The following is a 72,089-nucleotide window of genomic DNA, read 5'->3' as shown; positions in this document are numbered from 1 at the left end:
CTGTGCTGAAGCAGGGCATTCTGGCAGGCAAGTGGCTTGACCTTTATTAGTGAGCCTGGTTACCCCCTCTCGGAACCACAGACTTAGAAATCGCCAGCTCATATACAGTGCATAAAATATATTTATATATAAACCCTTATACACCATTTTAATAAAAAATATCACAAAATTCTTCTAAGTCCCTCGGGAAGAGTGAAAGACGAGCACGTTCATTTTCAGAGCTCTTAGACCTTCCTATAAGAAGTTAGCCAAAAAGTAGCTTCGAAAAACGCGTAGGTTAAGTTTCAGAGTTGCTTCTAATGTACCAAAGCTGGACTTAGACATAATTTCACTCTCACAACATTATGGCTGGTTGGAGACAGTCCGAACCACAAGTACCGGGTCCATGGTTCTGGCCGTATACTGGGGGGACGGGGACGACTCCCATTAACCCCTGACTATACCGGGGATACGCTTATTACAATGCATTTCTGGTTTGTGCTGAAGCAGGGCATTCTGGCAGGCAAGTGGCTTGACCTTTATTAGTGAGCCTGGTTACCCCCTCTCGGAACCACAGACTTAGAAATCGCCAGCTCATATACAGTGCATAAAATATATTTATATATAAACCCTTATACACCATTTTAATAAAAAATATCACAAAATTCTTCTAAGTCCCTCGGGGAGAGTGAAAGACGCGCACGTTCATTTTCAGAGCTCCTAGACCTTCCTATAAGAAGTTAGCCAAAAAGTAGCTTCGAAAAACGCTTAGGTTAAGTTTCAGAGTTGCTTCTAATGTACCAAAGCTGGACTTTGACATAATTTCACTCTCACAACATTATGGCTGGTTGGAGACAGTCCGAACCACAAGTACCGGGTCCATGGTTCTGGCCGTATACTGGGGGGACGGGGACGACTCCCATTAACCCCTGACTATACCGGGGATACGCTTATCACAATGCCTTTCTGGTCTGTGCTGAAGCAGGGCATTCTGGCAGGCAAGTGGCTTGACCTTTATTAGTGAGCCTGGTTACCCCCTCTCGGAACCACAGACTTAGAAATCGCCAGCTCATATACAGTGCATAAAATATATTTATATATAAACCCTTATACACCATTTTAATAAAAAATATCACAAAATTCTTCTAAGTCCCTCGGGAAGAGTGAAAGACGCGCACGTTCATTTTCAGAGCTCCTAGACCATACTATAAGAAGTTAGCCAAAAAGTAACTTCGAAAAACGCTTAGGTTAAGTTTCAGAGTTGCTTCTAATGTACCAAAGCTGGACTTAGACATAATTTCACTCTCACAACATTATGGCTGGTTGGAGACAGTCCGAACCACAAGTACCGGGTCCATGGTTCTGGCCGTATACTGGGGGGACGGGGACGACTCTCATTAACCCCTGACTATACCGGGGATACGCTTATCACAATGCCTTTCTGGTCTGTGCTGAAGCAGGGCATTCTGGCAGGCAAGTGGCTTGACCTTTATTAGTGAGCCTGGTTACCCCCTCTCGGAACCACAGACTTAGAAATCGCCAGCTCATATACAGTGCATAAAATATATTTATATATAAACCCTTATACACCATTTTAATAAAAAATATCACAAAATTCTTCTAAGTCCCTCGGGAAGAGTGAAAGACGCGCACGTTCATTTTCAGAGCTCCTAGACCATACTATAAGAAGTTAGCCAAAAAGTAACTTCGAAAAACGCTTAGGTTAAGTTTCAGAGTTGCTTCTAATGTACCAAAGCTGGACTTAGACATAATTTCACTCTCACAACATTATGGCTGGTTGGAGACAGTCCGAACCACAAGTACCGGGTCCATGGTTCTGGCCGTATACTGGGGGGACGGGGACGACTCTCATTAACCCCTGACTATACCGGGGATACGCTTATCACAATGCCTTTCTGGTCTGTGCTGAAGCAGGGCATTCTGGCAGGCAAGTGGCTTGACCTTTATTAGTGAGCCTGGTTACCCCCTCTCGGAACCACAGACTTAGAAATCGCCAGCTCATATACAGTGCATAAAATATATTTATATATAAACCCTTATACACCATTTTAATAAAAAATATCACAAAATTCTTCTAAGTCCCTCGGGAAGAGTGAAAGACGAGCACGTTCATTTTCAGAGCTCTTAGACCTTCCTATAAGAAGTTAGCCAAAAAGTAGCTTCGAAAAACGCTTAGGTTAAGTTTCAGAGTTGCTTCTAATGTACCAAAGCTGGACTTAGACATAATTTCACTCTCACAACATTATGGCTGGTTGGAGACAGTCCGAACCACAAGTACCGGGTCCATGGTTCTGGCCGTATACTGGGGGGACGGGGACGACTCCCATTAACCCCTGACTATACCGGGGATACGCTTATCACAATGCCTTTCTGGTCTGTGCTGAAGGAGGGAATTCTGGCAGCCAAGTTGCTTGACCTTTATTAGTGAGCCTGGTTACCCCCTCTCGGAACCACAGACTTAGAAATCGCCAGCTCATATACAGTGCATAAAATATATTTATATATATACCCTTATACACCATTTTTATAAAAAATATCACAAAATTCTTCTAAGTCCCTCGGGAAGAGTGAAAGACGCGCACGTTCATTTTCAGAGCTCCTAGACCTTCCTATAAGAAGTTAGCCAAAAAGTAGCTTCGAAAAACGCTTAGGTTAAGTTTCAGAGTTGCTTCTAATGTACCAAAGCTGGACTTAGACATAATTTCACTCTCACAACATTATGGCTGGTTGGAGACAGTCCGAACCACAAGTACCGGGTCCATGGTTCTGGCCGTATACTGGGGGGACGGGGACGACTCCCATTAACCCCTGACTATACCGGGGATACGCTTATCACAATGCCTTTCTGGTCTGTGCTGAAGGAGGGAATTCTGGCAGCCAAGTGGCTTGACCTTTATTAGTGAGCCTGGTTACCCCCTCTCGGAACCACAGACTTAGAAATCGCCAGCTCATATACAGTGCATAAAATATATTTATATATATACCCTTATACACCATTTTTATAAAAAATATCACAAAATTCTTCTAAGTCCCTCGGGAAGAGTGAAAGACGCGCACGTTCATTTTCAGAGCTCCTAGACCTTCCTATAAGAAGTTAGCCAAAAGGTAGCTTCGAAAAACGCTTAGGTTAAGTTTCAGAGTTGCTTCTAATGTACCAAAGCTGGACTTTGACATAATTTCACTCTCACAACATTATGGCTGGTTGGAGACAGTCCGAACCACAAGTACCGGGTCCATGGTTCTGGCCGTATACTGGGGGGACGGGGACGACTCCCATTAACCCCTGACTATACCGGGGATACGCTTATCACAATGCCTTTCTGGTCTGTGCTGAAGGAGGGAATTCTGGCAGCCAAGTTGCTTGACCTTTATTAGTGAGCCTGGTTACCCCCTCTCGGAACCACAGACTTAGAAATCGCCAGCTCATATACAGTGCATAAAATATATTTATATATATACCCTTATACACCATTTTTATAAAAAATATCACAAAATTCTTCTAAGTCCCTCGGGAAGAGTGAAAGACGCGCACGTTCATTTTCAGAGCTCCTAGACCTTCCTATAAAAAGTTAGCCAAAAAGTAGCTTCGAAAAACGCTTAGGTTAAGTTTCAGAGTTGCTTCTAATGTACCAAAGCTGGACTTAGACATAATTTCACTCTCACAACATTATGGCTGGTTGGAGACATTCCGAACCACAAGTACCGGGTCCATGGTTCTAGCCGTATACTGGGGGGACGGGGACGACTCCCATTAACCCCTGACTATACCGGGGATACGCTTATCACAATGCCTTTCTGGTCTGTGCTGAAGCAGGGCATTCTGGCAGGCAAGTGGCTTGATCTTTATTAGTGAGCCTGGTTACCCCCTCTTGGAACCACAGACTTAGAAATCGCCAGCTCATATACAGTGCATAAAATATATTTATATATATACTCTTATACACCATTTTAATAAAAAATATCACAAAATTCTTCTAAGTCCCTCGGGAAGAGTGAAAGACGCGCACATTCATTTTCAGAGCTCCTAGACCTTCCTATAAGAAGTTAGCCAAAAAGTAGCTTCGAAAAACGCTTAGGTTAAGTTTCAGAGTTGCTTCTAATGTACCAAAGCTGGACTTAGACATAATTTCACTCTCACAACATTATGGCTGGTTGGAGACAGTCCGAACCACAAGTACCGGGTCCATGGTTCTGGCCGTATACTGGGGGGACGGGGACGACTCCCATTAACCCCTGACTATACCGGGGATACGCTTATCACAATGCCTTTCTGGTCTGTGCTGAAGGAGGGAATTCTGGCAGCCAAGTGGCTTGACCTTTATTAGTGAGCCTGGTTACCCCCTCTCGGAACCACAGACTTAGAAATCGCCAGCTCATATACAGTGCATAAAATATATTTATATATATACCCTTATACACCATTTTTATAAAAAATATCACAAAATTCTTCTAAGTCCCTCGGGAAGAGTGAAAGACGCGCACGTTCATTTTCAGAGCTCCTAGACCTTCCTATAAGAAGTTAGCCAAAAAGTAGCTTCGAAAAACGCTTAGGTTAAGTTTCAGAGTTGCTTCTAATGTACCAAAGCTGGACTTTGACATAATTTCACTCTCACAACATTATGGCTGGTTGGAGACAGTCCGAACCACAAGTACCAGGTCCATGGTTCTGGCCGTATACTGGGGGAACGGGGACGACTCCCATTAACCCCTGACTATACCGGGGATACGCTTATCACAATGCCTTTCTGGTCTGTGCTGAAGCAGGGCATTCTGGCAGGCAAGTGGCTTGACCTTTATTAGTGAGCCTGGTTACCCCCTCTCGGAACCACAGACTTAGAAATCGCCAGCTCATATACAGTGCATAAAATATATTTATATATAAACCCTTATACACCATTTTAATAAAAAATATCACAAAATTCTTCTAAGTCCCTCGGGAAGAGTGAAAGACGCGCACGTTCATTTTCAGAGCTCCTAGACCTTCCTATAAGAAGTTAGCCAAAAAGTAGCTTCGAAAAACGCTTAGGTTAAGTTTCAGAGTTGCTTCTAATGTACCAAAGCTGGACTTAGACATAATTTCACTCTCACAACATTATGGCTGGTTGGAGACAGTCCGAACCACAAGTACCGGGTCCATGGTTCTGGCCGTATACTGGGGGGACGGGGACGACTCCCATTAACCCCTGACTATACCGGGGATACGCTTATCACAATACCTTTCTGGTCTGTGCTGAAGCAGGGCATTCTGGCAGGCAAGTGGCTTGACCTTTATTAGTGAGCCTGGTTACCCCCTCTCGGAACCACAGACTTAGAAATCGCCAGCTCATATACAGTGCATAAAATATATTTATATATAAACCCTTATACACCATTTTAATAAAAAATATCACAAAATTCTTCTAAGTCCCTCGGGAAGAGTGAAAGACGAGCACGTTCATTTTCAGAGCTCTTGGACCTTCCTATAAGAAGTTAGCCAAAAAGTAGCTTCGAAAAACGCTTAGGTTAAGTTTCAGAGTTGCTTCTAATGTACCAAAGCTGGACTTAGACATAATTTCACTCTCACAACATTATGGCTGGTTGGAGACAGTCCGAACCACAAGTACCGGGTCCATGGTTCTGGCCGTATACTGGGGGGACGGGGACGACTCCCATTAACCCCTGACTATACCGGGGATACGCTTATCACAATGCCTTTCTGGTCTGTGCTGAAGGAGGGAATTCTGGCAGCCAAGTGGCTTGACCTTTATTAGTGAGCCTGGTTACCCCCTCTCGGAACCACAGACTTAGAAATCGCCAGCTCATATACAGTGCATAAAATATATTTATATATATACCCTTATACAACATTTTTATAAAAAATATCACAAAATTCTTCTAAGTCCCTCGGGAAGAGTGAAAGACGCGCACGTTCATTTTCAGAGCTCCTAGACCTTCCTATAAGAAGTTAGCCAAAAAGTAGCTTCGAAAAACGCTTAGGTTAAGTTTCAGAGTTGCTTCTAATGTACCAAAGCTGGACTTTGACATAATTTCACTCTCACAACATTATGGCTGGTTGGAGACAGTCCGAACCACAAGTACCAGGTCCATGGTTCTGGCCGTATACTGGGGGGACGGGGACGACTCCCATTAACCCCTGACTATACCGGGGATACGCTTATCACAATGCCTTTCTGGTCTGTGCTGAAGCAGGGCATTCTGGCAGGCAAGTGGCTTGACCTTTATTAGTGAGCCTGGTTACCCCCTCTCGGAACCACAGACTTAGAAATCGCCAGCTCATATACAGTGCATAAAATATATTTATATATAAACCCTTATACACCATTTTAATAAAAAATATCACAAAATTCTTCTAAGTCCCTCGGGAAGAGTGAAAGACGCGCACGTTCATTTTCAGAGCTCCTAGACCTTCCTATAAGAAGTTAGCCAAAAAGTAGCTTCGAAAAACGCTTAGGTTAAGTTTCAGAGTTGCTTCTAATGTACCAAAGCTGGACTTAGACATAATTTCACTCTCACAACATTATGGCTGGTTGGAGACAGTCCGAACCACAAGTACCGGGTCCATGGTTCTGGCCGTATACTGGGGGGACGGGGACGACTCCCATTAACCCCTGACTATACCGGGGATACGCTTATCACAATGCCTTTCTGGTCTGTGCTGAAGCAGGGCATTCTGGCAGGCAAGTGGCTTGACCTTTATTAGTGAGCCTGGTTACCCCCTCTCGGAACCACAGACTTAGAAATCGCCAGCTCATATACAGTGCATAAAATATATTTATATATAAACCCTTATACACCATTTTAATAAAAAATATCACAAAATTCTTCTAAGTCCCTCGGGAAGAGTGAAAGACGCGCACGTTCATTTTCAGAGCTCCTAGACCATACTATAAGAAGTTAGCCAAAAAGTAACTTCGAAAAACGCTTAGGTTAAGTTTCAGAGTTGCTTCTAATGTACCAAAGCTGGACTTAGACATAATTTCACTCTCACAACATTATGGCTGGTTGGAGACAGTCCGAACCACAAGTACCGGGTCCATGGTTCTGGCCGTATACTGTGGGGACGGGGACGACTCCCATTAACCCCTGACTATACCGGGGATACGCTTATCACAATGCCTTTCTGGTCTGTGCTGAAGCAGGGCATTCTGGCAGGCAAGTGGCTTGACCTTTATTAGTGAGCCTGGTTACCCCCTCTCGGAACCACAGACTTAGAAATCGCCAGCTCATATACAGTGCATAAAATATATTTATATATAAACCCTTATACACCATTTTAATAAAAAATATCACAAAATTCTTCTAAGTCCCTCGGGAAGAGTGAAAGACGAGCACGTTCATTTTCAGACCTCTTAGACCTTCCTATAAGAAGTTAGCCAAAAAGTAGCTTCGAAAAACGCTTAGGTTAAGTTTCAGAGTTGCTTCTAATGTACCAAAGCTGGACTTAGACATAATTTCACTCTCACAACATTATGGCTTGTTGGAGACAGTCCGAACCACAAGTACCGGGTCCATGGTTCTGGCCGTATACTGGGGGGACGGGGACGACTCCCATTAACCCCTGACTATACCGGGGATACGCTTATCACAATGCCTTTCTGGTCTGTGCTGAAGCAGGGCATTCTGGCAGGCAAGTGGCTTGACCTTTATTAGTGAGCCTGGTTACCCCGTCTCGGAACCACAGACTTAGAAATCGCCAGCTCATATACAGTGCATAAAATATATTTATATATAAACCCTTATACACCATTTTAATAAAAAATATCACAAAATTCTTCTAAGTCCCTCGGGAAGAGTGAAAGACGCGCACGTTCATTTTCAGAGCTCCTAGACCTTCCTATAAGAAATTAGCCAAAAAGTAGCTTCGAAAAACGCTTAGGTTAAGTTTCAGAGTTGCTTCTAATGTACCAAAGCTGGACTTAGACATAATTTCACTCTCACAACATTATGGCTGGTTGGAGACAGTCCGAACCACAAGTACCGGGTCCATGGTTCTGGCCGTATACTGGGGGGACGGGGACGACTCCCATTAACCCCTGACTATACCGGGGATACGCTTATCACAATGCCTTTCTGGTCTGTGCTGAAGGAGGGAATTCTGGCAGCCAAGTGGCTTGACCTTTATTAGTGAGCCTGGTTACCCCCTCTCGGAACCACAGACTTAGAAATCGCCAGCTCATATACAGTGCATAAAATATATTTATATATATACCCTTATACACCATTTTTATAAAAAATATCACAAAATTCTTCTAAGTCCCTCGGGAAGAGTGAAAGACGCACACGTTCATTTTCAGAGCTCCTAGACCTTCCTATAAGAAGTTAGCCAAAAAGTAGCTTCGAAAAACGCTTAGGTTAAGTTTCAGAGTTGCTTCTAATGTACCAAAGCTGGACTTTGACATAATTTCACTCTCACAACATTATGGCTGGTTGGAGACAGTCCGAACCACAAGTACCAGGTCCATGGTTCTGGCCGTATACTGGGGGGACGGGGACGACTCCCATTAACCCCTGACTATACCGGGGATACGCTTATCACAATGCCTTTCTGGTCTGTGCTGAAGCAGGGCATTCTGGCAGGCAAGTGGCTTGACCTTTATTAGTGAGCCTGGTTACCCCCTCTCGGAACCACAGACTTAGAAATCGCCAGCTCATATACAGTGCATAAAATATATTTATATATAAACCCTTATACACCATTTTAATAAAAAATATCACAAAATTCTTCTAAGTCCCTCGGGAAGAGTGAAAGACGAGCACGTTCATTTTCAGAGCTCTTGGACCTTCCTATAAGAAGTTAGCCAAAAAGTAGCTTCGAAAAACGCTTAGGTTAAGTTTCAGAGTTGCTTCTAATGTACCAAAGCTGGACTTAGACATAATTTCACTCTCACAACATTATGGCTGGTTGGAGACAGTCCGAACCACAAGTACCGGGTCCATGGTTCTGGCCGTATACTGGGGGGACGGGGACGACTCCCATTAACCCCTGACTATACCGGGGATACGCTTATCACAATGCCTTTCTGGTCTGTGCTGAAGGAGGGAATTCTGGCAGCCAAGTGGCTTGACCTTTATTAGTGAGCCTGGTTACCCCCTCTCGGAACCACAGACTTAGAAATCGCCAGCTCATATACAGTGCATAAAATATATTTATATATATACCCTTATACAACATTTTTATAAAAAATATCACAAAATTCTTCTAAGTCCCTCGGGAAGAGTGAAAGACGCGCACGTTCATTTTCAGAGCTCCTAGACCTTCCTATAAGAAGTTAGCCAAAAAGTAGCTTCGAAAAACGCTTAGGTTAAGTTTCAGAGTTGCTTCTAATGTACCAAAGCTGGACTTTGACATAATTTCACTCTCACAACATTATGGCTGGTTGGAGACAGTCCGAACCACAAGTACCAGGTCCATGGTTCTGGCCGTATACTGGGGGGACGGGGACGACTCCCATTAACCCCTGACTATACCGGGGATACGCTTATCACAATGCCTTTCTGGTCTGTGCTGAAGCAGGGCATTCTGGCAGGCAAGTGGCTTGACCTTTATTAGTGAGCCTGGTTACCCCCTCTCGGAACCACAGACTTAGAAATCGCCAGCTCATATACAGTGCATAAAATATATTTATATATAAACCCTTATACACCATTTTAATAAAAAATATCACAAAATTCTTCTAAGTCCCTCGGGAAGAGTGAAAGACGCGCACGTTCATTTTCAGAGCTCCTAGACCTTCCTATAAGAAGTTAGCCAAAAAGTAGCTTCGAAAAACGCTTAGGTTAAGTTTCAGAGTTGCTTCTAATGTACCAAAGCTGGACTTAGACATAATTTCACTCTCACAACATTATGGCTGGTTGGAGACAGTCCGAACCACAAGTACCGGGTCCATGGTTCTGGCCGTATACTGGGGGGACGGGGACGACTCCCATTAACCCCTGACTATACCGGGGATACGCTTATCACAATGCCTTTCTGGTCTGTGCTGAAGGAGGGAATTCTGGCAGCCAAGTGGCTTGACCTTTATTAGTGAGCCTGGTTACCCCCTCTCGGAACCACAGACTTAGAAATCGCCAGCTCATATACAGTGCATAAAATATATTTATATATATACCCTTATACAACATTTTTATAAAAAATATCACAAAATTCTTCTAAGTCCCTCGGGAAGAGTGAAAGACGCGCACGTTCATTTTCAGAGCTCCTAGACCTTCCTATAAGAAGTTAGCCAAAAAGTAGCTTCGAAAAACGCTTAGGTTAAGTTTCAGAGTTGCTTCTAATGTACCAAAGCTGGACTTTGACATAATTTCACTCTCACAACATTATGGCTGGTTGGAGACAGTCCGAACCACAAGTACCAGGTCCATGGTTCTGGCCGTATACTGGGGGGACGGGGACGACTCCCATTAACCCCTGACTATACCGGGGATACGCTTATCACAATGCCTTTCTGGTCTGTGCTGAAGCAGGGCATTCTGGCAGGCAAGTGGCTTGACCTTTATTAGTGAGCCTGGTTACCCCCTCTCGGAACCACAGACTTAGAAATCGCCAGCTCATATACAGTGCATAAAATATATTTATATATAAACCCTTATACACCATTTTAATAAAAAATATCACAAAATTCTTCTAAGTCCCTCGGGAAGAGTGAAAGACGCGCACGTTCATTTTCAGAGCTCCTAGACCTTCCTATAAGAAGTTAGCCAAAAAGTAGCTTCGAAAAACGCTTAGGTTAAGTTTCAGAGTTTCTTCTAATGTACCAAAGCTGGACTTAGACATAATTTCACTCTCACAACATTATGGCTGGTTGGAGACAGTCCGAACCACAAGTACCGGGTCCATGGTTCTGGCCGTATACTGGGGGGACGGGGACGACTCCCATTAACCCCTGACTATACCGGGGATACGCTTATCACAATGCCTTTCTGGTCTGTGCTGAAGCAGGGCATTCTGGCAGGCAAGTGGCTTGACCTTTATTAGTGAGCCTGGTTACCCCCTCTCGGAACCACAGACTTAGAAATCGCCAGCTCATATACAGTGCATAAAATATATTTATATATAAACCCTTATACACCATTTTAATAAAAAATATCACAAAATTCTTCTAAGTCCCTCGGGAAGAGTGAAAGACGCGCACGTTCATTTTCAGAGCTCCTAGACCTTCCTATAAGAAGTTAGCCAAAAAGTAGCTTCGAAAAACGCTTAGGTTAAGTTTCAGAGTTGCTTCTAATGTACCAAAGCTGGACTTAGACATAATTTCACTCTCACAACATTATGGCTGGTTGGAGACAGTCCGAACCACAAGTACCGGGTCCATGGTTCTGGCCGTATACTGGGGGGACGGGGACGACTCCCATTAACCCCTGACTATACCGGGGATACGCTTATCACAATGCCTTTCTGGTCTGTGCTGAAGGAGGGAATTCTGGCAGCCAAGTGGCTTGACCTTTATTAGTGAGCCTGGTTACCCCCTCTCGGAACCACAGACTTAGAAATCGCCAGCTCATATACAGTGCATAAAATATATTTATATATATACCCTTATACAACATTTTTATAAAAAATATCACAAAATTCTTCTAAGTCCCTCGGGAAGAGTGAAAGACGCGCACGTTCATTTTCAGAGCTCCTAGACCTTCCTATAAGAAGTTAGCCAAAAAGTAGCTTCGAAAAACGCTTAGGTTAAGTTTCAGAGTTGCTTCTAATGTACCAAAGCTGGACTTTGACATAATTTCACTCTCACAACATTATGGCTGGTTGGAGACAGTCCGAACCACAAGTACCAGGTCCATGGTTCTGGCCGTATACTGGGGGGACGGGGACGACTCCCATTAACCCCTGACTATACCGGGGATACGCTTATCACAATGCCTTTCTGGTCTGTGCTGAAGCAGGGCATTCTGGCAGGCAAGTGGCTTGACCTTTATTAGTGAGCCTGGTTACCCCCTCTCGGAACCACAGACTTAGAAATCGCCAGCTCATATACAGTGCATAAAATATATTTATATATAAACCCTTATACACCATTTTAATAAAAAATATCACAAAATTCTTCTAAGTCCCTCGGGAAGAGTGAAAGACGCGCACGTTCATTTTCAGAGCTCCTAGACCTTCCTATAAGAAGTTAGCCAAAAAGTAGCTTCGAAAAACGCTTAGGTTAAGTTTCAGAGTTGCTTCTAATGTACCAAAGCTGGACTTAGACATAATTTCACTCTCACAACATTATGGCTGGTTGGAGACAGTCCGAACCACAAGTACCGGGTCCATGGTTCTGGCCGTATACTGGGGGGACGGGGACGACTCCCATTAACCCCTGACTATACCGGGGATACGCTTATCACAATGCCTTTCTGGTCTGTGCTGAAGCAGGGCATTCTGGCAGGCAAGTGGCTTGACCTTTATTAGTGAGCCTGGTTACCCCCTCTCGGAACCACAGACTTAGAAATCGCCAGCTCATATACAGTGCATAAAATATATTTATATATAAACCCTTATACACCATTTTAATAAAAAATATCACAAAATTCTTCTAAGTCCCTCGGGAAGAGTGAAAGACGCGCACGTTCATTTTCAGAGCTCCTAGACCATACTATAAGAAGTTAGCCAAAAAGTAACTTCGAAAAACGCTTAGGTTAAGTTTCAGAGTTGCTTCTAATGTACCAAAGCTGGACTTAGACATAATTTCACTCTCACAACATTATGGCTGGTTGGAGACAGTCCGAACCACAAGTACCGGGTCCATGGTTCTGGCCGTATACTGGGGGGACGGGGACGACTCCCATTAACCCCTGACTATACCGGGGATACGCTTATCACAATGCCTTTCTGGTCTGTGCTGAAGCAGGGCATTCTGGCAGGCAAGTGGCTTGACCTTTATTAGTGAGCCTGGTTACCCCCTCTCGGAACCACAGACTTAGAAATCGCCAGCTCATATACAGTGCATAAAATATATTTATATATAAACCCTTATACACCATTTTAATAAAAAATATCACAAAATTCTTCTAAGTCCCTCGGGAAGAGTGAAAGACGAGCACGTTCATTTTCAGAGCTCTTAGACCTTCCTATAAGAAGTTAGCCAAAAAGTAGCTTCGAAAAACGCTTAGGTTAAGTTTCAGAGTTGCTTCTAATGTACCAAAGCTGGACTTAGACATAATTTCACTCTCACAACATTATGGCTTGTTGGAGACAGTCCGAACCACAAGTACCGGGTCCATGGTTCTGGCCGTATACTGGGGGGACGGGGACGACTCCCATTAACCCCTGACTATACCGGGGATACGCTTATCACAATGCCTTTCTGGTCTGTGCTGAAGCAGGGCATTCTGGCAGGCAAGTGGCTTGACCTTTATTAGTGAGCCTGGTTACCCCGTCTCGGAACCACAGACTTAGAAATCGCCAGCTCATATACAGTGCATAAAATATATTTATATATAAACCCTTATACACCATTTTAATAAAAAATATCACAAAATTCTTCTAAGTCCCTCGGGAAGAGTGAAAGACGCGCACGTTCATTTTCAGAGCTCCTAGACCTTCCTATAAGAAATTAGCCAAAAAGTAGCTTCGAAAAACGCTTAGGTTAAGTTTCAGAGTTGCTTCTAATGTACCAAAGCTGGACTTAGACATAATTTCACTCTCACAACATTATGGCTGGTTGGAGACAGTCCGAACCACAAGTACCGGGTCCATGGTTCTGGCCGTATACTGGGGGGACGGGGACGACTCCCATTAACCCCTGACTATACCGGGGATACGCTTATCACAATGCCTTTCTGGTCTGTGCTGAAGGAGGGAATTCTGGCAGCCAAGTGGCTTGACCTTTATTAGTGAGCCTGGTTACCCCCTCTCGGAACCACAGACTTAGAAATCGCCAGCTCATATACAGTGCATAAAATATATTTATATATATACCCTTATACACCATTTTTATAAAAAATATCACAAAATTCTTCTAAGTCCCTCGGGAAGAGTGAAAGACGCACACGTTCATTTTCAGAGCTCCTAGACCTTCCTATAAGAAGTTAGCCAAAAAGTAGCTTCGAAAAACGCTTAGGTTAAGTTTCAGAGTTGCTTCTAATGTACCAAAGCTGGACTTTGACATAATTTCACTCTCACAACATTATGGCTGGTTGGAGACAGTCCGAACCACAAGTACCAGGTCCATGGTTCTGGCCGTATACTGGGGGGACGGGGACGACTCCCATTAACCCCTGACTATACCGGGGATACGCTTATCACAATGCCTTTCTGGTCTGTGCTGAAGCAGGGCATTCTGGCAGGCAAGTGGCTTGACCTTTATTAGTGAGCCTGGTTACCCCCTCTCGGAACCACAGACTTAGAAATCGCCAGCTCATATACAGTGCATAAAATATATTTATATATAAACCCTTATACACCATTTTAATAAAAAATATCACAAAATTCTTCTAAGTCCCTCGGGAAGAGTGAAAGACGCGCACGTTCATTTTCAGAGCTCCTAGACCTTCCTATAAGAAGTTAGCCAAAAAGTAGCTTCGAAAAACGCTTAGGTTAAGTTTCAGAGTTGCTTCTAATGTACCAAAGCTGGACTTAGACATAATTTCACTCTCACAACATTATGGCTGGTTGGAGACAGTCCGAACCACAAGTACCGGGTCCATGGTTCTGGCCGTATACTGGGGGGACGGGGACGACTCCCATTAACCCCTGACTATACCGGGGATACGCTTATCACAATGCCTTTCTGGTCTGTGCTGAAGCAGGGCATTCTGGCAGGCAAGTGGCTTGACCTTTATTAGTGAGCCTGGTTACCCCCTCTCGGAACCACAGACTTAGAAATCGCCAGCTCATATACAGTGCATAAAATATATTTATATATAAACCCTTATACACCATTTTAATAAAAAATATCACAAAATTCTTCTAAGTCCCTCGGGAAGAGTGAAAGACGCGCACGTTCATTTTCAGAGCTCCTAGACCATACTATAAGAAGTTAGCCAAAAAGTAACTTCGAAAAACGCTTAGGTTAAGTTTCAGAGTTGCTTCTAATGTACCAAAGCTGGACTTAGACATAATTTCACTCTCACAACATTATGGCTGGTTGGAGACAGTCCGAACCACAAGTACCGGGTCCATGGTTCTGGCCGTATACTGGGGGGACGGGGACGACTCCCATTAACCCCTGACTATACCGGGGATACGCTTATCACAATGCCTTTCTGGTCTGTGCTGAAGCAGGGCATTCTGGCAGGCAAGTGGCTTGACCTTTATTAGTGAGCCTGGTTACCCCCTCTCGGAACCACAGACTTAGAAATCGCCAGCTCATATACAGTGCATAAAATATATTTATATATAAACCCTTATACACCATTTTAATAAAAAATATCACAAAATTCTTCTAAGTCCCTCGGGAAGAGTGAAAGACGAGCACGTTCATTTTCAGAGCTCTTAGACCTTCCTATAAGAAGTTAGCCAAAAAGTAGCTTCGAAAAACGCTTAGGTTAAGTTTCAGAGTTGCTTCTAATGTACCAAAGCTGGACTTAGACATAATTTCACTCTCACAACATTATGGCTGGTTGGAGACAGTCCGAACCACAAGTACCGGGTCCATGGTTCTGGCCGTATACTGGGGGGACGGGGACGACTCCCATTAACCCCTGACTATACCGGGGATACGCTTATCACAATGCCTTTCTGGTCTGTGCTGAAGCAGGGCATTCTGGCAGGCAAGTGGCTTGACCTTTATTAGTGAGCCTGGTTACCCCGTCTCGGAACCACAGACTTAGAAATCGCCAGCTCATATACAGTGCATAAAATATATTTATATATAAACCCTTATACACCATTTTAATAAAAAATATCACAAAATTCTTCTAAGTCCCTCGGGAAGAGTGAAAGACGCGCACGTTCATTTTCAGAGCTCCTAGACCTTCCTATAAGAAATTAGCCAAAAAGTAGCTTCGAAAAACGCTTAGGTTAAGTTTCAGAGTTGCTTCTAATGTACCAAAGCTGGACTTTGACATAATTTCACTCTCACAACATTATGGCTGGTTGGAGAAAGTCCGAACCACAAGTACCGGGTCCATGGTTCTGGCCGTATACTGGGGGGACGGGGACGACTCCCATTAACCCCTGACTATACCGGGGATACGCTTATCACAATGCCTTTCTGGTCTGTGCTGAAGCAGGGCATTCTGGCAGGCAAGTGGCTTGACCTTTATTAGTGAGCCTGGTTACCCCGTCTCGGAACCACAGACTTAGAAATCGCCAGCTCATATACAGTGCATAAAATATATTTATATATAAACCCTTATACACCATTTTAATAAAAAATATCACAAAATTCTTCTAAGTCCCTCGGGAAGAGTGAAAGACGCGCACGTTCATTTTCAGAGCTCCTAGACCTTCCTATAAGAAATTAGCCAAAAAGTAGCTTCGAAAAACGCTTAGGTTAAGTTTCAGAGTTGCTTCTAATGTACCAAAGCTGGACTTTGACATAATTTCACTCTCACAACATTATGGCTGGTTGGAGAAAGTCCGAACCACAAGTACCGGGTCCATGGTTCTGGCCGTATACTGGGGGGACGGGGACGACTCCCATTAACCCCTGACTATACCGGGGATACGCTTATCACAATGCCTTTCTGGTCTGTGCTGAAGCAGGGCATTCTGGCAGGCAAGTGGCTTGACCTTTATTAGTGAGCCTGGTTACCCCCTCTCGGAACCACAGACTTAGAAATCGCCAGCTCATATACAGTGCATAAAATATATTTATATATAAACCCTTATACACCATTTTAATAAAAAATATCACAAAATTCTTCTAAGTCCCTCGGGAAGAGTGAAAGACGCGCACGTTCATTTTCAGAGCTCCTAGACCTTCCTATAAGAAATTAGCCAAAAAGTAGCTTCGAAAAACGCTTAGGTTAAGTTTCAGAGTTGCTTCTAATGTACCAAAGCTGGACTTAGACATAATTTCACTCTCACAACATTATGGCTGGTTGGAGACAGTCCGAACCACAAGTACCGGGTCCATGGTTCTGGCCGTATACTGGGGGGACGGGGACGACTCCCATTAACCCCTGACTATACCGGGGATACGCTTATTACAATGCCTTTCTGGTTTGTGCTGAAGCAGGGCATTCTGGCAGGCAAGTGGCTTGACCTTTATTAGTGAGCCTGGTTACCCCCTCTCGGAACCACAGACTTAGAAATCGCCAGCTCATATACAGTGCATAAAATATATTTATATATAAACCCTTATACACCATTTTAATAAAAAATATCACAAAATTCTTCTAAGTCCCTCGGGGAGAGTGAAAGACGCGCACGTTCATTTTCAGAGCTCCTAGACCTTCCTATAAGAAGTTAGCCAAAAAGTAGCTTCGAAAAACGCTTAGGTTAAGTTTCAGAGTTGCTTCTAATGTACCAAAGCTGGACTTTGACATAATTTCACTCTCACAACATTATGGCTGGTTGGAGACAGTCCGAACCACAAGTACCGGGTCCATGGTTCTGGCCGTATACTGGGGGGACGGGGACGACTCCCATTAACCCCTGACTATACCGGGGATACGCTTATCACAATGCCTTTCTGGTCTGTGCTGAAGCAGGGCATTCTGGCAGGCAAGTGGCTTGACCTTTATTAGTGAGCCTGGTTACCCCCTCTTGGAACCACAGACTTAGAAATCGCCAGCTCATATACAGTGCATAAAATATATTTATATATATACTCTTATACACCATTTTAATAAAAAATATCACAAAATTCTCCTAAGTCCCTCGGGAAGAGTGAAAGACGCGCACATTCATTTTCAGAGCTCCTAGACCTTCCTATAAGAAGTTAGCCAAAAAGTAGCTTCGAAAAACGCTTAGGTTAAGTTTCAGAGTTGCTTCTAATGTACCAAAGCTGGACTTAGACATAATTTCACTCTCACATTATGGCTGGTTGGAGACAGTCCGAACCACAAGTACCGGGTCCATGGTTCTGGCCGTATACTGGGGGGACGGGGACGACTCCCATTAACCCCTGACTATACCGGGGATACGCTTATCACAATGCCTTTCTGGTCTGTGCTGAAGGAGGGAATTCTGGCAGCCAAGTGGCTTGACCTTTATTAGTGAGCCTGGTTACCCCCTCTCGGAACCACAGACTTAGAAATCGCCAGCTCATATACAGTGCATAAAATATATTTATATATATACCCTTATACACCATTTTTATAAAAAATATCACAAAATTCTTCTAAGTCCCTCGGGAAGAGTGAAAGACGCGCACGTTCATTTTCAGAGCTCCTAGACCTTCCTATAAGAAGTTAGCCAAAAAGTAGCTTCGAAAAACGCTTAGGTTAAGTTTCAGAGTTGCTTCTAATGTACCAAAGCTGGACTTTGACATAATTTCACTCTCACAACATTATGGCTGGTTGGAGACAGTCCGAACCACAAGTACCGGGTCCATGGTTCTGGCCGTATACTGGGGGGACGGGGACGACTCCCATTAACCCCTGACTATACCGGGGATACGCTTATCACAATGCCTTTCTGGTCTGTGCTGAAGGAGGGAATTCTGGCAGCCAAGTTGCTTGACCTTTATTAGTGAGCCTGGTTACCCCCTCTCGGAACCACAGACTTAGAAATCGCCAGCTCATATACAGTGCATAAAATATATTTATATATATACCCTTATACACCATTTTTATAAAAAATATCACAAAATTCTTCTAAGTCCCTCGGGAAGAGTGAAAGACGCGCACGTTCATTTTCAGAGCTCCTAGACCTTCCTATAAGAAGTTAGCCAAAAAGTAGCTTCGAAAAACGCTTAGGTTAAGTTTCAGAGTTGCTTCTAATGTACCAAAGCTGGACTTAGACATAATTTCACTCTCACAACATTATGGCTGGTTGGAGACAGTCCGAACCACAAGTACCGGGTCCATGGTTCTGGCCGTATACTGGGGGGCGGGGACGACTCCCATTAACCCCTGACTATACCGGGGATACGCTTATCACAATGCCTTTCTGGTCTGTGCTGAAGGAGGGAATTCTGGCAGCCAAGTGGCTTGACCTTTATTAGTGAGCCTGGTTACCCCCTCTCGGAACCACAGACTTAGAAATCGCCAGCTCATATACAGTGCATAAAATATATTTATATATATACCCTTATACACCATTTTTATAAAAAATATCACAAAATTATTCTAAGTCCCTCGGGAAGAGTGAAAGACGCGCACGTTCATTTTCAGAGCTCCTAGACCTTCCTATAAGAAGTTAGCCAAAAAGTAGCTTCGAAAAACGCTTAGGTTAAGTTTCAGAGTTGCTTCTAATGTACCAAAGCTGGACTTTGACATAATTTCACTCTCACAACATTATGGCTGGTTGGAGACAGTCCGAACCACAAGTACCGGGTCCATGGTTCTGGCCGTATACTGGGGGGACGGGGACGACTCCCATTAACCCCTGACTATACCGGGGATACGCTTATCACAATGCCTTTCTGGTCTGTGCTGAAGGAGGGAATTCTGGCAGCCAAGTTGCTTGACCTTTATTAGTGAGCCTGGTTACCCCCTCTCGGAACCACAGACTTAGAAATCGCCAGCTCATATACAGTGCATAAAATATATTTATATATATACCCTTATACACCATTTTTATAAAAAATATCACAAAATTCTTCTAAGTCCCTCGGGAAGAGTGAAAGACGCGCACGTTCATTTTCAGAGCTCCTAGACCTTCCTATAAGAAGTTAGCCAAAAAGTAGCTTCGAAAAACGCTTAGGTTAAGTTTCAGAGTTGCTTCTAATGTACCAAAGCTGGACTTTGACATAATTTCACTCTCACAACATTATGGCTGGTTGGAGACATTCCGAACCACAAGTACCGGGTCCATGGTTCTAGCCGTATACTGGGGGGACGGGGACGACTCCCATTAACCCCTGACTATACCGGGGATACGCTTATCACAATGCCTTTCTGGTCTGTGCTGAAGCAGGGCATTCTGGCAGGCAAGTGGCTTGATCTTTATTAGTGAGCCTGGTTACCCCCTCTTGGAACCACAGACTTAGAAATCGCCAGCTCATATACAGTGCATAAAATATATTTATATATATACTCTTATACACCATTTTAATAAAAAATATCACAAAATTCTTCTAAGTCCCTCGGGAAGAGTGAAAGACGCGCACATTCATTTTCAGAGCTCCTAGACCTTCCTATAAGAAGTTAGCCAAAAAGTAGCTTCGAAAAACGCTTAGGTTAAGTTTCAGAGTTGCTTCTAATGTACCAAAGCTGGACTTAGACATAATTTCACTCTCACAACATTATGGCTGGTTGGAGACAGTCCGAACCACAAGTACCGGGTCCATGGTTCTGGCCGTATACTGGGGGGACGGGGACGACTCCCATTAACCCCTGACTATACCGGGGATACGCTTATCACAATGCCTTTCTGGTCTGTGCTGAAGGAGGGAATTCTGGCAGCCAAGTGGCTTGACCTTTATTAGTGAGCCTGGTTACCCCCTCTCGGAACCACAGACTTAGAAATCGCCAGCTCATATACAGTGCATAAAATATATTTATATATATACCCTTATACACCATTTTTATAAAAAATATCACAAAATTCTTCTAAGTCCCTCGGGAAGAGTGAAAGACGCGCACGTTCATTTTCAGAGCTCCTAGACCTTCCTATAAGAAGTTAGCCAAAAAGTAGCTTCGAAAAACGCTTAGGTTAAGTTTCAGAGTTGCTTCTAATGTACCAAAGCTGGACTTAGACATAATTTCACTCTCACAACATTATGGCTGGTTGGAGACAGTCCGAACCACAAGTACCGGGTCCATGGTTCTGGCCGTATACTGGGGGAACGGGGACGACTCCCATTAACCCCTGACTATACCGGGGATACGCTTATCACAATGCCTTTCTGGTCTGTGCTGAAGCAGGGCATTCTGGCAGGCAAGTGGCTTGACCTTTATTAGTGAGCCTGGTTACCCCGTCTCGGAACCACAGACTTAGAAATCGCCAGCTCATATACAGTGCATAAAATATATTTATATATAAACCCTTATACACCATTTTAATAAAAAATATCACAAAATTCTTCTAAGTCCCTCGGGAAGAGTGAAAGACGCGCACGTTCATTTTCAGAGCTCCTAGACCTTCCTATAAGAAATTAGCCAAAAAGTAGCTTCGAAAAACGCTTAGGTTAAGTTTCAGAGTTGCTTCTAATGTACCAAAGCTGGACTTTGACATAATTTCACTCTCACAACATTATGGCTGGTTGGAGAAAGTCCGAACCACAAGTACCGGGTCCATGGTTCTGGCCGTATACTGGGGGGACGGGGACGACTCCCATTAACCCCTGACTATACCGGGGATACGCTTATCACAATGCCTTTCTGGTCTGTGCTGAAGCAGGGCATTCTGGCAGGCAAGTGGCTTGACCTTTATTAGTGAGCCTGGTTACCCCCTCTCGGAACCACAGACTTAGAAATCGCCAGCTCATATACAGTGCATAAAATATATTTATATATAAACCCTTATACACCATTTTAATAAAAAATATCACAAAATTCTTCTAAGTCCCTCGGGAAGAGTGAAAGACGCGCACGTTCATTTTCAGAGCTCCTAGACCTTCCTATAAGAAATTAGCCAAAAAGTAGCTTCGAAAAACGCTTAGGTTAAGTTTCAGAGTTGCTTCTAATGTACCAAAGCTGGACTTAGACATAATTTCACTCTCACAACATTATGGCTGGTTGGAGACAGTCCGAACCACAAGTACCGGGTCCATGGTTCTGGCCGTATACTGGGGGGACGGGGACGACTCCCATTAACCCCTGACTATACCGGGGATACGCTTATTACAATGCCTTTCTGGTTTGTGCTGAAGCAGGGCATTCTGGCAGGCAAGTGGCTTGACCTTTATTAGTGAGCCTGGTTACCCCCTCTCGGAACCACAGACTTAGAAATCGCCAGCTCATATACAGTGCATAAAATATATTTATATATAAACCCTTATACACCATTTTAATAAAAAATATCACAAAATTCTTCTAAGTCCCTCGGGGAGAGTGAAAGACGCGCACGTTCATTTTCAGAGCTCCTAGACCTTCCTATAAGAAGTTAGCCAAAAAGTAGCTTCGAAAAACGCTTAGGTTAAGTTTCAGAGTTGCTTCTAATGTACCAAAGCTGGACTTTGACATAATTTCACTCTCACAACATTATGGCTGGTTGGAGACAGTCCGAACCACAAGTACCGGGTCCATGGTTCTGGCCGTATACTGGGGGGACGGGGACGACTCCCATTAACCCCTGACTATACCGGGGATACGCTTATCACAATGCCTTTCTGGTCTGTGCTGAAGCAGGGCATTCTGGCAGGCAAGTGGCTTGACCTTTATTAGTGAGCCTGGTTACCCCCTCTTGGAACCACAGACTTAGAAATCGCCAGCTCATATACAGTGCATAAAATATATTTATATATATACTCTTATACACCATTTTAATAAAAAATATCACAAAATTCTCCTAAGTCCCTCGGGAAGAGTGAAAGACGCGCACATTCATTTTCAGAGCTCCTAGACCTTCCTATAAGAAGTTAGCCAAAAAGTAGCTTCGAAAAACGCTTAGGTTAAGTTTCAGAGTTGCTTCTAATGTACCAAAGCTGGACTTAGACATAATTTCACTCTCACATTATGGCTGGTTGGAGACAGTCCGAACCACAAGTACCGGGTCCATGGTTCTGGCCGTATACTGGGGGGACGGGGACGACTCCCATTAACCCCTGACTATACCGGGGATACGCTTATCACAATGCCTTTCTGGTCTGTGCTGAAGGAGGGAATTCTGGCAGCCAAGTGGCTTGACCTTTATTAGTGAGCCTGGTTACCCCCTCTCGGAACCACAGACTTAGAAATCGCCAGCTCATATACAGTGCATAAAATATATTTATATATATACCCTTATACACCATTTTTATAAAAAATATCACAAAATTCTTCTAAGTCCCTCGGGAAGAGTGAAAGACGCGCACGTTCATTTTCAGAGCTCCTAGACCTTCCTATAAGAAGTTAGCCAAAAAGTAGCTTCGAAAAACGCTTAGGTTAAGTTTCAGAGTTGCTTCTAATGTACCAAAGCTGGACTTTGACATAATTTCACTCTCACAACATTATGGCTGGTTGGAGACAGTCCGAACCACAAGTACCGGGTCCATGGTTCTGGCCGTATACTGGGGGGACGGGGACGACTCCCATTAACCCCTGACTATACCGGGGATACGCTTATCACAATGCCTTTCTGGTCTGTGCTGAAGGAGGGAATTCTGGCAGCCAAGTTGCTTGACCTTTATTAGTGAGCCTGGTTACCCCCTCTCGGAACCACAGACTTAGAAATCGCCAGCTCATATACAGTGCATAAAATATATTTATATATATACCCTTATACACCATTTTTATAAAAAATATCACAAAATTCTTCTAAGTCCCTCGGGAAGAGTGAAAGACGCGCACGTTCATTTTCAGAGCTCCTAGACCTTCCTATAAGAAGTTAGCCAAAAAGTAGCTTCGAAAAACGCTTAGGTTAAGTTTCAGAGTTGCTTCTAATGTACCAAAGCTGGACTTTGACATAATTTCACTCTCACAACATTATGGCTGGTTGGAGACAGTCCGAACCACAAGTACCGGGTCCATGGTTCTGGCCGTATACTGGGGGGACGGGGACGACTCCCATTAACCCCTGACTATACCGGGGATACGCTTATCACAATGCCTTTCTGGTCTGTGCTGAAGGAGGGAATTCTGGCAGCCAAGTTGCTTGACCTTTATTAGTGAGCCTGGTTACCCCCTCTCGGAACCACAGACTTAGAAATCGCCAGCTCATATACAGTGCATAAAATATATTTATATATATACCCTTATACACCATTTTTATAAAAAATATCACAAAATTCTTCTAAGTCCCTCGGGAAGAGTGAAAGACGCGCACGTTCATTTTCAGAGCTCCTAGACCTTCCTATAAGAAGTTAGCCAAAAAGTAGCTTCGAAAAACGCTTAGGTTAAGTTTCAGAGTTGCTTCTAATGTACCAAAGCTGGACTTAGACATAATTTCACTCTCACAACATTATGGCTGGTTGGAGACAGTCCGAACCACAAGTACCGGGTCCATGGTTCTGGCCGTATACTGGGGGGCGGGGACGACTCCCATTAACCCCTGACTATACCGGGGATACGCTTATCACAATGCCTTTCTGGTCTGTGCTGAAGGAGGGAATTCTGGCAGCCAAGTGGCTTGACCTTTATTAGTGAGCCTGGTTACCCCCTCTCGGAACCACAGACTTAGAAATCGCCAGCTCATATACAGTGCATAAAATATATTTATATATATACCCTTATACACCATTTTTATAAAAAATATCACAAAATTATTCTAAGTCCCTCGGGAAGAGTGAAAGACGCGCACGTTCATTTTCAGAGCTCCTAGACCTTCCTATAAGAAGTTAGCCAAAAAGTAGCTTCGAAAAACGCTTAGGTTAAGTTTCAGAGTTGCTTCTAATGTACCAAAGCTGGACTTTGACATAATTTCACTCTCACAACATTATGGCTGGTTGGAGACAGTCCGAACCACAAGTACCGGGTCCATGGTTCTGGCCGTATACTGGGGGGACGGGGACGACTCCCATTAACCCCTGACTATACCGGGGATACGCTTATCACAATGCCTTTCTGGTCTGTGCTGAAGGAGGGAATTCTGGCAGCCAAGTTGCTTGACCTTTATTAGTGAGCCTGGTTACCCCCTCTCGGAACCACAGACTTAGAAATCGCCAGCTCATATACAGTGCATAAAATATATTTATATATATACCCTTATACACCATTTTTATAAAAAATATCACAAAATTCTTCTAAGTCCCTCGGGAAGAGTGAAAGACGCGCACGTTCATTTTCAGAGCTCCTAGACCTTCCTATAAGAAGTTAGCCAAAAAGTAGCTTCGAAAAACGCTTAGGTTAAGTTTCAGAGTTGCTTCTAATGTACCAAAGCTGGACTTTGACATAATTTCACTCTCACAACATTATGGCTGGTTGGAGACATTCCGAACCACAAGTACCGGGTCCATGGTTCTAGCCGTATACTGGGGGGACGGGGACGACTCCCATTAACCCCTGACTATACCGGGGATACGCTTATCACAATGCCTTTCTGGTCTGTGCTGAAGCAGGGCATTCTGGCAGGCAAGTGGCTTGATCTTTATTAGTGAGCCTGGTTACCCCCTCTTGGAACCACAGACTTAGAAATCGCCAGCTCATATACAGTGCATAAAATATATTTATATATATACTCTTATACACCATTTTAATAAAAAATATCACAAAATTCTTCTAAGTCCCTCGGGAAGAGTGAAAGACGCGCACATTCATTTTCAGAGCTCCTAGACCTTCCTATAAGAAGTTAGCCAAAAAGTAGCTTCGAAAAACGCTTAGGTTAAGTTTCAGAGTTGCTTCTAATGTACCAAAGCTGGACTTAGACATAATTTCACTCTCACAACATTATGGCTGGTTGGAGACAGTCCGAACCACAAGTACCGGGTCCATGGTTCTGGCCGTATACTGGGGGGACGGGGACGACTCCCATTAACCCCTGACTATACCGGGGATACGCTTATCACAATGCCTTTCTGGTCTGTGCTGAAGGAGGGAATTCTGGCAGCCAAGTGGCTTGACCTTTATTAGTGAGCCTGGTTACCCCCTCTCGGAACCACAGACTTAGAAATCGCCAGCTCATATACAGTGCATAAAATATATTTATATATATACCCTTATACACCATTTTTATAAAAAATATCACAAAATTCTTCTAAGTCCCTCGGGAAGAGTGAAAGACGCGCACGTTCATTTTCAGAGCTCCTAGACCTTCCTATAAGAAGTTAGCCAAAAAGTAGCTTCGAAAAACGCTTAGGTTAAGTTTCAGAGTTGCTTCTAATGTACCAAAGCTGGACTTAGACATAATTTCACTCTCACAACATTATGGCTGGTTGGAGACAGTCCGAACCACAAGTACCGGGTCCATGGTTCTGGCCGTATACTGGGGGAACGGGGACGACTCCCATTAACCCCTGACTATACCGGGGATACGCTTATCACAATGCCTTTCTGGTCTGTGCTGAAGCAGGGCATTCTGGCAGGCAAGTGGCTTGACCTTTATTAGTGAGCCTGGTTACCCCCTCTCGGAACCACAGACTTAGAAATCGCCAGCTCATATACAGTGCATAAAATATATTTATATATAAACCCTTATACACCATTTTAATAAAAAATATCACAAAATTCTTCTAAGTCCCTCGGGAAGAGTGAAAGACGCGCACGTTCATTTTCAGAGCTCCTAGACCTTCCTATAAGAAGTTAGCCAAAAAGTAGCTTCGAAAAACGCTTAGGTTAAGTTTCAGAGTTGCTTCTAATGTACCAAAGCTGGACTTTGACATAATTTCACTCTCACAACATTATGGCTGGTTGGAGACAGTCCGAACCACAAGTACCGGGTCCATGGTTCTGGCCGTATACTGGGGGAACGGGGACGACTCCCATTAACCCCTGACTATACCGGGGATACGCTTATCACAATGCCTTTCTGGTCTGTGCTGAAGCAGGGCATTCTGGCAGGCAAGTGGCTTGACCTTTATTAGTGAGCCTGGTTACCCCCTCTCGGAACCACAGACTTAGAAATCGCCAGCTCATATACAGTGCATAAAATATATTTATATATAAACCCTTATACACCATTTTAATAAAAAATATCACAAAATTCTTCTAAGTCCCTCGGGAAGAGTGAAAGACGCGCACGTTCATTTTCAGAGCTCCTAGACCTTCCTATAAGAAGTTAGCCAAAAAGTAGCTTCGAAAAACGCTTAGGTTAAGTTTCAGAGTTGCTTCTAATGTACCAAAGCTGGACTTAGACATAATTTCACTCTCACAACATTATGGCTGGTTGGAGACAGTCCGAACCACAAGTACCGGGTCCATGGTTCTGGCCGTATACTGGGGGGACGGGGACGACTCCCATTAACCCCTGACTATACCGGAGATACGCTTATCACAATACCTTTCTGGTCTGTGCTGAAGCAGGGCATTCTGGCAGGCAAGTGGCTTGACCTTTATTAGTGAGCCTGGTTACCCCCTCTCGGAACCACAGACTTAGAAATCGCCAGCTCATATACAGTGCATAAAATATATTTATATATAAACCCTTATACACCATTTTAATAAAAAATATCACAAAATTCTTCTAAGTCCCTCGGGAAGAGTGAAAGACGAGCACGTTCATTTTCAGAGCTCTTGGACCTTCCTATAAGAAGTTAGCCAAAAAGTAGCTTCGAAAAACGCTTAGGTTAAGTTTCAGAGTTGCTTCTAATGTACCAAAGCTGGACTTAGACATAATTTCACTCTCACAACATTATGGCTGGTTGGAGACAGTCCGAACCACAAGTACCGGGTCCATGGTTCTGGCCGTATACTGGGGGGACGGGGACGACTCCCATTAACCCCTGACTATACCGGGGATACGCTTATCACAATGCCTTTCTGGTCTGTGCTGAAGGAGGGAATTCTGGCAGCCAAGTGGCTTGACCTTTATTAGTGAGCCTGGTTACCCCCTCTCGGAACCACAGACTTAGAAATCGCCAGCTCATATACAGTGCATAAAATATATTTATATATATACCCTTATACAACATTTTTATAAAAAATATCACAAAATTCTTCTAAGTCCCTCGGGAAGAGTGAAAGACGCGCACGTTCATTTTCAGAGCTCCTAGACCTTCCTATAAGAAGTTAGCCAAAAAGTAGCTTCGAAAAACGCTTAGGTTAAGTTTCAGAGTTGCTTCTAATGTACCAAAGCTGGACTTTGACATAATTTCACTCTCACAACATTATGGCTGGTTGGAGACAGTCCGAACCACAAGTACCAGGTCCATGGTTCTGGCCGTATACTGGGGGGACGGGGACGACTCCCATTAACCCCTGACTATACCGGGGATACGCTTATCACAATGCCTTTCTGGTCTGTGCTGAAGCAGGGCATTCTGGCAGGCAAGTGGCTTGACCTTTATTAGTGAGCCTGGTTACCCCCTCTCGGAACCACAGACTTAGAAATCGCCAGCTCATATACAGTGCATAAAATATATTTATATATAAACCCTTATACACCATTTTAATAAAAAATATCACAAAATTCTTCTAAGTCCCTCGGGAAGAGTGAAAGACGCGCACGTTCATTTTCAGAGCTCCTAGACCTTCCTATAAGAAGTTAGCCAAAAAGTAGCTTCGAAAAACGCTTAGGTTAAGTTTCAGAGTTGCTTCTAATGTACCAAAGCTGGACTTAGACATAATTTCACTCTCACAACATTATGGCTGGTTGGAGACAGTCCGAACCACAAGTACCGGGTCCATGGTTCTGGCCGTATACTGGGGGGACGGGGACGACTCCCATTAACCCCTGACTATACCGGGGATACGCTTATCACAATGCCTTTCTGGTCTGTGCTGAAGCAGGGCATTCTGGCAGGCAAGTGGCTTGACCTTTATTAGTGAGCCTGGTTACCCCCTCTCGGAACCACAGACTTAGAAATCGCCAGCTCATATACAGTGCATAAAATATATTTATATATAAACCCTTATACACCATTTTAATAAAAAATATCACAAAATTCTTCTAAGTCCCTCGGGAAGAGTGAAAGACGCGCACGTTCATTTTCAGAGCTCCTAGACCATACTATAAGAAGTTAGCCAAAAAGTAACTTCGAAAAACGCTTAGGTTAAGTTTCAGAGTTGCTTCTAATGTACCAAAGCTGGACTTAGACATAATTTCACTCTCACAACATTATGGCTGGTTGGAGACAGTCCGAACCACAAGTACCGGGTCCATGGTTCTGGCCGTATACTGGGGGGACGGGGACGACTCCCATTAACCCCTGACTATACCGGGGATACGCTTATCACAATGCCTTTCTGGTCTGTGCTGAAGCAGGGCATTCTGGCAGGCAAGTGGCTTGACCTTTATTAGTGAGCCTGGTTACCCCCTCTCGGAACCACAGACTTAGAAATCGCCAGCTCATATACAGTGCATAAAATATATTTATATATAAACCCTTATACACCATTTTAATAAAAAATATCACAAAATTATTCTAAGTCCCTCGGGAAGAGTGAAAGACGAGCACGTTCATTTTCAGAGCTCCTAGACCTTCCTATAAGAAGTTAGCCAAAAAGTAGCTTCGAAAAACGCTTAGGTTAAGTTTCAGAGTTGCTTCTAATGTACCAAAGCTGGACTTAGACATAATTTCACTCTCACAACATTATGGCTGGTTGGAGACAGTCCGAACCACAAGTACCGGGTCCATGGTTCTGGCCGTATACTGGGGGGACGGGGACGACTCCCATTAACCCCTGACTATACCGGGGATACGCTTATCACAATGCCTTTCTGGTCTGTGCTGAAGCAGGGCATTCTGGCAGGCAAGTGGCTTGACCTTTATTAGTGAGCCTGGTTACCCCGTCTCGGAACCACAGACTTAGAAATCGCCAGCTCATATACAGTGCATAAAATATATTTATATATAAACCCTTATACACCATTTTAATAAAAAATATCACAAAATTCTTCTAAGTCCCTCGGGAAGAGTGAAAGACGCGCACGTTCATTTTCAGAGCTCCTAGACCTTCCTATAAGAAATTAGCCAAAAAGTAGCTTCGAAAAACGCTTAGGTTAAGTTTCAGAGTTGCTTCTAATGTACCAAAGCTGGACTTAGACATAATTTCACTCTCACAACATTATGGCTGGTTGGAGACAGTCCGAACCACAAGTACCGGGTCCATGGTTCTGGCCGTATACTGGGGGGACGGGGACGACTCCCATTAACCCCTGACTATACCGGGGATACGCTTATTACAATGCCTTTCTGGTTTGTGCTGAAGCAGGGAATTCTGGCAGGCAAGTGGCTTGACCTTTATTAGTGAGCCTGGTTACCCCCTCTCGGAACCACAGACTTAGAAATCGCCAGCTCATATACAGTGCATAAAATATATTTATATATAAACCCTTATACACCATTTTAATAAAAAATATCACAAAATTCTTCTAAGTCCCTCGGGGAGAGTGAAAGACGCGCACGTTCATTTTCAGAGCTCCTAGACCTTCCTATAAGAAGTTAGCCAAAAAGTAGCTTCGAAAAACGCTTAGGTTAAGTTTCAGAGTTGCTTCTAATGTACCAAAGCTGGACTTTGACATAATTTCACTCTCACAACATTATGGCTGGTTGGAGACAGTCCGAACCACAAGTACCGGGTCCATGGTTCTGGCCGTATACTGGGGGGACGGGGACGACTCCCATTAACCCCTGACTATACCGGGGATACGCTTATCACAATGCCTTTCTGGTCTGTGCTGAAGCAGGGCATTCTGGCAGGCAAGTGGCTTGACCTTTATTAGTGAGCCTGGTTACCCCCTCTTGGAACCACAGACTTAGAAATCGCCAGCTCATATACAGTGCATAAAATATATTTATATATATACTCTTATACACCATTTTAATAAAAAATATCACAAAATTCTCCTAAGTCCCTCGGGAAGAGTGAAAGACGCGCACATTCATTTTCAGAGCTCCTAGACTTTCCTATAAGAAGTTAGCCAAAAAGTAGCTTCGAAAAACGCTTAGGTTAAGTTTCAGAGTTGCTTCTAATGTACCAAAGCTGGACTTAGACATAATTTCACTCTCACAACATTATGGCTGGTTGGAGACAGTCCGAACCACAAGTACCGGGTCCATGGTTCTGGCCGTATACTGGGGGGACGGGGACGACTCCCATTAACCCCTGACTATACCGGGGATACGCTTATCACAATGCCTTTCTGGTCTGTGCTGAAGGAGGGAATTCTGGCAGCCAAGTGGCTTGACCTTTATTAGTGAGCCTGGTTACCCCCTCTCGGAACCACAGACTTAGAAATCGCCAGCTCATATACAGTGCATAAAATATATTTATATATATACCCTTATACACCATTTTTATAAAAAATATCACAAAATTCTTCTAAGTCCCTCGGGAAGAGTGAAAGACGCGCACGTTCATTTTCAGAGCTCCTAGACCTTCCTATAAGAAGTTAGCCAAAAAGTAGCTTCGAAAAACGCTTAGGTTAAGTTTCAGAGTTGCTTCTAATGTACCAAAGCTGGACTTAGACATAATTTCACTCTCACAACATTATGGCTGGTTGGAGACATTCCGAACCACAAGTACCGGGTCCATGGTTCTAGCCGTATACTGGGGGGACGGGGACGACTCCCATTAACCCCTGACTATACCGGGGATACGCTTATCACAATGCCTTTCTGGTCTGTGCTGAAGCAGGGCATTCTGGCAGGCAAGTGGCTTGATCTTTATTAGTGAGCCTGGTTACCCCCTCTTGGAACCACAGACTTAGAAATCGCCAGCTCATATACAGTGCATAAAATATATTTATATATATACTCTTATACACCATTTTAATAAAAAATATCACAAAATTCTTCTAAGTCCCTCGGGAAGAGTGAAAGACGCGCACATTCATTTTCAGAGCTCCTAGACCTTCCTATAAGAAGTTAGCCAAAAAGTAGCTTCGAAAAACGCTTAGGTTAAGTTTCAGAGTTGCTTCTAATGTACCAAAGCTGGACTTAGACATAATTTCACTCTCACAACATTATGGCTGGTTGGAGACAGTCCGAACCACAAGTACCGGGTCCATGGTTCTGGCCGTATACTGGGGGGACGGGGACGACTCCCATTAACCCCTGACTATACCGGGGATACGCTTATCACAATGCCTTTCTGGTCTGTGCTGAAGGAGGGAATTCTGGCAGCCAAGTGGCTTGACCTTTATTAGTGAGCCTGGTTACCCCCTCTCGGAACCACAGACTTAGAAATCGCCAGCTCATATACAGTGCATAAAATATATTTATATATATACCCTTATACACCATTTTTATAAAAAATATCACAAAATTCTTCTAAGTCCCTCGGGAAGAGTGAAAGACGCGCACGTTCATTTTCAGAGCTTCCAGACCTTCCTATAAGAAGTTAGCCAAAAAGTAGCTTCGAAAAACGCTTAGGTTAAGTTTCAGAGTTGCTTCTAATGTACCAAAGCTGGACTTTGACATAATTTCACTCTCACAACATTATGGCTGGTTGGAGACAGTCCGAACCACAAGTACCGGGTCCATGGTTCTGGCCGTATACTGGGGGAACGGGGACGACTCCCATTAACCCCTGACTATACCGGGGATACGCTTATCACAATGCCTTTCTGGTCTGTGCTGAAGCAGGGCATTCAGGCAGGCAAGTGGCTTGACCTTTATTAGTGAGCCTGGTTACCCCCTCTCGGAACCACAGACTTAGAAATCGCCAGCTCATATACAGTGCATAAAATATATTTATATATAAACCCTTATACACCATTTTAATAAAAAATATCACAAAATTCTTCTAAGTCCCTCGGGAAGAGTGAAAGACGCGCACGTTCATTTTCAGAGCTCCTAGACCTTCCTATAAGAAGTTAGCCAAAAAGTAGCTTCGAAAAACGCTTAGGTTAAGTTTCAGAGTTGCTTCTAATGTACCAAAGCTGGACTTTGACATAATTTCACTCTCACAATATTATGGCTGGTTGGAGACAGTCCGAACCACAAGTACCGGGTCCATGGTTCTGGCCGTATACTGGGGGAACGGGGACGACTCCCATTAACCCCTGACTATACCGGGGATACGCTTATCACAATGCCTTTCTGGTCTGTGCTGAAGCAGGGCATTCTGGCAGGCAAGTGGCTTGACCTTTATTAGTGAGCCTGGTTACCCCCTCTCGGAACCACAGACTTAGAAATCGCCAGCTCATATACAGTGCATAAAATATATATATATATAAACCCTTATACACCATTTTAATAAAAAATATCACAAAATTCTTCTAAGTCCCTCGGGAAGAGTGAAAGACGCGCACGTTCATTTTCAGAGCTCCTAGACCTTCCTATAAGAAGTTAGCCAAAAAGTAGCTTCGAAAAACGCTTAGGTTAAGTTTCAGAGTTGCTTCTAATGTACCAAAGCTGGACTTAGACATAATTTCACTCTCACAACATTATGGCTGGTTGGAGACAGTCCGAACCACAAGTACCGGGTCCATGGTTCTGGCCGTATACTGGGGGGACGGGGACGACTCCCATTAACCCCTGACTATACCGGGGATACGCTTATCACAATGCCTTTTTGGTCTGTGCTGAAGCAGGGCATTCTGGCAGGCAAGTGGCTTGACCTTTATTAGTGAGCCTGGTTACCCCCTCTCGGAACCACAGACTTAGAAATCGCCAGCTCATATACAGTGCATAAAATATATTTATATATAAACCCTTATACACCATTTTAATAAAAAATATCACAAAATTCTTCTAAGTCCCTCGGGAAGAGTGAAAGACGCGCACGTTCATTTTCAGAGCTCTTAGACCTTCCTATAAGAAGTTAGCCAAAAAGTAGCTTCGAAAAACGCTTAGGTTAAGTTTCAGAGTTGCTTCTAATGTACCAAAGCTGGACTTAGACATAATTTCACTCTCACAACATTATGGCTGGTTGGAGACAGTCCGAACCACAAGTACCGGGTCCATGGTTCTGGCCGTATACTGGGGGAACGGGGACGACTCCCATTAACCCCTGACTATACCGGGGATACGCTTATCACAATGCCTTTCTGGTCTGTGCTGAAGCAGGGCATTCTGGCAGGCAAGTGGCTTGACCTTTATTAGTGAGCCTGGTTACCCCCTCTCGGAACCACAGACTTAGAAATCGCCAGCTCATATACAGTGCATAAAATATATTTATATATAAACCCTTATACACCATTTTAATAAAAAATATCACAAAATTCTTCTAAGTCCCTCGGGAAGAGTGAAAGACGCGCACGTTCATTTTCAGAGCTCCTAGACCTTCCTATAAGAAGTTAGCCAAAAAGTAGCTTCGAAAAACGCTTAGGTTAAGTTTCAGAGTTGCTTCTAATGTACCAAAGCTGGACTTAGACATAATTTCACTCTCACAACATTATGGCTGGTTGGAGACAGTCCGAACCACAAGTACCGGGTCCATGGTTCTGGCCGTATACTGGGGGGACGGGGACGACTCCCATTAACCCCTGACTATACCGGGGATACGCTTATCACAATGCCTTTTTGGTCTGTGCTGAAGCAGGGCATTCTGGCAGGCAAGTGGCTTGACCTTTATTAGTGAGCCTGGTTACCCCCTCTCGGAACCACAGACTTAGAAATCGCCAGCTCATATACAGTGCATAAAATATATTTATATATAAACCCTTATACACCATTTTAATAAAAAATATCACAAAATTCTTCTAAGTCCCTCGGGAAGAGTGAAAGACGCGCACGTTCATTTTCAGAGCTCTTAGACCTTCCTATAAGAAGTTAGCCAAAAAGTAGCTTCGAAAAACGCTTAGGTTAAGTTTCAGAGTTGCTTCTAATGTACCAAAGCTGGACTTTGACATAATTTCACTCTCACAACATTATGGCTGGTTGGAGACAGTCCGAACCACAAGTACCGGGTCCATGGTTCTGGCCGTATACTGGGGGGACGGGGACGACTCCCATTAACCCCTGACTATACCGGGGATACGCTTATCACAATGCCTTTCTGGTCTGTGCTGAAGCAGGGCATTCTGGCAGGCAAGTGGCTTGACCTTTATTAGTGAGCCTGGTTACCCCCCCTCGGAACCACAGACTTAGAAATCGCCAGCTCATATACAGTGCATAAAATATATTTATATATAAACCCTTATACACCATTTTAATAAAAAATATCACAAAATTCTTCTAAGTCCCTCGGGAAGAGTGAAAGACGCGCACGTTCATTTTCAGAGCTCCTAGACCTTCCTATAAGAAGTTAGCCAAAAAGTAGCTTCGAAAAACGCTTAGGTTAAGTTTCAGAGTTGCTTCTAATGTACCAAAGCTGGACTTAGACATAATTTCACTCTCACAACATTATGGCTGGTTGGAGACAGTCCGAACCACAAGTACCGGGTCCATGGTTCTGGCCGTATACTGGGGGGACGGGGACGACTCCCATTAACCCCTGACTATACCGGGGATACGCTTATCACAATACCTTTCTGGTCTGTGCTGAAGCAGGGCATTCTGGCAGGCAAGTGGCTTGACCTTTATTAGTGAGCCTGGTTACCCCCTCTCGGAACCACAGACTTAGAAATCGCCAGCTCATATACAGTGCATAAAATATATTTATATATAAACCCTTATACACCATTTTAATAAAAAATATCACAAAATTCTTCTAAGTCCCTCGGGAAGAGTGAAAGACGCGCACGTTCATTTTCAGAGCTCCTAGACCTTCCTATAAGAAGTTAGCCAAAAAGTAGCTTCGAAAAACGCTTAGGTTAAGTTTCAGAGTTGCTTCTAATGTACCAAAGCTGGACTTAGACATAATTTCACTCTCACAACATTATGGCTGGTTGGAGACAGTCCGAACCACAAGTACCGGGTCCATGGTTCTGGCCGTATACTGGGGGGACGGGGACGACTCCCATTAACCCCTGACTATACCGGGGATACGCTTATCACAATACCTTTCTGGTCTGTGCTGAAGCAGGGCATTCTGGCAGGCAAGTGGCTTGACCTTTATTAGTGAGCCTGGTTACCCCCTCTCGGAACCACAGACTTAGAAATCGCCAGCTCATATACAGTGCATAAAATATATTTATATATATACCCTTATACAACATTTTTATAAAAAATATCACAAAATTCTTCTAAGTCCCTTGGGAAGAGTGAAAGACGTGCACGTTCATTTTCAGAGCTCCTAGACCTTCCTATAAGAAGTTAGCCAAAAAGTAGCTTCGAAAAACGCTTAGGTTAAGTTTCAGAGTTGCTTCTAATGTACCAAAGCTGGACTTTGACATAATTTCACTCTCACAACATTATGGCTGGTTGGAGACAGTCCGAACCACAAGTACCGGGTCCATGGTTCTGGCCGTATACTGGGGGGACGGGGACGACTCCCATTAACCCCTGACTATACCGGGGATACGCTTATCACAATGCCTTTCTGGTCTGTGCTGAAGCAGGGCATTCTGGCAGGCAAGTGGCTTGACCTTTATTAGTGAGCCTGGTTACCCCCTCTCGGAACCACAGACTTAGAAATCGCCAGCTCATATACAGTGCATAAAATATATTTATATATAAACCCTTATACACCATTTTAATAAAAAATATCACAAAATTCTTCTAAGTCCCTCGGGAAGAGTGAAAGACGCGCACGTTCATTTTCAGAGCTCCTAGACCTTCCTATAAGAAGTTAGCCAAAAAGTAGCTTCGAAAAACGCTTAGGTTAAGTTTCAGAGTTGCTTCTAATGTACCAAAGCTGGACTTAGACATAATTTCACTCTCACAACATTATGGCTGGTTGGAGACAGTCCGAACCACAAGTACTGGGTCCATGGTTCTGGCCGTATACTGGGGGGACGGGGACGACTCCCATTAACCCCTGACTATACCGGGGATACGCTTATCACAATGCCTTTCTGGTCTGTGCTGAAGCAGGGCATTCTGGCAGGCAAGTGACTTGACCTTTATTAGTGAGCCTGGTTACCCCCTCTCGGAACCACAGACTTAGAAATCGCCAGCTCATATACAGTGCATAAAATATATTTATATATAAACCCTTATACACCATTTTAATAAAAAATATCACAAAATTCTTCTAAGTCCCTCGGGAAGAGTGAAAGACGCGCACGTTCATTTTCAGAGCTCCTAGACCATACTATAAGAAGTTAGCCAAAAAGTAACTTCGAAAAACGCTTAGGTTAACTTTCAGAGTTGCTTCTAATGTACCAAAGCTGGACTTAGACATAATTTCACTCTCACAACATTATGGCTGGTTGGAGACAGTCCGAACCACAAGTACCGGGTCCATGGTTCTGGCCGTATACTGGGGGGACGGGGACGACTCCCATTAACCCCTGACTATACCGGGGATACGCTTATCACAATGCCTTTCTGGTCTGTGCTGAAGCAGGGCATTCTGGCAGGCAAGTGGCTTGACCTTTATTAGTGAGCCTGGTTACCCCCTCTCGGAACCACAGACTTAGAAATCGCCAGCTCATATACAGTGCATAAAATATATTAATATATAAACCCTTATACACCATTTTAATAAAAAATATCACAAAATTCTTCTAAGTCCCTCGGGAAGAGTGAAAGACGCGCACGTTCATTTTCAGAGCTCCTAGACCTTCCTATAAGAAGTTAGCCAAAAAGTAGCTTCGAAAAACGCTTAGGTTAAGTTTCAGAGTTGCTTCTAATGTACCAAAGCTGGACTTTGACATAATTTCACTCTCACAACATTATGGCTGGTTGGAGACAGTCCGAACCACAAGTACCGGGTCCATGGTTCTGGCCGTATACTGGGGGGACGGGGACGACTCCCATTAACCCCTGACTATACCGGGGATACGCTTATCACAATGCCTTTCTGGTCTGTGCTGAAGCAGGGCATTCTGGCAGGCAAGTGGCTTGACCTTTATTAGTGAGCCTGGTTACCCCCTCTCGGAACCACAGACTTAGAAATCGCCAGCTCATATACAGTGCATAAAATATATTAATATATAAACCCTTATACACCATTTTAATAAAAAATATCACAAAATTCTTCTAAGTCCCTCGGGAAGAGTGAAAGACGCGCACGTTCATTTTCAGAGCTCCTAGACCTTCCTATAAGAAGTTAGCCAAAAAGTAGCTTCGAAAAACGCTTAGGTTAAGTTTCAGAGTTGCTTCTAATGTACCAAAGCTGGACTTAGACATAATTTCACTCTCACAACATTATGGCTGGTTGGAGACAGTCCGAACCACAAGTACCGGGTCCATGGTTCTGGCCGTATACTGGGGGGACGGGGACGACTCCCATTAACCCCTGACTATACCGGGGATACGCTTATCACAATGCCTTTTTGGTCTGTGCTGAAGCAGGGCATTCTGGCAGGCAAGTGGCTTGACCTTTATTAGTGAGCCTGGTTACCCCCTCTCGGAACCACAGACTTAGAAATCGCCAGCTCATATACAGTGCATAAAATATATTTATATATAAACCCTTATACACCATTTTAATAAAAAATATCACAAAATTCTTCTAAGTCCCTCGGGAAGAGTGAAAGACGCGCACGTTCATTTTCAGAGCTCTTAGACCTTCCTATAAGAAGTTAGCCAAAAAGTAGCTTCGAAAAACGCTTAGGTTAAGTTTCAGAGTTGCTTCTAATGTACCAAAGCTGGACTTTGACATAATTTCACTCTCACAACATTATGGCTGGTTGGAGACAGTCCGAACCACAAGTACCGGGTCCATGGTTCTGGCCGTATACTGGGGGGACGGGGACGACTCCCATTAACCCCTGACTATACCGGGGATACGCTTATCACAATGCCTTTCTGGTCTGTGCTGAAGCAGGGCATTCTGGCAGGCAAGTGGCTTGACCTTTATTAGTGAGCCTGGTTACCCCCCCTCGGAACCACAGACTTAGAAATCGCCAGCTCATATACAGTGCATAAAATATATTTATATATAAACCCTTATACACCATTTTAATAAAAAATATCACAAAATTCTTCTAAGTCCCTCGGGAAGAGTGAAAGACGCGCACGTTCATTTTCAGAGCTCCTAGACCTTCCTATAAGAAGTTAGCCAAAAAGTAGCTTCGAAAAACGCTTAGGTTAAGTTTCAGAGTTGCTTCTAATGTACCAAAGCTGGACTTAGACATAATTTCACTCTCACAACATTATGGCTGGTTGGAGACAGTCCGAACCACAAGTACCGGGTCCATGGTTCTGGCCGTATACTGGGGGGACGGGGACGACTCCCATTAACCCCTGACTATACCGGGGATACGCTTATCACAATACCTTTCTGGTCTGTGCTGAAGCAGGGCATTCTGGCAGGCAAGTGGCTTGACCTTTATTAGTGAGCCTGGTTACCCCCTCTCGGAACCACAGACTTAGAAATCGCCAGCTCATATACAGTGCATAAAATATATTTATATATAAACCCTTATACACCATTTTAATAAAAAATATCACAAAATTCTTCTAAGTCCCTCGGGAAGAGTGAAAGACGCGCACGTTCATTTTCAGAGCTCCTAGACCTTCCTATAAGAAGTTAGCCAAAAAGTAGCTTCGAAAAACGCTTAGGTTAAGTTTCAGAGTTGCTTCTAATGTACCAAAGCTGGACTTAGACATAATTTCACTCTCACAACATTATGGCTGGTTGGAGACAGTCCGAACCACAAGTACCGGGTCCATGGTTCTGGCCGTATACTGGGGGGACGGGGACGACTCCCATTAACCCCTGACTATACCGGGGATACGCTTATCACAATACCTTTCTGGTCTGTGCTGAAGCAGGGCATTCTGGCAGGCAAGTGGCTTGACCTTTATTAGTGAGCCTGGTTACCCCCTCTCGGAACCACAGACTTAGAAATCGCCAGCTCATATACAGTGCATAAAATATATTTATATATATACCCTTATACAACATTTTTATAAAAAATATCACAAAATTCTTCTAAGTCCCTTGGGAAGAGTGAAAGACGTGCACGTTCATTTTCAGAGCTCCTAGACCTTCCTATAAGAAGTTAGCCAAAAAGTAGCTTCGAAAAACGCTTAGGTTAAGTTTCAGAGTTGCTTCTAATGTACCAAAGCTGGACTTTGACATAATTTCACTCTCACAACATTATGGCTGGTTGGAGACAGTCCGAACCACAAGTACCGGGTCCATGGTTCTGGCCGTATACTGGGGGGACGGGGACGACTCCCATTAACCCCTGACTATACCGGGGATACGCTTATCACAATGCCTTTCTGGTCTGTGCTGAAGCAGGGCATTCTGGCAGGCAAGTGGCTTGACCTTTATTAGTGAGCCTGGTTACCCCCTCTCGGAACCACAGACTTAGAAATCGCCAGCTCATATACAGTGCATAAAATATATTTATATATAAACCCTTATACACCATTTTAATAAAAAATATCACAAAATTCTTCTAAGTCCCTCGGGAAGAGTGAAAGACGCGCACGTTCATTTTCAGAGCTCCTAGACCTTCCTATAAGAAGTTAGCCAAAAAGTAGCTTCGAAAAACGCTTAGGTTAAGTTTCAGAGTTGCTTCTAATGTACCAAAGCTGGACTTAGACATAATTTCACTCTCACAACATTATGGCTGGTTGGAGACAGTCCGAACCACAAGTACTGGGTCCATGGTTCTGGCCGTATACTGGGGGGACGGGGACGACTCCCATTAACCCCTGACTATACCGGGGATACGCTTATCACAATGCCTTTCTGGTCTGTGCTGAAGCAGGGCATTCTGGCAGGCAAGTGACTTGACCTTTATTAGTGAGCCTGGTTACCCCCTCTCGGAACCACAGACTTAGAAATCGCCAGCTCATATACAGTGCATAAAATATATTTATATATAAACCCTTATACACCATTTTAATAAAAAATATCACAAAATTCTTCTAAGTCCCTCGGGAAGAGTGAAAGACGCGCACGTTCATTTTCAGAGCTCCTAGACCATACTATAAGAAGTTAGCCAAAAAGTAACTTCGAAAAACGCTTAGGTTAACTTTCAGAGTTGCTTCTAATGTACCAAAGCTGGACTTAGACATAATTTCACTCTCACAACATTATGGCTGGTTGGAGACAGTCCGAACCACAAGTACCGGGTCCATGGTTCTGGCCGTATACTGGGGGGACGGGGACGACTCCCATTAACCCCTGACTATACCGGGGATACGCTTATCACAATGCCTTTCTGGTCTGTGCTGAAGCAGGGCATTCTGGCAGGCAAGTGGCTTGACCTTTATTAGTGAGCCTGGTTACCCCCTCTCGGAACCACAGACTTAGAAATCGCCAGCTCATATACAGTGCATAAAATATATTAATATATAAACCCTTATACACCATTTTAATAAAAAATATCACAAAATTCTTCTAAGTCCCTCGGGAAGAGTGAAAGACGCGCACGTTCATTTTCAGAGCTCCTAGACCTTCCTATAAGAAGTTAGCCAAAAAGTAGCTTCGAAAAACGCTTAGGTTAAGTTTCAGAGTTGCTTCTAATGTACCAAAGCTGGACTTTGACATAATTTCACTCTCACAACATTATGGCTGGTTGGAGACAGTCCGAACCACAAGTACCGGGTCCATGGTTCTGGCCGTATACTGGGGGGACGGGGACGACTCCCATTAACCCCTGACTATACCGGGGATACGCTTATCACAATGCCTTTCTGGTCTGTGCTGAAGCAGGGCATTCTGGCAGGCAAGTGGCTTGACCTTTATTAGTGAGCCTGGTTACCCCCTCTCGGAACCACAGACTTAGAAATCGCCAGCTCATATACAGTGCATAAAATATATTTATATATAAACCCTTATACACCATTTTAATAAAAAATATCACAAAATTCTTCTAAGTCCCTCGGGAAGAGTGAAAGACGCGCACGTTCATTTTCAGAGCTCCTAGACCTTCCTATAAGAAGTTAGCCAAAAAGTAGCTTCGAAAAACGCTTAGGTTAATTTTCAGAGTTGCTTCTAATGTACCAAAGCTGGACTTAGACATAATTTCACTCTCACAACATTATGGCTGGTTGGAGACAGTCTGAACCACAAGTACCGGGTCCATGGTTCTGGCCGTATACTGGGGGGACGGGGACGACTCCCATTAACCCCTGACTATACCGGGGATACGCTTATCACAATGCCTTTCTGGTCTGTGCTGAAGCAGGGCATTCTGGCAGGCAAGTGGCTTGACCTTTATTAGTGAGCCTGGTTACCCCCTCTCGGAACCACAGACTTAGAAAACGCCAGCTCATATACAGTGCATAAAATATATTTATATATAAACCCTTATACACCATTTTAATAAAAAATATCACAAAATTCTTCTAAGTCCCTCGGGAAGAGTGAAAGACGCGCACGTTCATTTTCAGAGCTCTTAGAACTTCCTATAAGAAGTTATCCAAAAAGTAGCTTCGAAAAACGCTTAGGTTAAGTTTCAGAGTTGCTTCTAATGTACCAAAGCTGGACTTAGACATAATTTCACTCTCACAACATTATGGCTGGTTGGAGACAGTCTGAACCACAAGTACCGGGTCCATGGTTCTGGCCGTATACTGGGGGGACGGGGACGACTCCCATTAACCCCTGACTATACCGGGGATACGCTTATCACAATGCCTTTCTGGTCTGTGCTGAAGCAGGGCATTCTGGCAGGCAAGTGGCTTGACCTTTATTAGTGAGCCTGGTTACCCCCTCTCGGAACCACAGACTTAGAAATCGCCAGCTCATATACAGTGCATAAAATATATTTATATATAAACCCTTATACACCATTTTAATAAAAAATATCACAAAATTCTTCTAAGTCCCTCGGGAAGAGTGAAAGACGCGCACGTTCATTTTCAGAGCTCCTAGACCTTCCTATAAGAAGTTAGCCAAAAAGTAGCTTCGAAAAACGCTTAGGTTAAGTTTCAGAGTTGCTTCTAATGTACCAAAGCTGGACTTAGACATAATTTCACTCTCACAACATTATGGCTGGTTGGAGACAGTCTGAACCACAAGTACCGGGTCCATGGTTCTGGCCGTATACTGGGGGGACGGGGACGACTCCCATTAACCCCTGACTATACCGGGGATACGCTTATCACAATGCCTTTCTGGTCTGTGCTGAAGCAGGGCATTCTGGCAGGCAAGTGGCTTGACCTTTATTAGTGAGCCTGGTTACCCCCTCTCGGAACCACAGACTTAGAAAACGCCAGCTCATATACAGTGCATAAAATATATTTATATATAAACCCTTATACACCATTTTAATAAAAAATATCACAAAATTCTTCTAAGTCCCTCGGGAAGAGTGAAAGACGCGCACGTTCATTTTCAGAGCTCTTAGAACTTCCTATAAGAAGTTATCCAAAAAGTAGCTTCGATAAACGCTTAGGTTAATTTTCAGAGTTGCTTCTAATGTACCAAAGCTGGACTTAGACATAATTTCACTCTCACAACATTATGGCTGGTTGGAGACAGTCTGAACCACAAGTACCGGGTCCATGGTTCTGGCCGTATACTGGGGGGACGGGGACGACTCCCATTAACCCCTGACTATACCGGGGATACGCTTATCACAATGCCTTTCTGGTCTGTGCTGAAGCAGGGCATTCTGGCAGGCAAGTGGCTTGACCTTTATTAGTGAGCCTGGTTACCCCCTCTCGGAACCACAGACTTAGAAAACGCCAGCTCATATACAGTGCATAAAATATATTTATATATAAACCCTTATACACCATTTTAATAAAAAATATCACAAAATTCTTCTAAGTCCCTCGGGAAGAGTGAAAGACGCGCACGTTCATTTTCAGAGCTCTTAGAACTTCCTATAAGAAGTTATCCAAAAAGTAGCTTCGAAAAACGCTTAGGTTAAGTTTCAGAGTTGCTTCTAATGTACCAAAGCTGGACTTAGACATAATTTCACTCTCACAACATTATGGCTGGTTGGAGACAGTCTGAACCACAAGTACCGGGTCCATGGTTCTGGCCGTATACTGGGGGGACGGGGACGACTCCCATTAACCCCTGACTATACCGGGGATACGCTTATCACAATGCCTTTCTGGTCTGTGCTGAAGCAGGGCATTCTGGCAGGCAAGTGGCTTGACCTTTATTAGTGAGCCTGGTTACCCCCTCTCGGAACCACAGACTTAGAAATCGCCAGCTCATATACAGTGCATAAAATATATTTATATATAAACCCTTATACACCATTTTAATAAAAAATATCACAAAATTCTTCTAAGTCCCTCGGGAAGAGTGAAAGACGCGCACGTTCATTTTCAGAGCTCCTAGACCTTCCTATAAGAAGTTAGCCAAAAAGTAGCTTCGAAAAACGCTTAGGTTAAGTTTCAGAGTTGCTTCTAATGTACCAAAGCTGGACTTAGACATAATTTCACTCTCACAACATTATGGCTGGTTGGAGACAGTCTGAACCACAAGTACCGGGTCCATGGTTCTGGCCGTATACTGGGGGGACGGGGACGACTCCCATTAACCCCTGACTATACCGGGGATACGCTTATCACAATGCCTTTCTGGTCTGTGCTGAAGCAGGGCATTCTGGCAGGCAAGTGGCTTGACCTTTATTAGTGAGCCTGGTTACCCCCTCTCGGAACCACAGACTTAGAAAACGCCAGCTCATATACAGTGCATAAAATATATTTATATATAAACCCTTATACACCATTTTAATAAAAAATATCACAAAATTCTTCTAAGTCCCTCGGGAAGAGTGAAAGACGCGCACGTTCATTTTCAGAGCTCTTAGAACTTCCTATAAGAAGTTATCCAAAAAGTAGCTTCGATAAACGCTTAGGTTAAGTTTCAGAGTTGCTTCTAATGTACCAAAGCTGGACTTAGACATAATTTCACTCTCACAACATTATGGCTGGTTGGAGACAGTCTGAACCACAAGTACCGGGTCCATGGTTCTGGCCGTATACTGGGGGGACGGGGACGACTCCCATTAACCCCTGACTATACCGGGGATACGCTTATCACAATGCCTTTCTGGTCTGTGCTGAAGCAGGGCATTCTGGCAGGCAAGTGTCTTGACCTTTATTAGTGAGCCTGGTTACCCCCTCTCGGAACCACAGACTTAGAAATCGCCAGCTCATATACAGTGCATAAAATATATTAATATATAAACCCTTATACACCATTTTAATAAAAAATATCACAAAATTCTTCTAAGTCCCTCGGGAAGAGTGAAAGACGCGCACGTTCATTTTCAGAGCTCCTAGACCTTCCTATAAGAAGTTAGCCAAAAAGTAGCTTCGAAAAACGCTTAGGTTAAGTTTCAGAGTTGCTTCTAATGTACCAAAGCTGGACTTTGACATAATTTCACTCTCACAACATTATGGCTGGTTGGAGACAGTCCGAACCACAAGTACCGGGTCCATGGTTCTGGCCGTATACTGGGGGGACGGGGACGACTCCCATTAACCCCTGACTATACCGGGGATACGCTTATCACAATGCCTTTCTGGTCTGTGCTGAAGCAGGGCATTCTGGCAGGCAAGTGGCTTGACCTTTATTAGTGAGCCTGGTTACCCCCTCTCGGAACCACAGACTTAGAAATCGCCAGCTCATATACAGTGCATAAAATATATTTATATATAAACCCTTATACACCATTTTAATAAAAAATATCACAAAATTCTTCTAAGTCCCTCGGGAAGAGTGAAAGACGCGCACGTTCATTTTCAGAGCTCCTAGACCTTCCTATAAGAAGTTAGCCAAAAAGTAGCTTCGAAAAACGCTTAGGTTAAGTTTCAGAGTTGCTTCTAATGTACCAAAGCTGGACTTTGACATAATTTCACTCTCACAACATTATGGCTGGTTGGAGACAGTCCGAACCACAAGTACCGGGTCCATGGTTCTGGCCGTATACTGGGGGGACGGGGACGACTCCCATTAACCCCTGACTATACCGGGGATACGCTTATCACAATGCCTTTCTGGTCTGTGCTGAAGCAGGGCATTCTGGCAGGCAAGTGGCTTGACCTTTATTAGTGAGCCTGGTTACCCCCTCTCGGAACCACAGACTTAGAAATCGCCAGCTCATATACAGTGCATAAAATATATTTATATATAAACCCTTATACACCATTTTAATAAAAAATATCACAAAATTCTTCTAAGTCCCTCGGGAAAAGTGAAAGACGCGCACGTTCATTTTCAGAGCTCTTAGACCTTCCTATAAGAAGTTATCCAAAAAGTAGCTTCGAAAAACGCTTAGGTTAAGTTTCAGAGTTGCTTCTAATGTACCAAAGCTGGACTTTGACATAATTTCACTCTCACAACATTATGGCTGGTTGGAGACAGTCCGAACCACAAGTACCGGGTCCATGGTTCTGGCCGTATACTGGGGGGACGGGGACGACTCCCATTAACCCCTGACTATACCGGGGATACGCTTATCACAATGCCTTTCTGGTCTGTGCTGAAGCAGGGCATTCTGGCAGGCAAGTGGCTTGACCTTTATTAGTGAGCCTGGTTACCCCCTCTCGGAACCACAGACTTAGAAATCGCCAGCTCATATACAGTGCATAAAAAATATATTTATATATAAACCCTTATACACCATTTTAATAAAAAATATCACAAAATTCTTCTAAGTCCCTCGGGAAGAGTGAAAGACGCGCATGTTCATTTTCAGAGCTCCTAGACCTTCCTATAAGAAGTTATCCAAAAAGCAGCTTCGAAAAACGCTTAGGTTAAGTTTCAGAGTTGCTTCTAATGTACCAAAGCTGGACTTAGACATAATTTCACTCTCACAACATTATGGCTGGTTGGAGACATTCCGAACCACAAGTACCGTGTCCATGGTTCTAGCCGTATACTGGGGGGACAGGGACGACTCCCATTAACCCCTGACTATACCGGGGATACGCTTATCACAATGCCTTTCTGGTCTGTGCTGAAGCAGGGCATTCTGGCAGGCAAGTGGCTTGACCTTTATTAGTGAGCCTGGTTACCCCCTCTTGGAACCACAGACTTAGAAATCGCCAGCTCATATACAGTGCATAAAATATATTTATATATAAACCCTTATACACCATTTTAATAAAAAATATCACAAAATTCTTCTAAGTCCCTCGGGAAGAGTGAAAGACGAGCACGTTCATTTTCAGAGCTCTTAGACCTTCCTATAAGAAGTTAGCCAAAAAGTAGCTTCGAAAAACGCTTAGGTTAAGTTTCAGAGTTGCTTCTAATGTACCAAAGCTGGACTTAGACATAATTTCACTCTCACAACATTATGGCTGGTTGGAGACAGTCCGAACCACAAGTACCGGGTCCATGGTTCTGGCCGTATACTGGGGGGACGGAGACGACTCCCATTAACCCCTGACTATACCGGGGATACGCTTATCACAATGCCTTTCTGGTCTGTGCTGAAGCAGGGCATTCTGGCATGCAAGTGGCTTGACCTTTATTAGTGAGCCTGGTTAACCCCTCTCGGAACCACAGACTTAGAAATCGCCAGCTCATATACAGTGCATAAAATATATTTATATATAAACCCTTATACACCATTTTAATAAAAAATATCACAAAATTCTTCTAAGTCCCTCGGAAAGAGTGAAAGACGCGCACGTTCATTTTCAGAGCTCCTAGACCTTCCTATAAGAAGTTATCCAAAAAGTAGCTTCGAAAAACGCTTAGGTTAAGTTTCAGAGTTGCTTCTAATGTACCAAAGCTGGACTTAGACATAATTTCACTCTCACAACATTATGGCTGGTTGGAGACAGTCCGAACCACAAGTACCGGGTCCATGGTTCTGGCCGTATACTGGGGGGACGGGGACGACTCCCATTAACCCCTGACTATACCGGGGATACGCTTATCACAATGCCTTTCTGGTCTGTGCTGAAGGAGGGAATTCTGGCAGCCAAGTGGCTTGACATTTATTAGTGAGCCTGGTTACCCCCTCTCGGAACCACAGACTTAGAAATCGCCAGCTCATATACAGTGCATAAAATATATTTATATATATACCCTTATACAACATTTTTATAAAAAATATCACAAAATTCTTCTAAGTCCCTCGGGAAGAGTGAAAGACGCGCACGTTCATTTTCAGAGCTCCTAGACCTTCCTATAAGAAGTTAGCCAAAAAGTAGCTTCGAAAAACGCTTAGGTTAAGTTTCAGAGTTGCTTCTAATGTACCAAAGCTGGACTTTGACATAATTTCACTCTCACAACATTATGGCTGGTTGGAGACAGTCCGAACCACAAGTACCGGGTCCATGGTTCTGGCCGTATACTGGGGGGACGGGGACGACTCCCATTAACCCCTGACTATACCGGGGATACGCTTATCACAATGCCTTTCTGGTCTGTGCTGAAGCAGGGCATTCTGGCAGGCAAGTGGCTTGACCTTTATTAGTGAGCCTGGTTACCCCCTCTTGGAACCACAGACTTAGAAATCGCCAGCTCATATACAGTGCATAAAATATATTTATATATATACCCTTATACACCATTTTAATAAAAAATATCACAAAATTCTTCTAAGTCCCTCGGGAAGAGTGAAAGACGCGCACGTTCATTTTCAGAGCTCCTAGACCTTCCTATAAGAAGTTATCCAAAAAGTAGCTTCGAAAAACGCTTAGGTTAAGTTTCAGAGTTGCTTCTAATGTACCAAAGCTGGACTTAGACATAATTTCACTCTCACAACATTATGGCTGGTTGGAGACATTCCGAACCACAAGTACCGGGTCCATGGTTCTAGCCGTATACTGGGGGGACAGGGACGACTCCCATTAACCCCTGACTATACCGGGGATACGCTTATCACAATGCCTTTCTGGTCTGTGCTGAAGCAGGGCATTCTGGCAGGCAAGTGGCTTGACCTTTATTAGTGAGCCTGGTTACCCTCTCTTTGAACCACAGACTTAGAAATCGCCAGCTCATATACAGTGCATAAAATATATTTATATATAAACCCTTATACACCATTTTAATAAAAAATATCACAAAATTCTTCTAAGTCCCTCGGGAAGAGTGAAATTTCACTCGTTCATTCGCACGTTCATTTTCAGAGCTCTTAGACCTTCCTATAAGAAGTTAGCCAAAAAGTAGCTTCGAAAAACGCTTAGGTTAAGTTTCAGAGTTGCTTCTAATGTACCAAAGCTGGACTTAGACATAATTTCACTCTCACAACATTATGGCTGGTTGGAGACAGTCCGAACCACAAGTACCGGGTCCATGGTTCTGGCCGTATACTGGGGGGACGGGGACGACTCCCATTAACCCCTGACTATACCGGGGATACGCTTATCACAATGCCTTTCTGGTCTGTGCTGAAGGAGGGAATTCTGGCAGCCAAGTGGCTTGACATTTATTAGTGAGCCTGGTTACCCCCTCTCGGAACCACAGACTTAGAAATCGCCAGCTCATATGCAGTGCATAAAATATATTTATATATATACCCTTATACAACATTTTTATAAAAAATATCACAAAATTCTTCTAAGTCCCTCGGGAAGAGTGAAAGACGCGCACGTTCATTTTCAGAGCTCCTAGACCTTCCTATAAGAAGTTAGCCAAAAAGTAGCTTCGAAAAACGCTTAGGTTAAGTTTCAGAGTTGCTTCTAATGTACCAAAGCTGGACTTTGACATAATTTCACTCTCACAACATTATGGCTGGTTGGAGACAGTCCGAACCACAAGTACCGGGTCCATGGTTTTGGCCGTATACTGGGGGGACGGGGACGACTCCCATTAACCCCTGACTATACCGGGGATACGCTTATCACAATGCCTTTCTGGTCTGTGCTGAAGCAGGGCATTCTGGCAGGCAAGTGGCTTGACCTTTATTAGTGAGCCTGGTTACCCCCTCTCGGAACCACAGACTTAGAAATCGCCAGCTCATATACAGTGCATAAAATATATTTATATATAAACCCTTATACACCATTTTAATAAAAAATATCACAAAATTCTTCTAAGTCCCTCGGGAAGAGTGAAAGACGCGCACGTTCATTTTCAGAGCTCCTAGACCTTCCTATAAGAAGTTAGCCAAAAAGTAGCTTAGGTTAAGTTTCAGAGTTGCTTCTAATGTACCAAAGCTGGACTTTGACATAATTTCACTCTCACAACATTATGGCTGGTTGGAGACAGTCCGAACCACAAGTACCGGGTCCATGGTTCTGGCCGTATACTGGGGGGACGGGGACGACTCCCATTAACCCCTGACTATACCGGGGATACGCTTATCACAATGCCTTTCTGGTCTGTGCTGAAGCAGGGCATTCTGGCAGGCAAGTGGCTTGACCTTTATTAGTGAGCCTGGTTACCCCCTCTTGGAACCACAGACTTAGAAATCGCCAGCTCATATACAGTGCATAAAATATATTTATATATATACCCTTATACACCATTTTAATAAAAAATATCACAAAATTCTTCTAAGTCCCTCGGGAAGAGTGAAAGACGCGCACGTTCATTTTCAGAGCTCCTAGACCTTCCTATAAGAAGTTATCCAAAAAGTAGCTTCGAAAAACGCTTAGGTTAAGTTTCAGAGTTGCTTCTAATGTACCAAAGCTGGACTTAGACATAATTTCACTCTCACAACATTATGGCTGGTTGGAGACATTCCGAACCACAAGTACCGGGTCCATGGTTCTAGCCGTATACTGGGGGGACAGGGACGACTCCCATTAACCCCTGACTATACCGGGGATACGCTTATCACAATGCCTTTCTGGTCTGTGCTGAAGCAGGGCATTCTGGCAGGCAAGTGGCTTGACCTTTATTAGTGAGCCTGGTTACCCTCTCTTTGAACCACAGACTTAGAAATCGCCAGCTCATATACAGTGCATAAAATATATTTATATATAAACCCTTATACACCATTTTAATAAAAAATATCACAAAATTCTTCTAAGTCCCTCGGGAAGAGTGAAAGACGCGCACGTTCATTTTCAGAGCTCCTAGACCTTCCTATAAGAAGTTATCCAAAAAGTAGCTTCGAAAAACGCTTAGGTTAAGTTTCAGAGTTGCTTCTAATGTACCAAAGCTGGACTTAGACATAATTTCACTCTCACAACATTATGGATGGTTGGAGACATTCCGAACCACAAGTACCGGGTCCATGGTTCTAGCCGTATACTGGGGGGACGGGGACGACTCCCATTAACCCCTGACTATACCGGGGATACGCTTATCACAATGCCTTTCTGGTCTGTGCTGAAGGAGGGAATTCTGGCAGCCAAGTGGCTTGACATTTATTAGTGAGCCTGGTTACCCCCTCTCGGAACCACAGACTTAGAAATCGCCAGCTCATATACAGTGCATAAAATATATTTATATATATACCCTTATACAACATTTTTATAAAAAATATCACAAAATTCTTCTAAGTCCCTCGGGAAGAGTGAAAGACGCGCACGTTCATTTTCAGAGCTCCTAGACCTTCCTATAAGAAGTTAGCCAAAAAGTAGCTTCGAAAAACGCTTAGGTTAAGTTTCAGAGTTGCTTCTAATGTACCAAAGCTGGACTTTGACATAATTTCACTCTCACAACATTATGGCTGGTTGGAGACAGTCCGAACCACAAGTACCGGGTCCATGGTTCTGGCCGTATACTGGGGGGACGGGGACGACTCCCATTAACCCCTGACTATACCGGGGATACGCTTATCACAATGCCTTTCTGGTCTGTGCTGAAGCAGGGCATTCTGGCAGGCAAGTGGCTTGACCTTTATTAGTGAGCCTGGTTACCCCCTCTCGGAACCACAGACTTAGAAATCGCCAGCTCATATACAGTGCATAAAATATATTTATATATAAACCCTTATACACCATTTTAATAAAAAATATCACAAAATTCTTCTAAGTCCCTCGGGAAGAGTGAAAGACGCGCACGTTCATTTTCAGAGCTCCTAGACCTTCCTATAAGAAGTTAGCCAAAAAGTAGCTTAGGTTAAGTTTCAGAGTTGCTTCTAATGTACCAAAGCTGGACTTTGACATAATTTCACTCTCACAACATTATGGCTGGTTGGAGACAGTCCGAACCACAAGTACCGGGTCCATGGTTCTGGCCGTATACTGGGGGGACGGGGACGACTCCCATTAACCCCTGACTATACCGGGGATACGCTTATCACAATGCCTTTCTGGTCTGTGCTGAAGCAGGGCATTCTGGCAGGCAAGTGGCTTGACCTTTATTAGTGAGCCTGGTTACCCCCTCTTGGAACCACAGACTTAGAAATCGCCAGCTCATATACAGTGCATAAAATATATTTATATATATACCCTTATACACCATTTTAATAAAAAATATCACAAAATTCTTCTAAGTCCCTCGGGAAGAGTGAAAGACGCGCACGTTCATTTTCAGAGCTCCTAGACCTTCCTATAAGAAGTTAGCCAAAAAGTAGCTTCGAAAAACGCTTAGGTTAAGTTTCAGAGTTGCTTCTAATGTACCAAAGCTGGACTTAGACATCATTTCACTCTCACAACATTATGGCTGGTTGGAGACAGTCCGAACCACAAGTACCGGGTCCATGGTTCTGGCCGTATACTGGGGGGACGGGGACGACTCCAATTAACCCCTGACTATACCGGGGATACGCTTATCACAATGCCTTTCTGGTCTGTGCTGAAGGAGGGAATTCTGGCAGCCAAGTGGCTTGACATTTATTAGTGAGCCTGGTTACCCCCTCTCGGAACCACAGACTTAGAAATCGCCAGCTCATATACAGTGCATAAAATATATTTATATATATACCCTTATACAACATTTTTATAAAAAATATCACAAAATTCTTCTAAGTCCCTCGGGAAGAGTGAAAGACGCGCACGTTCATTTTCAGAGCTCCTAGACCTTCCTATAAGAAGTTAGCCAAAAAGTAGCTTCGAAAAACGCTTAGGTTAAGTTTCAGAGTTGCTTCTAATGTACCAAAGCTGGACTTTGACATAATTTCACTCTCACAACATTATGGCTGGTTGGAGACAGTCCGAACCACAAGTACCGGGTCCATGGTTCTGGCCGTATACTGGGGGGACGGGGACGACTCCCATTAACCCCTGACTATACCGGGGATACGCTTATCACAATGCCTTTCTGGTCTGTGCTGAAGCAGGGCATTCTGGCAGGCAAGTGGCTTGACCTTTATTAGTGAGCCTGGTTACCCCCTCTCGGAACCACAGACTTAGAAATCGCCAGCTCATATACAGTGCATAAAATATATTTATATATAAACCCTTATACACCATTTTAATAAAAAATATCACAAAATTCTTCTAAGTCCCTCGGGAAGAGTGAAAGACGCGCACGTTCATTTTCAGAGCTCCTAGACCTTCCTATAAGAAGTTAGCCAAAAAGTAGCTTAGGTTAAGTTTCAGAGTTGCTTCTAATGTACCAAAGCTGGACTTTGACATAATTTCACTCACAACATTATGGCTGGTTGGAGACAGTCCGAACCACAAGTACCGGGTCCATGGTTCTGGCCGTATACTGGGGGGACGGGGACGACTCCCATTAACCCCTGACTATACCGGGGATACGCTTATCACAATGCCTTTCTGGTCTGTGCTGAAGCAGGGCATTCTGGCAGGCAAGTGGCTTGACCTTTATTAGTGAGCCTGGTTACCCCCTCTTGGAACCACAGACTTAGAAATCGCCAGCTCATATACAGTGCATAAAATATATTTATATATATACCCTTATACACCATTTTAATAAAAAATATCACAAAATTCTTCTAAGTCCCTCGGGAAGAGTGAAAGACGCGCACGTTCATTTTCAGAGCTCCTAGACCTTCCTATAAGAAGTTAGCCAAAAAGTAGCTTCGAAAAACGCTTAGGTTAAGTTTCAGAGTTGCTTCTAATGTACCAAAGCTGGACTTTGACATAATTTCACTCTCACAACATTATGGCTGGTTGGAGACAGTCCGAACCACAAGTACCGGGTCCATGGTTCTGGCCGTATACTGGGGGGACGGGGACGACTCCCATTAACCCCTGACTATACCGGGGATACGCTTATCACAATGCCTTTCTGGTCTGTGCTGAAGCAGGGCATTCTGGCAGGCAAGTGGCTTGACCTTTATTAGTGAGCCTGGTTACCCCCTCTCGGAACCACAGACTTAGAAATCGCCAGCTCATATACAGTGCATAAAATATATTTATATATAAACCCTTATACACCATTTTAATAAAAAATATCACAAAATTCTTCTAAGTCCCTCGGGAAGAGTGAAAGACGCGCACGTTCATTTTCAGAGCTCCTAGACCTTCCTATAAGAAGTTATCCAAAAAGTAGCTTCGAAAAACGCTTAGGTTAAGTTTCAGAGTACTTCTAATGTACCAAAGCTGGACTTAGACATAATTTCACTCTCACAACATTATGGCTGGTTGGAGACATTCCGAACCACAAGTACCGGGTCCATGGTTCTAGCCGTATACTGGGGGGACAGGGACGACTCCCATTAACCCCTGACTATACCGGGGATACGCTTATCACAATGCCTTTCTGGTCTGTGCTGAAGCAGGGCATTCTGGCAGGCAAGTGGCTTGACCTTTATTAGTGAGCCTGGTTACCCCCTCTTGGAACCACAGACTTAGAAATCGCCAGCTCATATACAGTGCATAAAATATATTTATATATAAACCCTTATACACCATTTTAATAAAAAATATCACAAAATTCTTCTAAGTCCCTCGGGAAAAGTGAAAGACGCGCACGTTCATTTTCAGAGCTCCTAGACCTTCCTATAAGAAGTTAGCCAAAAAGTAGCTTCGAAAAACGCTTAGGTTAAGTTTCAGAGTTGCTTCTAATGTACCAAAGCTGGACTTTGACATAATTTCACTCTCACAACATTATGGCTGGTTGGAGACAGTCCGAACCACAAGTACCGGGTCCATGGTTCTGGCCGTATACTGGGGGGACGGGGACGACTCCCATTAACCCCTGACTATACCGGGGATACGCTTATCACAATGCCTTTCTGGTCTGTGCTGAAGCAGGGCATTCTGGCAGGCAAGTGGCTTGACCTTAATTAGTGAGCCTGGTTAACCCCTCTCGGAACCACAGACTTAGAAATCGCCAGCTCATATACAGTGCATAAAATATATTTATATATAAACCCTTATACACCATTTTAATAAAAAATATCACAAAATTCTTCTAAGTCCCTCGGGAAGAGTGAAAGACGCGCACGTTCATTTTCAGAGCTCCTAGACCTTCCTATAAGAAGTTATCCAAAAAGTAGCTTCGAAAAACGCTTAGGTTAAGTTTCAGAGTTGCTTCTAATGTACCAAAGCTGGACTTAGACATAATTTCACTCTCACAACATTATGGCTGGTTGGAGACATTCCGAACCACAAGTACCGGGTCCATGGTTCTAGCCGTATACTGGGGGGACAGGGACGACTCCCATTAACCCCTGACTATACCGGGGATACGCTTATCACAATGCCTTTCTGGTCTGTGCTGAAGCAGGGCATTCTGGCAGGCAAGTGGCTTGACCTTTATTAGTGAGCCTGGTTACCCCCTCTTGGAACCACAGACTTAGAAATCGCCAGCTCATATACAGTGCATAAAATATATTTATATATAAACCCTTATACACCATTTTAATAAAAAATATCACAAAATTCTTCTAAGTCCCTCGGGAAGAGTGAAAGACGCGCACGTTCATTTTCAGAGCTCCTAGACCTTCCTATAAGAAGTTAGCCAAAAAGTAGCTTCGAAAAACGCTTAGGTTAAGTTTCAGAGTTGCTTCTAATGTACCAAAGCTGGACTTAGACATAATTTCACTCTCACAACATTATGGCTGGTTGGAGACATTCCGAACCACAAGTACCGGGTCCATGGTTCTAGCCGTATACTGGGGGGACGGGGACGACTCCCATTAACCCCTGACTATACCGGGGATACGCTTATCACAATGCCTTTCTGGTCTGTGCTGAAGCAGGGCATTCTGGCAGGCAAGTGGCTTGACCTTTATTAGTGAGCCTGGTTACCCCCTCTCGGAACCTCAGACTTAGAAATCGCCAGCTCATATACAGTGCATAAAATATATTTATATATAAACCCTTATACACCATTTTAATAAAAAATATCACAAAATTCTTCTAAGTCCCTCGGGAAGAGTGAAAGACGCGCACGTTCATTTTCAGAGCTCTTAGACCTTCCTATAAGAAGTTATCCAAAAAGTAGCTTCGAAAAACGCTTAGGTTAAGTTTCAGAGTTGCTTCTAATGTACCAAAGCTGGACTTAGACATAATTTCACTCTCACAACATTATGGCTGGTTGGAGACATTCCGAACCACAAGTACCGGGTCCATGGTTCTAGCCGTATACTGGGGGGACGGGGACGACTCCCATTAACCCCTGACTATACCGGGGATACGCTTATCACAATGCCTTTCTGGTCTGTGCTGAAGCAGGGCATTCTGGCAGGCAAGTGGCTTGACCTTTATTAGTGAGCCTGGTTACCCCCTCTCGGAACCACAGACTTAGAAATCGCCAGCTCATATACAGTGCATAAAATATATTTATATATAAACCCTTATACACCATTTTAATAAAAAATATCACAAAATTCTTCTAAGTCCCTCGGGAAGAGTGAAAGACGCGCACGTTCATTTTCAGAGCTCCTAGACCTTCCTATAAGAAGTTAGCCAAAAAGTAGCTCGAAAAACGCTTAGGTTAAGTTTCAGAGTTGCTTCTAATGTACCAAAGCTGGACTTAGACATAATTTCACTCTCACAACATTATGGCTGGTTGGAGACAGTCCGAACCACAAGTACCGGGTCCATGGTTCTGGCCGTATACTGGGGGGACGGGGACGACTCCCATTAACCCCTGACTATACCGGGAATACGCTTATCACAATGCCTTTTGGTCTGTGCTGAAGCAGGGCATTCTGGCAGGCAAGTGGCTTGACCTTTATTAGTGAGCCTGGTTACCCCCTCTCGGAACTACAGACTTAGAAATCGCCAGCTCATATACAGTGCATAAAATATATTTATATATAAACCCTTATACACCATTTTAATAAAAAATATCACAAAATTCTTCTAAGTCCCTCGGGAAGAGTGAAAGACGCGCACGTTCATTTTCAGAGCTCCTAGACCTTCCTATAAGAAGTTAGCCAAAAAGTAGCTTCGAAAAACGCTTAGGTTAAGTTTCAGAGTTGCTTCTAATGTACCAAAGCTGGACTTAGACATAATTTCACTCTCACAACATTATGGCTGGTTGGAGACATTCCGAACCACAAGTACCGGGTCCATGGTTCTAGCCGTATACTGGGGGGACGGGGACGACTCCCATTAACCCCTGACTATACCGGGGATACGCTTATCACAATGACTTTCTGGTCTGTGCTGAAGCAGGGCATTCTGGCAGGCAAGTGGCTTGACCTTTATTAGTGAGCCTGGTTACCCCCTCTCGGAACCTCAGACTTAGAAATCGCCAGCTCATATACAGTGCATAAAATATATTTATATATAAACCCTTATACACCATTTTAATAAAAAATATCACAAAATTCTTCTAAGTCCCTCGGGAAGAGTGAAAGACGCGCACGTTCATTTTCAGAGCTCTTAGACCTTCCTATAAGAAGTTATCCAAAAAGTAGCTTCGAAAAACGCTTAGGTTAAGTTTCAGAGTTGCTTCTAATGTACCAAAGCTGGACTTAGACATAATTTCACTCTCACAACATTATGGCTGGTTGGAGACATTCCGAACCACAAGTACCGGGTCCATGGTTCTAGCCGTATACTGGGGGGACGGGGACGACTCCCATTAACCCCTGACTATACCGGGGATACGCTTATCACAATGCCTTTCTGGTCTGTGCTGAAGCAGGGCATTCTGGCAGGCAAGTGGCTTGACCTTTATTAGTGAGCCTGGTTACCCCCTCTCGGAACCTCAGACTTAGAAATCGCCAGCTCATATACAGTGCATAAAATATATTTATATATAAACCCTTATACACCATTTTAATAAAAAATATCACAAAATTCTTCTAAGTCCATCGGGAAGAGTGAAAGACGCGCACGTTCATTTTCAGAGCTCCTAGACCTTCCTATAAGAAGTTAGCCAAAAAGTAGCTTCGAAAAACGCTTAGGTTAAGTTTCAGAGTTGCTTCTAATGTACCAAAGCTGGGTAGAAAGTACTTTTTCTCCCTTCCTGTTAATGCCACAGACTTCCCCTTTACAGTGCACACTTTGTCTAATCCTCCCCGCTTCAGCCCAGAAATATTGAGCTTCAGATGTGTTGTTAACGTTGAGTAAAATAGTTGCTCGCAGCTTTTCTAGGAACACATTCTGAAATCGCGTATATCTTTGCTTCTACACATAGCAATGTATTGTGCTTTGCTTTACACACTATTCTACCGTCAAGAGGAGAGAATTCATCAAGTTTAATAAGCACAAACACTGTATAAGTCGAATTTCAGCATTTTTGTGTGACCGGGAAAACCACAGTCACAAGCCGAGCTGCAGTTCCATAGAAATTTCAGTTTTACCGCTGAACTAGAAATGGGTAGAAAGTACTTTTTCTCCCTTCCTGTTAATGCCACAGACTTCCCCTTTATAGTGCACACTTTGTCTAATCCTCCCCGCTTCAGCCCAGAAATATTAAGCTTCAGATGTGTTGTTAACGTTGAGTAAAAAAGTTGCTCGCAGCTGTTCTAGGAACACATTCTGAAATCGCGTATATCTTTGCTTCTACACATAGCAATGTATTGTGCTTTGCTTTACACACTATTCTACCGTCAAGAGGAGAGAATTCATCAAGTTTAATAAGCACAAACACTGTATAAGTCGAATTTCAGCATTTTTGTGTGACCGGGAAAACCACAGTCACAAGCCGAGCTGCAGTTCCATAGAAATTTCAGTTTTAGCTGAACTAAAAATGGGTAGAAAGTACTTTTTCTCCCTTCCTGTTAATGCCACAGACTTCCCCTTTACAGTGCACACTTTGTCTAATCCTCCCCGCTTCAGCCCAGAAATATTGAGCTTCAGATGTGTTGTTAACGTTGAGTAAAAAAGTTGCTCGCAGCTGTTCTAGGAACACATTCTGAAATCGCGTATATCTTTGCTTCTACACATAGCAATGTATTGTGCTTTGCTTTACACACTATTCTACCGTCAAGAGGAGAGAATTCATCAAGTTTAATAAGCACAAACACTGTATAAGTCGAATTTCAGCATTTTTGTGTGACCGGGAAAACCACAGTCACAAGACGAGCTGCAGTTCCATAGAATTTTCAGTTTTACCGCTGAACTAGAAATGGGTAGAAAGTACTTTTTCTCCCTTCCTGTTAATGCCACAGACTTCCCCTTTACAGTGCACACTTTGTCTAATCCTCCCCGCTTCAGCCCAGAAATATTGAGCTTCAGATGTGTTGTTAACGTTGAGTAAAAAAGTTGCTCGCAGCTGTTCTAGGAACACATTCTGAAATCGCGTATATCTTTGCTTCTACACATAGCAATGTATTGTGCTTTGCTTTACACACTATTCTACCGTCAAGAGGAGAGAATTCATCAAGTTTAATAAGCACAAACACTGTATAAGTCGAATTTCAGCATTTTTGTGTGACCGGGAAAACCACAGTCACAAGCCGAGCTGCAGTTCCATAGAAATTTCAGTTTTACCGCTGAACTAAAAATGGGTAGAAAGTACTTTTTCTCCCTTCCTGTTAATGCCACAGACTTCCCCTTTACAGTGCACACTTTGTCTAATCCTCCCCGCTTCAGCCCAGAAATATTGAGCTTCAGATGTGTTGTTAACGTTGAGTAAAAAAGTTGCTCGCAGCTGTTCTAGGAACACATTCTGAAATCGCGTATATCTTTGCTTCTACACATAGCAATGTATTGAGCTTTGCTTTACACACTATTCTACCGTCAAGAGGAGAGAATTCATCTACACATAGCAATGTATTGTGCTTTGCTTTACACACTATTCTACCGTCAAGAGGAGAGAATTCATCAAGTTTAATAAGCACAAACACTGTATAAGTCGAATTTCAGCATTTTTGTGTGACCGGGAAAACCACAGTCACAAGCCGAGCTGCAGTTCCATAGAAATTTCAGTTTTACCGCTGAACTAAAAATGGGTAGAAAGTACTTTTTCTCCCTTCCTGTTAATGCCACAGACTTCCCCTTTACAGTGCACACTTTGTCTAATCCTCCCCGCTTCAGCCCAGAAATATTGAGCTTCAGATGTGTTGTTAACGTTGAGTAAAATAGTTGCTCGCAGCTGTTCTAGGAACACATTCTGAAATCGCGTATATCTTTGCTTCTACACATAGCAATGTATTGTGCTTTGCTTTACACACTATTCTACCGTCAAGAGGAGAGAATTCATCAAGTTTAATAAGCACAAACACTGTATAAGTCGAATTTCAGCATTTTTGTGTGACCGGGAAAACCACAGTCACAAGCCGAGCAGCAGTTCCATAGAAATGTCAGTTTTACCGCTGAACTAAAAATGGGTAGAAAGTACTTTTTCTCCCTTCCTGTTAATGCCACAGACTTCCCCTTTACAGTGCACACTTTGTCTAATCTTCCCCGCTTCAGCCCAGAAATATTGAGCTTCAGATGTGTTGTTAACGTTGAGTAAAATAGTTGCTCGCAGCTGTTCTAGGAACACATTCTGAAATCGCGTATATCTTTGCTTCTACACATAGCAATGTATTGTGCTTTGCTTTACACACTATTCTACCGTCAAGAGGAGAGAATTCATCAAGTTTAATAAGCACAAACACTGTATAAGTCGAATTTCAGCATTTTTGTGTGACCGGGAAAACCACAGTCACAAGCCGAGCAGCAGTTCCATAGAAATGTCAGTTTTACCGCTCAACTAAAAATGGGTAGAAAGTACTTTTTCTCCCTTCCTGTTAATGCCACAGACTTCCCCTTTACAGTGCACACTTTGTCTAATCCTCCCCGCTTCAGCCCAGAAATATTGAGCTTCAGATGTGTTGTTAACGTTGAGTAAAAAAGTTGCTCGCAGCTGTTCTAGGAACACATTCTGAAATCGCGTATATCTTTGCTTCTACACATAGCAATGTATTGTGCTTTGCTTTACACACTATTCTACCGTCAAGAGGAGAGAATTCATCAAGTTTAATAAGCACAAACACTGTATAAGTCGAATTTCAGCATTTTTGTGTGACCGGGAAAACCACAGTCACAAGCCGAGCTGCAGTTCCATAGAAATTTCAGTTTTACCGCTGAACTAGAAATGGGTAGAAAGTACTTTTTCTCCCTTCCTGTTAATGCCACAGACTTCCCCTTTATAGTGCACACTTTGTCTAATCCTCCCCGCTTCAGCCCAGAAATATTAAGCTTCAGATGTGTTGTTAACGTTGAGTAAAAAAGTTGCTCGCAGCTGTTCTAGGAACACATTCTGAAATCGCGTATATCTTTGCTTCTACACATAGCAATGTATTGTGCTTTGCTTTACACACTATTCTACCGTCAAGAGGAGAGAATTCATCAAGTTTAATAAGCACAAACACTGTATACTGTAAGTCGAATTTCAGCATTTTTGTGTGACCGGGAAAACCACAGTCACAAGCCGAGCTGCAGTTCCATAGAAATTTCAGTTTTACCGCTGAACTAAAAATGGGTAGAAAGTACTTTTTCTCCCTTCCTGTTAATGCCACAGACTTCCCCTTTACAGTGCACACTTTGTCTAATCCTCCCCGCTTCAGCCCAGAAATATTGAGCTTCAGATGTGTTGTTAACGTTGAGTAAAAAAGTTGCTCGCAGCTGTTCTAGGAACACATTCTGAAATCGCGTATATCTTTGCTTCTACACATAGCAATGTATTGTGCTTTGCTTTACACACTATTCTACCGTCAAGAGGAGAGAATTCATCAAGTTTAATAAGCACAAACACTGTATAAGTCGAATTTCAGCATTTTTGTGTGACCGGGAAAACCACAGTCACAAGCCGAGCTGCAGTTCCATAGAAATTTCAGTTTTACCGCTGAACTAAAAATGGGTAGAAAGTACTTTTTCTCCCTTCATGTTAATGCCACAGACTTCCCCTTTACAGTGCACACTTTGTCTAATCCTCCCCGCTTCAGCCCAGAAATATTGAGCTTCAGATGTGTTGTTAACGTTGAGTAAAATAGTTGCTCGCAGCTGTTCTAGGACCACATTCTGAAATCGCGTATATCTTTGCTTCTACACATAGCAATGTATTGTGCTTTGCTTTACACACTATTCTACCGTCAAGAGGAGAGAATTCATCAAGTTTAATAAGCACAAACACTGTATAAGTCGAATTTCAGCATTTTTGTGTGACCGGGAAAACCACAGTCACAAGACGAGCTGCAGTTCCATAGAAATTTCAGTTTTACCGCTGAACTAAAAATGGGTAGAAAGTACTTTTTCTCCCTTCCTGTTAATGCCACAGACTTCCCCTTTACAGTGCACAATTTGTCTAATCCTCCCCGCTTCAGCCCAGAAATATTGAGCTTCAGATGTGTTGTTAACGTTGAGTAAAAAAGTTGCTCGCAGCTGTTCTAGGAACACATTCTGAAATCGCGTATATCTTTGCTTCTACACATAGCAATGTATTGTGCTTTGCTTTACACACTATTCTACCGTCATGAGGAGAGAATTCATCAAGTTTAATAAGCACAAACACTGTATAAGTCGAATTTCAGCATTTTTGTGTGACCGGGAAAACCACAGTCACAAGCCGAGCTGCAGTTCCATAGAAATTTCAGTTTTACCGCTGAACTAGAAATGGGTAGAAAGTACTTTTTCTCCCTTCCTGTTAATGCCACAGACTTCCCCTTTACAGTGCACACTTTGTCTAATCCTCCCCGCTTCAGCCCAGAAATATTGAGCTTCAGATGTGTTGTTAACGTTGAGTAAAAAAGTTGCTCGCAGCTGTTCTAGGAACACATTCTGAAATCGCGTATATCTTTGCTTCTACACATAGCAATGTATTGTGCTTTGCTTTACACACTATTCTACCGTCAAGAGGAGAGAATTCATCAAGTTTAATAAGCACAAACACTGTATAAGTCGAATTTCAGCATTTTTGTGTGACCGGGAAAACCACAGTCACAAGCCGAGCTGCAGTTCCATAGAAATTTCAGTTTTACCGCTGAACTAAAAATGGGTAGAAAGTACTTTTTCTCCCTTCATGTTAATGCCACAGACTTCCCCTTTACAGTGCACACTTTGTCTAATCCTCCCCGCTTCAGCCCAGAAATATTGAGCTTCAGATGTGTTGTTAACGTTGAGTAAAATAGTTGCTCGCAGCTGTTCTAGGACCACATTCTGAAATCGCGTATATCTTTGCTTCTACACATAGCAATGTATTGTGCTTTGCTTTACACACTATTCTACCGTCAAGAGGAGAGAATTCATCAAGTTTAATAAGCACAAACACTGTATAAGTCGAATTTCAGCATTTTTGTGTGACCGGGAAAACCACAGTCACAAGAAGAGCTGCAGTTCCATAGAAATTTCAGTTTTACCGCTGAACTAGAAATGGGTAGAAAGTACTTTTTCTCCCTTCCTGTTAATGCCACAGACTTCCCCTTTACAGTGCACACTTTGTCTAATCCTCCCCGCTTCAGCCCAGAAATATTGAGCTTCAGATGTGTTGTTAACGTTGAGTAAAAAAGTTGCTCGCAGCTGTTCTAGGAACACATTCTGAAATCGCGTATATCTTTGCTTCTACACATAGCAATGTATTGTGCTTTGCTTTACACACTATTCTACCGTCAAGAGGAGAGAATTCATCAAGTTTAATAAGCACAAACACTGTATAAGTCGAATTTCAGCATTTTTGTGTGACCGGGAAAACCACAGTCACAAGCCGAGCTGCAGTTCCATAGAAATTTCAGTTTTACCGCTGAACTAAAAATGGGTAGAAAGTACTTTTTCTCCCTTCCTGTTAATGCCACAGACTTCCCCTTTACAGTGCACACTTTGTCTAATCCTCCCCGCTTCAGCCCAGAAATATTGAGCTTCAGATGTGTTGTTAACGTTGAGTAAAAAAGTTGCTCGCAGCTGTTCTAGGAACACATTCTGAAATCGCGTATATCTTTGCTTCTACACATAGCAATGTATTGTGCTTTGCTTTACACACTATTCTACCGTCAAGAGGAGAGAATTCATCAAGTTTAATAAGCACAAACACTGTATAAGTCGAATTTCAGCATTTTTGTGTGACCGGGAAAACCACAGTCACAAGCCGAGCAGCAGTTCCATAGAAATGTCAGTTTTACCGCTGAACTAAAAATGGGTAGAAAGTACTTTTTCTCCCTTCCTGTTAATGCCACAGACTTCCCCTTTATAGTGCACACTTTGTCTAATCCTCCCCGCTTCAGCCCAGAAATATTAAGCTTGAGATGTGTTGTTAACGTTGAGTAAAAAAGTTGCTCGCAGCTGTTCTAGGAACACATTCTGAAATCGCGTATATCTTTGCTTCTACACATAGCAATGTATTGTGCTTTGCTTTACACACTATTCTACCGTCAAGAGGAGAGAATTCATCAAGTTTAATAAGCACAAACACTGTATAAGTCGAATTTCAGCATTTTTGTGTGACCGGGAAAACCACAGTCACAAGCCGAGCTGCAGTTCCATAGAAATTTCAGTTTTACCGCTGAACTAAAAATGGGTAGAAAGTACTTTTTCTCCCTTCCTGTTAATGCCACAGACTTCCCCTTTACAGTGCACACTTTGTCTAATCCTCCCCGCTTCAGCCCAGAAATATTGAGCTTCAGATGTGTTGTTAACGTTGAGTAAAAAAGTTGCTCGCAGCTGTTCTAGGAACACATTCTGAAATCGCGTATATCTTTGCTTCTACACATAGCAATGTATTGTGCTTTGCTTTACACACTATTCTACCGTCAAGAGGAGAGAATTCATCAAGTTTAATAAGCACAAACACTGTATAAGTCGAATTTCAGCATTTTTGTGTGACCGGGAAAACCACAGTCACAAGCCGAGCTGCAGTTCCATAGAAATTTCAGTTTTACCGCTGAACTAAAAATGGGTAGAAAGTACTTTTTCTCCCTTCATGTTAATGCCACAGACTTCCCCTTTACAGTGCACACTTTGTCTAATCCTCCCCGCTTCAGCCCAGAAATATTGAGCTTCAGATGTGTTGTTAACGTTGAGTAAAATAGTTGCTCGCAGCTGTTCTAGGACCACATTCTGAAATCGCGTATATCTTTGCTTCTACACATAGCAATGTATTGTGCTTTGCTTTACACACTATTCTACCGTCAAGAGGAGAGAATTCATCAAGTTTAATAAGCACAAACACTGTATAAGTCGAATTTCAGCATTTTTGTGTGACCGGGAAAACCACAGTCACAAGACGAGCTGCAGTTCCATAGAAATTTCAGTTTTACCGCTGAACTAAAAATGGGTAGAAAGTACTTTTTCTCCCTTCCTGTTAATGCCACAGACTTCCCCTTTACAGTGCACAATTTGTCTAATCCTCCCCGCTTCAGCCCAGAAATATTGAGCTTCAGATGTGTTGTTAACGTTGAGTAAAAAAGTTGCTCGCAGCTGTTCTAGGAACACATTCTGAAATCGCGTATATCTTTGCTTCTACACATAGCAATGTATTGTGCTTTGCTTTACACACTATTCTACCGTCATGAGGAGAGAATTCATCAAGTTTAATAAGCACAAACACTGTATAAGTCGAATTTCAGCATTTTTGTGTGACCGGGAAAACCACAGTCACAAGCCGAGCTGCAGTTCCATAGAAATTTCAGTTTTACCGCTGAACTAGAAATGGGTAGAAAGTACTTTTTCTCCCTTCCTGTCAATGCCACAGACTTCCCCTTTATAGTGCACACTTTGTCTAATCCTCCCCGCTTCAGCCCAGAAATATTAAGCTTCAGATGTGTTGTTAACGTTGAGTAAAAAAGTTGCTCGCAGCTGTTCTAGGAACACATTCTGAAATCGCGTATATCTTTGCTTCTACACATAGCAATGTATTGTGCTTTGCTTTACACACTATTCTACCGTCAAGAGGAGAGAATTCATCAAGTTTAATAAGCACAAACACTGTATAAGTCGAATTTCAGCATTTTTGTGTGACCGGGAAAACCACAGTCACAAGCCGAGCTGCAGTTCCATAGAAATTTCAGTTTTACCGCTGAACTAAAAATGGGTAGAAAGTACTTTTTCTCCCTTCATGTTAATGCCACAGACTTCCCCTTTACAGTGCACACTTTGTCTAATCCTCCCCGCTTCAGCCCAGAAATATTGAGCTTCAGATGTGTTGTTAACGTTGAGTAAAATAGTTGCTCGCAGCTGTTCTAGGACCACATTCTGAAATCGCGTATATCTTTGCTTCTACACATAGCAATGTATTGTGCTTTGCTTTACACACTATTCTACCGTCAAGAGGAGAGAATTCATCAAGTTTAATAAGCACAAACACTGTATAAGTCGAATTTCAGCATTTTTGTGTGACCGGGAAAACCACAGTCACAAGAAGAGCTGCAGTTCCATAGAAATTTCAGTTTTACCGCTGAACTAGAAATGGGTAGAAAGTACTTTTTCTCCCTTCCTGTTAATGCCACAGACTTCCCCTTTACAGTGCACACTTTGTCTAATCCTCCCCGCTTCAGCCCAGAAATATTGAGCTTCAGATGTGTTGTTAACGTTGAGTAAAAAAGTTGCTCGCAGCTGTTCTAGGAACACATTCTGAAATCGCGTATATCTTTGCTTCTACACATAGCAATGTATTGTGCTTTGCTTTACACACTATTCTACCGTCAAGAGGAGAGAATTCATCAAGTTTAATAAGCACAAACACTGTATAAGTCGAATTTCAGCATTTTTGTGTGACCGGGAAAACCACAGTCACAAGCCGAGCTGCAGTTCCATAGAAATTTCAGTTTTACCGCTGAACTAAAAATGGGTAGAAAGTACTTTTTCTCCCTTCCTGTTAATGCCACAGACTTCCCCTTTACAGTGCACACTTTGTCTAATCCTCCCCGCTTCAGCCCAGAAATATTGAGCTTCAGATGTGTTGTTAACGTTGAGTAAAAAAGTTGCTCGCAGCTGTTCTAGGAACACATTCTGAAATCGCGTATATCTTTGCTTCTACACATAGCAATGTATTGTGCTTTGCTTTACACACTATTCTACCGTCAAGAGGAGAGAATTCATCAAGTTTAATAAGCACAAACACTGTATAAGTCGAATTTCAGCATTTTTGTGTGACCGGGAAAACCACAGTCACAAGCCGAGCAGCAGTTCCATAGAAATGTCAGTTTTACCGCTGAACTAAAAATGGGTAGAAAGTACTTTTTCTCCCTTCCTGTTAATGCCACAGACTTCCCCTTTATAGTGCACACTTTGTCTAATCCTCCCCGCTTCAGCCCAGAAATATTAAGCTTCAGATGTGTTGTTAACGTTGAGTAAAAAAGTTGCTCGCAGCTGTTCTAGGAACACATTCTGAAATCGCGTATATCTTTGCTTCTACACATAGCAATGTATTGTGCTTTGCTTTACACACTATTCTACCGTCAAGAGGAGAGAATTCATCAAGTTTAATAAGCACAAACACTGTATAAGTCGAATTTCAGCATTTTTGTGTGACCGGGAAAACCACAGTCACAAGCCGAGCTGCAGTTCCATAGAAATTTCAGTTTTACCGCTGAACTAAAAATGGGTAGAAAGTACTTTTTCTCCCTTCCTGTTAATGCCACAGACTTCCCCTTTACAGTGCACACTTTGTCTAATCCTCCCCGCTTCAGCCCAGAAATATTGAGCTTCAGATGTGTTGTTAACGTTGAGTAAAAAAGTTGCTCGCAGCTGTTCTAGGAACACATTCTGAAATCGCGTATATCTTTGCTTCTACACATAGCAATGTATTGTGCTTTGCTTTACACACTATTCTACCGTCAAGAGGAGAGAATTCATCAAGTTTAATAAGCACAAACACTGTATAAGTCGAATTTCAGCATTTTTGTGTGACCGGGAAAACCACAGTCACAAGCCGAGCTGCAGTTCCATAGAAATTTCAGTTTTACCGCTGAACTAAAAATGGGTAGAAAGTACTTTTTCTCCCTTCATGTTAATGCCACAGACTTCCCCTTTACAGTGCACACTTTGTCTAATCCTCCCCGCTTCAGCCCAGAAATATTGAGCTTCAGATGTGTTGTTAACGTTGAGTAAAATAGTTGCTCGCAGCTGTTCTAGGACCACATTCTGAAATCGCGTATATCTTTGCTTCTACACATAGCAATGTATTGTGCTTTGCTTTACACACTATTCTACCGTCAAGAGGAGAGAATTCATCAAGTTTAATAAGCACAAACACTGTATAAGTCGAATTTCAGCATTTTTGTGTGACCGGGAAAACCACAGTCACAAGACGAGCTGCAGTTCCATAGAAATTTCAGTTTTACCGCTGAACTAAAAATGGGTAGAAAGTACTTTTTCTCCCTTCCTGTCAATGCCACAGACTTCCCCTTTATAGTGCACACTTTGTCTAATCCTCCCCGCTTCAGCCCAGAAATATTAAGCTTCAGATGTGTTGTTAACGTTGAGTAAAAAAGTTGCTCGCAGCTGTTCTAGGAACACATTCTGAAATCGCGTATATCTTTGCTTCTACACATAGCAATGTATTGTGCTTTGCTTTACACACTATTCTACCGTCAAGAGGAGAGAATTCATCAAGTTTAATAAGCACAAACACTGTATAAGTCGAATTTCAGCATTTTTGTGTGACCGGGAAAACCACAGTCACAAGCCGAGCTGCAGTTCCATAGAAATTTCAGTTTTACCGCTGAACTAAAAATGGGTAGAAAGTACTTTTTCTCCCTTCCTGTTAATGCCACAGACTTCCCCTTTACAGTGCACACTTTGTCTAATCCTCCCCGCTTCAGCCCAGAAATATTGAGCTTCAGATGTGTTGTTAACGTTGAGTAAAAAAGTTGCTCGCAGCTGTTCTAGGAACACATTCTGAAATCGCGTATATCTTTGCTTCTACACATAGCAATGTATTGTGCTTTGCTTTACACACTATTCTACCGTCAAGAGGAGAGAATTCATCAAGTTTAATAAGCACAAACACTGTATAAGTTGAATTTCAGCATTTTTGTGTGACCGGGAAAACCACAGTCACAAGCCGAGCTGCAGTTCCATAGAAATTTCAGTTTTACCGCTGAACTAAAAATGGGTAGAAAGTACTTTTTCTCCCTTCATGTTAATGCCACAGACTTCCCCTTTACAGTGCACACTTTGTCTAATCCTCCCCGCTTCAGCCCAGAAATATTGAGCTTCAGATGTGTTGTTAACGTTGAGTAAAAAAGTTGCTCGCAGCTGTTCTAGGAACACATTCTGAAATCGCGTATATCTTTGCTTCGACACATAGCAATGTATTGGGCTTTGCTTTACACACTATTCTACCGTCAAGAGGAGAGAATTCATCAAGTTTAATAAGCACAAACACTGTATAAGTCGAATTTCAGCATTTTTGTGTGACCGGGAAAACCACAGTCACAAGCCGAGCTGCAGTTCCATAGAAATTTCAGTTTTACCGCTGAACTAAAAATGGGTAGAAAGTACTTTTTCTCCCTTCCTGTTAATGCCACAGACTTCCCCTTTACAGTGCACACTTTGTCTAATCCTCCCCGCTTCAGCCCAGAAATATTGAGCTTCAGATGTGTTGTTAACGTTGAGTAAAAAAGTTGCTCGCAGCTGTTCTAGGAACACATTCTGAAATCGCGTATATCTTTGCTTCTACACATAGCAATGTATTGTGCTTTGCTTTACACACTATTCTACCGTCATGAGGAGAGAATTCATCAAGTTTAATAAGCACAAACACTGTATAAGTCGAATTTCAGCATTTTTGTGTGACCGGGAAAACCACAGTCACAAGCCGAGCTGCAGTTCCATAGAAATTTCAGTTTTACCGCTGAACTAGAAATGGGTAGAAAGTACTTTTTCTCCCTTCCTGTCAATGCCACAGACTTCCCCTTTATAGTGCACACTTTGTCTAATCCTCCCCGCTTCAGCCCAGAAATATTAAGCTTCAGATGTGTTGTTAACGTTGAGTAAAAAAGTTGCTCGCAGCTGTTCTAGGAACACATTCTGAAATCGCGTATATCTTTGCTTCTACACATAGCAATGTATTGTGCTTTGCTTTACACACTATTCTACCGTCAAGAGGAGAGAATTCATCAAGTTTAATAAGCACAAACACTGTATAAGTCGAATTTCAGCATGTTTGTGTGACCGGGAAAACCACAGTCACAAGCCGAGCTGCAGTTCCATAGAAATTTCAGTTTTACCGCTGAACTAAAAATGGGTAGAAAGTACTTTTTCTAACTTCCTGTTAATGCCACAGACTTCCCCTTTACAGTGCACACTTTGTCTAATCCTCCCCGCTTCAGCCCAGAAATATTGAGCTTCAGATGTGTTGTTAACGTTGAGTAAAAAAGTTGCTCGCAGCTGTTCTAGGAACACATTCTGAAATCGCGTATATCTTTGCTTCTACACATAGCAATGTATTGTGCTTTGCTTTACACACTATTCTACCGTCAAGAGGAGAGAATTCATCAAGTTTAATAAGCACAAACACTGTATAAGTCGAATTTCAGCATTTTTGTGTGACCGGGAAAACCACAGTCACAAGCCGAGCTGCAGTTCCATAGAAATTTCAGTTTTACCGCTGAACTAAAAATGGGTAGAAAGTACTTTTTCTCCCTTCCTGTTAATGCCACAGACTTCCCCTTTACAGTGCACACTTTGTCTAATCCTCCCCGCTTCAGCCCAGAAATATTGAGCTTCAGATGTGTTGTTAACGTTGAGTAAAAAAGTTGCTCGCAGCTGTTCTAGGAACACATTCTGAAATCGCGTATATCTTTGCTTCTACACATAGCAATGTATTGTGCTTTGCTTTACACACTATTCTACCGTCAAGAGGAGAGAATTCATCAAGTTTAATAAGCACAAACACTGTATAAGTCGAATTTCAGCATTTTTGTGTGACCGGGAAAACCACAGTCACAAGCCGAGCTGCAGTTCCATAGAAATTTCAGTTTTACCGCTGAACTAAAAATGGGTAGAAAGTACTTTTTCTCCCTTCATGTTAATGCCACAGACTTCCCCTTTACAGTGCACACTTTGTCTAATCCTCCCCGCTTCAGCCCAGAAATATTGAGCTTCAGATGTGTTGTTAACGTTGAGTAAAATAGTTGCTCGCAGCTGTTCTAGGACCACATTCTGAAATCGCGTATATCTTTGCTTCTACACATAGCAATGTATTGTGCTTTGCTTTACACACTATTCTACCGTCAAGAGGAGAGAATTCATCAAGTTTAATAAGCACAAACACTGTATAAGTCGAATTTCAGCATTTTTGTGTGACCGGGAAAACCACAGTCACAAGACGAGCTGCAGTTCCATAGAAATTTCAGTTTTACCGCTGAACTAAAAATGGGTAGAAAGTACTTTTTCTCCCTTCCTGTCAATGCCACAGACTTCCCCTTTATAGTGCACACTTTGTCTAATCCTCCCCGCTTCAGCCCAGAAATATTAAGCTTCAGATGTGTTGTTAACGTTGAGTAAAAAAGTTGCTCGCAGCTGTTCTAGGAACACATTCTGAAATCGCGTATATCTTTGCTTCTACACATAGCAATGTATTGTGCTTTGCTTTACACACTATTCTACCGTCAAGAGGAGAGAATTCATCAAGTTTAATAAGCACAAACACTGTATAAGTCGAATTTCAGCATTTTTGTGTGACCGGGAAAACCACAGTCACAAGCCGAGCTGCAGTTCCATAGAAATTTCAGTTTTACCGCTGAACTAAAAATGGGTAGAAAGTACTTTTTCTCCCTTCCTGTTAATGCCACAGACTTCCCCTTTACAGTGCACACTTTGTCTAATCCTCCCCGCTTCAGCCCAGAAATATTGAGCTTCAGATGTGTTGTTAACGTTGAGTAAAAAAGTTGCTCGCAGCTGTTCTAGGAACACATTCTGAAATCGCGTATATCTTTGCTTCTACACATAGCAATGTATTGTGCTTTGCTTTACACACTATTCTACCGTCAAGAGGAGAGAATTCATCAAGTTTAATAAGCACAAACACTGTATAAGTTGAATTTCAGCATTTTTGTGTGACCGGGAAAACCACAGTCACAAGCCGAGCTGCAGTTCCATAGAAATTTCAGTTTTACCGCTGAACTAAAAATGGGTAGAAAGTACTTTTTCTCCCTTCATGTTAATGCCACAGACTTCCCCTTTACAGTGCACACTTTGTCTAATCCTCCCCGCTTCAGCCCAGAAATATTGAGCTTCAGATGTGTTGTTAACGTTGAGTAAAAAAGTTGCTCGCAGCTGTTCTAGGAACACATTCTGAAATCGCGTATATCTTTGCTTCGACACATAGCAATGTATTGGGCTTTGCTTTACACACTATTCTACCGTCAAGAGGAGAGAATTCATCAAGTTTAATAAGCACAAACACTGTATAAG

Source organism: Ascaphus truei, unplaced genomic scaffold (genome assembly GCF_040206685.1).
Source record: "Ascaphus truei isolate aAscTru1 unplaced genomic scaffold, aAscTru1.hap1 HAP1_SCAFFOLD_133, whole genome shotgun sequence".
NCBI classification, from domain to species: domain Eukaryota; kingdom Metazoa; phylum Chordata; class Amphibia; order Anura; family Ascaphidae; genus Ascaphus; species Ascaphus truei.
This window is presented reverse-complemented; position numbering follows the sequence as displayed.